Source organism: Sturnira hondurensis, unplaced genomic scaffold (assembly GCF_014824575.4).
Source record: "Sturnira hondurensis isolate 20B ecotype Veracruz unplaced genomic scaffold, ASM1482457v3 Scaffold0004711, whole genome shotgun sequence".
NCBI classification, from domain to species: Eukaryota; Metazoa; Chordata; class Mammalia; order Chiroptera; family Phyllostomidae; genus Sturnira; species Sturnira hondurensis.
Window position 1 is genome coordinate 253,327 of NW_028077342.1, and position 71,683 is coordinate 325,009.

Genomic DNA, 71,683 nt, shown 5'->3' on the forward strand with positions numbered 1-71,683 from the left:
TGGTATGCTATGGACCAGAGGCCTATGGGCAGGGAGTGCCATTGGGAAAAGGAGAGGGGCTATCCCATTACCTTTTCTCCCTGAGCCTATCATCTCTTTATTCATCTCTCACAACTCAGAGGAGACATCTCTTAACTGCATCTTCCTAAGCAAGGAAACAGAACAATACTGTGGTTAAAGGGCTTTTCCCAGATGTCCAACAGTCCAGAGCCAGGAATCAGCCTTAGTTTTGTCTCTAAATCCCATGGTCTCTCTCAACCCCCATATCACAACTGCCATAGTCAAGAAATAGCAGAGCACATCCAACAGGAGAGGCCAAGAGGGCTTCACAGAGCAGGTAGAATTCAGAGTAGGGCTTAGGGATGCACAATTTGGAAAGATGGATGGAAAGGAGTAGAATATTCCAAGGGTGTGGAGGAGTGGTATGGGGGATAGGATTGTGTACATCAAAGACAGGGGGGTTAGGGTCAAGGCATGGGAAAGGACTTTGGAAGGACAACAGGAGGTTAGTTTGGCCAAAGTGGGTGGATAGAAGAGCAAAGGACAAAGCTCAACAGATAGCTGAGCTCTAACTCTGAGGGGCCTTAAGTGTTAGGACAAAGAATTTGACTCTGAGGAGCCATGGGAGGATTTCAAGTGAGGAAGGGCCATGGGTTTCCCAGGTGGCAGCAGGGAAGATAGCTAAAAGGGGGAAAGACAAGACCAGAAGCATGAGATATAAACGACTTGAAAAGGGGAAAGAATATTGAGGGAAAAGAAAAAGAAGAGAGAGAATTGAGAAATTCAAATGGGTAGGGCTGAAGACTCTCTAGGTGTTACAGGGGTTGGAGAAGGAATGTGAGATCCCACCCAGGCAAGCAGTGGATGGTGGAGCCTCCATGGGGAATAAGGCTATCAGAAAAGTATGAGGAGGTTTGAGGTTGGGTATGGGTGCAGGGGAAATCCCAGTGCAGTCTTTTCCAATGGTTGGTTTGAGGAGTGTGGGGGACATTCCAGTAAAGGTATAGCATGAGCAGTAGAAAGACCAAAACCAGCCATAAAGAGAGTGGTTTGGGAGTCATCAGCCTGTTACTAGCTGGGCAACCTTTGGCAAGTTCCTAAACCTCCCCAGACCTCAGATTCTGGGTCTGTATATGAGATAATAGTGATGCCAACCTCACTGGGTTGCTGTGAAGATTAAATGAACTAACACATGTGCAACCCCTAGAACAGTGCCTGGCACAGAGTAAGCACTCAAGTAACCTTAGTTCTTATTATCAGCATAAATGTGATAGTTGCAATCTGAGGGGCGGGTGAGGTCATGCCAGAAGTATTTGAGGGGTAAGAAGAGTAGTGGGCCTGGCACAGGTTGAGGAGCCCCAGCCTGTCAGGAATTGGCAGAGAGACCATAAGACAACTGGCTAGAGATCCTCAGGAGAGCACCAGTGACCCAGATGGGGAGGTCTTGGTCTTCAGTTCTATTCTTGCTACATTCTATTGACAGATTCTACCTGTGTTGAGATCTGTGTTTTTAGCTGTGGACATGTGGGGCCCCAAGTATCCCTGCCTCACCTCTGCTCACTGGCGCCCCACTCCCTCATGCGGGGACCATGATCAAACATCTCCATGCATGATGGCAATGGGCAAAGGAAAGCTTCCATCCAAGGCTACCTTGGGTTGAGACTGGCCTCCTCTGATTCCCATTTGTGGGGTGATTTGGATATGCTCCACTTATGCCTCTCTCCAGGACAGAAGGGGGAGATAAGTTTGTGATTCTGAAGTCCTCTGGGTATGCTCAGGAATTTCCAAGGAAGGCCCAAGCCCTAACTGTCCCCCAGAGGCAACACACATGCAACTTCTGCCAAAGAGAGAAGGGCCCCTTCTTGCTTTCTGTGCCCCTTCTGAGAGAGCAGGGGAGGCCTACTTGCAGGTTCCAGTCCTAGGTCATGGGCAGGCCGGGGGTCCCAGGGGCAGCCTCCTGTTCCTCGGTGATCACAGCCTTGAAGCCATCCCAGTGTATAGCACTGGGTGGAGTTATATCCCAGACTTATACCCGCAGAACACAGGTGGAGCTACCTGGTCATCCCTGGGCTGGCGTGCTTGTGTCCAGTAGCTCAGCCAGTCCACCTCTGCTAAGGGTACCCACAGAAATAAACAAGCACTGAGGTAGAGTGCACAGAGGCTAGAGCTTCAGGCTCCTTGGATTCATGTCTTCATTTTGGTAGGAGGGAACATAGTGGGACAGAAGGACAAAGAAACATGTGACTAAGGGAGGCTGGGCCTCTTGCATTGGGAGCAACAGAGCATGTGGAATCAAGGCAGACTGAGCCCCCTCTGACTGGCTGGGCAGGCTGGGAGAAGTGACATTTTACTGTTGTTATTACAAACAAACTATATTTGAATCTCTTTTATGTGCCAGACACACAGAATTCCTTTTATCTTAATGATACCTCTCCAAGAGAGGCCCAGTTATACCCACTTTACAGATATGTAGAAACCAAGGCCCAGAGAGAAGCAACTTGCCCAAGCTCAGGCAAAACTAGTACTTAAATGTAGGTCTGTCTGAGTCTAGAGCCATGTGCTCTCCAATGTGCCTGGCTGCCCCTTGCCAAGAAACTAGAGGAGGAAGAGGAGGAGCACATGGCTGCTTAACTGGTGAGCTGTCCAGCCCAAGTGTCAAAGCCAGCACTTGTTCCCTGCCCAATGGTGGAGGCTGGCTGCCCTTGTCAGCCTAAACAAAGACATCTAGGCATTACCCACAACCCCTGTATGCCATGGCCCCATGGAGAGGCCAAATTTCTAAAGCCCTGGAACAGAGAAAGCCTGAAGGCCTCCTTTCTGCAGCTCAGTGACTGGAACATCCGTACTTTTCCTCAGTTTCACATGGACTTGTTCTTACTAGCAGCAGCTTACAGGGTCATCTTAGCCCCAGGGTCTCAGAGCCTCAGCTTCCCCCTGAGCAAAATGAGGCTAATGTTACCTTAGCCCCTCATGATGTTGTGCAGATGAACTGAAATAACCTGCAAAGGAGCTGAGGTTCCAGGAGAACCAAGAACAGGGAAGAAGTTGCCTGAGAATGCCTTAGCCATGGACACCAAATTAGAGTTTGCAAAAGCATAGTCTTTTTTATTTTCAGGGCCTTTCTCACTATGTTCAACAGCCAGATGCTGGTGACAGTGGTGGTGGCGGTGGTGATGGTTGGGGTGCTACATATGAAATGAAATATATATCCCCTTTCACCCAGCAACTTTGTATTAGGAATTAGACAAGTATATGAAGGGTGTTTATTGCCTTCTTGTTTGTATTAGGCCCAAATGGAAAACAACCTAAAAGTCTCACACCAGGGGATTGGATAAATCGTTTATGATTATGGTACATAGAGTACACACAATGGAAGTAGAATACACTTCCAGTGATGGTGGTCACATATCCTTTTGTACCAAACCCATTTGGAGGGGTGATCAATATACTGTAAAAACAGAAAATGCCCCAAACAATGCAGCTCAAAAACTGAGATCCTAGCCTGCACAAAGGCAACCAGTGGTGAGCATTGTTGCAGCCTGCCAGCCCCAGGTCAGAGCACAGGTGGTCAGAGGTGGTGGGGCATGGGGACTAGAAGTCGGCACATCCACCATGGGGTGGGAGGCCGCAGCCAGGCTCACGATAGAAGTCAGTGGGAGGAGGGTGAGGGCTCTCCCCATAAGAGCTGGAAACACCAGCTGCTGCTGGGAGCTCTGCCTACAAGAACAGGCCATGGGGAGCTGGGAGGGGCCAGTCCCAGCCTCATGACAAAGAAGTGAACTGAGCCACAAGGGCTGCAGGTTGGAACAGGAGACTCCTGACATCCCCTAGGGCAGAACTCTCAGCAGCCATTATAAGACCTGATTGTGGATTGGGAAGTCTAGGCTGGCCAGAGGAAGCAACCACAAAAGCACTGGACAAGAAGGGAGGGGTAGCACTGAGGGAGAAAAACAATGAAACATAAACACGCAGAAAACAACACCAACTCTCCCTCTCCAAATGAGGCTGCAACCCCAAATTCCAAAATACATAAAGAAATCTAATGCTTAGAAAGAGCCAAAAAATCTACAATCAGCAAATAAATTTACTCCAGATGAAATTTTGGAGAGCAGGCTGACAGATTTTGAAAATAAGCATGTCTAGGATGTTCACAGAGATAAATTAAGGCACGATATTCCTTAAAGGGATGAGAAATGATTCAATAAAAAAAGCAGGAAGAGATATATGAAAAGAAAATCAATTAGAAATCTTTGAAATAAAAATGATTGTTATTGAAATAAAAAAGGAAATGTCAATAAATGAGATTGCTATACCTGGACACAGTCATGGGAAGAATTAGTGAATTGGAGGCTAGGACTTAGGGAATCACACAAGCATAGAGACAAAAACTTTGAAGGAGCAGGTAATAAGCATGAAGGTGGGTATGAAGAAGCTCTAGCCTGTCTAAGAGAAGGTCCACACAGATAATTGGGAACAAAGGAGGAAAAGGAAATGCTTAAGAGACAATAGCTAAAGCCCTGGATAGTGTAGCTCAGTGGATTGAGTGCCAGCCTGTGAACCACAGGCTTGCTGATTCAATTCCCAGTCAGGACACGTGCCTGGATTGCAGGCCAGGTCTCCAGTGGGGGCCTGTGAAAGGCAACCACACATTGATGTTTCTCTCCCTCTCCTTCTCCCTCCCTTCCCCTCTCTATAAAAATAAATAAATATAATATTTAAAAATTTTAAAAGAGATTAATAGCTGAGAATTTTCCAGGACTGAGCAGAATAAGTAAAAATAAGTCTATATCTGGATACTAGAGAAAATTAACAGACCATCAAAGGTAGGCGACGATCTTACAGGCAATAGCAGTGAAGAGACTCCTCTGTCCAAAGGAACAAGCCCACCAAGAAAAAAAACAAGCCCAGCACCTACTGGGCTGCACAGCTGTGGACATGAGGCAGAGCTATGCATGGCCAGTGCCTGCTGTGTTGCTATGGTGGGGCAGGGTGTTGTTGAGGCTTCTTCAATAGCCATCTCTAGTAATGGCCAGAGATAGATAGCTATTTTTTTAATTATTTACTTTTAGAGAGAGAGAAAGGGAGGGAGAAAGAGAGGGAGAGAAACATTAATGCGTGAGAGATACATTGATTGGTTGCCTCTCACATGGCCCCAACTGGGTACCAAACTGCAACCCAGGCATGTACTCTGACCCAGAAATGAATCGGTGACCTTTGGGTTTGCAGGATGATGCCTAAGATCCACACCAGTCAGGTCCAGAGACACAGTTTTGATAGCTTTCAACTGTACCTCCTCAGCATCCTGCTAAGCTATTCCCTTTTCAGTACTTACTGTGACCATGTCCAATGGCTCCTTCTCCTTCAAGGTGGTCCAGCCATTTTCCTTTCTTCACTGCTGCCACTGAGGAGTGAGGGGACCTGGGAGGAACACACCTCATGAAGCTGTGGCCTTGAAGAGAGCCACTTAGTGCACCAAGCCTTGCTTTGGAGCAGGTAAGCTAGCCCTTTCTAAGACCACCACCATCTCCCCAAGACCTGACACATGAAGGCAAAGGAGGGCTGGCCATGTGAGATAATGAGGGCACCCCATGTACTTGAGACCCACATGCACCCAGCTTTGAGTTCCTGCCTTGTGACTTCCAGATGGCATGCCTTTGATTGGGCAAGTTATTTTCTTATTGATGACATGGGGACAATAGTTCATCTCAACAGGATGATTGTGCCAATAAAGGGGATCTTAGTCATTAATGGAAATGTATTGTGTAAGCTGTAATGTGGGAGAGTATTATGACCATCTCTCCCTGTTGCTAGCTTGCCTGGAATCCAGCATCTTGCCCCAAGTCATTTCAGTTATCCTCACTCACAACAACCTTATGGAACGGTGCTATTATCCTGTTTACAGAGGAGGAAACTGAGGCTCAGGGAGGTAGAAGGTCTACTTCCCCGATTACTACTAAGTGGAGGAATCAGGATTTATACCCAGATCTGCCTTACTCCCTGTCTGCTGTTTTATTCAGGGCCTGGCCTTGCCCAAGTTCTAGGGTAGGTGGTGAGAGCCCTTATTCCTCAGGGAGACCAGAGATACAGGGCCCATTTCCTAGGTGGGTGTTTGGGGACAGCTGCACAGCAAAGGAGCTTAGGAGTTTGGGGCAGGGCAGGGTAGGCAACAAGGGGAGGGAGCTCCTACTGAGCACCAGGCAGGGACCATACTAGGCAAGCCACCTGCTTTGTTTATCCCTGTAAGTTTCAGCCCAGCTTTCCTCCACAATGCTCATGTCATCTAGGTAAGTCATTCAGTGCTCTGTGCTTCAGTTTCCTCATCTTTCTGTTAGGGGTAGTAGCAGTCCATGCCTCCCGGAGCTGTGGGCAGGATGAAGTGAGGTCGCTGGTGTATATAATGCACTAAGCATGATGCTCAGAAGCAGTGGCCTCTGTGTACCACTTCCTATCACCTTCCCAGTCCTTAGCTTGGGGCTCTTCCCAGCCTCTGGCTCCAGTAGTGTCACCCTTGCTCCTTGTTCTTCCATGCCTTTCCTTGCTTCACAGTCTCAAGGGGCCAGTAGTGTAGATTGCCTGGCTGTTGGGAAAGAGCTGGGCTAGCCTTTGATAAATGGGAGTGGATTATTCATTCATTCATTCTTTTATCTGCTCATTTATTCCAGTATTTATCAATCACTTACTATGTGCCAGGTATTGCTGCAGGCATTGGTGATAGAGCAGTGAGCCAAACAAATAAGGGCTTTGCATTCACAGAGCTCATGTTCTAGCAGAGATGAAGTCCACCTTCACTGGAAAGGTCCCCATACAAAACCTTCCCCAAATCAGCTGCCATGTTAGACATGGATCTTCAACTCCCACTGAGCTGCCCTTCCTTGGGCTGCTGCGGAGAATCTTGCAGATCATGTAATGTGCCTTTTGTTTCCAAATGACTGACTGTTCCAGCCCTGACTGCTAAAACCTGCTGCTGTCTATCAAGCAATGGCTCTGGAGTCCAAACACTCAGGGTGTGGGCCTGATGCTGCTTCTCATTTGCTTTTTGCCCTTGGACAAGTTCTGTAATGGTTCTAAGCCTCTGTTTTCTCATATATCAAATGGGCAGAAGAGCACCTGCCTCATAGGGTCATTGTGAGGATGAAATAACACACATAGCATGCTTGAAATAGTCCCTGGCACATGGTAAGTGCTCAAGGCAGGATAATGGTACTGTTCTTATCATTACTATTGTTATTATACTAATTACCTGGCCCAGGGTGTCATAGGCCTTGGATTTTGTGCCCAGCATCAGTTTGGGAAGATATACCTATTCCTGGTCCTGTGAACAGGTACATGGCAGCCTTCTAGGAAGCCCACCAACCACAGCCTTGGGGGAATCCAGTCTGAGGTTGAGGCCCACTCTCAGATGTGCTCTCTCCACACACACTGTGGAGAGAGCACTGGCTCCGTCATTCATCTCCTGGGGGTTTGTCTCCAATGCCCCCTTCTCCAGACAGGCCTGCTCGGACCACTATAACTAAACTTGCCAACCCCCCACTGTACTCCCAATCCCCCTTTCCTGATTTCTTTTTCTCCATAACACTTATCACCATCTTTCATACTACATATTTTACTTATTTATTTTTTTTAAATTGTGGCCTGCCTCTCCCCTGTAGAATGTAAGCAGGAAGAGACTGTCAACTCTGTAAGGCCTGGTAGGCCCAAGGCCAAGAGATAAGCCAGATTCCCTGGCCTGCTAGTTAATAAGTACAGGACAGTCTCTGCCTTCATCTTGGCCTCAGTTTTTGTATTGGAACCATGAGGTGAGTGGAATGGTGGTATCCAAAAGCCTCGTTGGCCCTGACTTAGAATATTCTGTGTTTCGGTATGGTTCTCCTGGCACACAGAGCAGGGCCCTGACCTTCACTCAGACCAGCCTTCCCTAGGAGACTGGATCACAGGCCATGTTAGGGCTACAAGCAGAATTCTGCTTCCTCAAGTCGGCCTCCTTCAGCCCTGACCTTTGTCAGGAACGCCCTGGGCTTGCGAGGAGGGTGGCCTGGTTCCCACTCCAAGTGGTACCAGTAGTCTACCTGACATCCCTATCTCGGCTTGTGGGGCCTCAGCCTGTGCCCTCCTCCCCTCTGATGATTTTAGCACAGGCCATAGATGGTTGTGTGCTCCCCTAAAAGGCAACGTGTCTGGACATGATCCGAGCATGTGTGATCATGACCTGCCCTCTCTGTTCAAAGGCTGCCTTGTGGTTTACAGATGGGGTAAAACAACCCCACAGAACAGTTAGCAGGTTTGGGGACCACCAGCTCCTGGATGCAAGTCCTGCCTGGAATTCTGTCTTCCTCCTCATTCTGAGCATGAGGCGTCCGTGAGGGCCCCACATAGGAAAGGCCAGGACCTGGCACTTAGCACCCAGCCCCTCTCTCTGTGCCCCGCTGCCCTCCTAAGAAAGGGGCCCCATCTGAAGGAGGCAGCTGTCTCCATCCTAGCATAGGGCCCTTCCATTTGCACATTTGACAATATTTATTAGGTGACTACTATGTGCCAAGCACTGTTTTAGGGGCTTGGGAGACCATAGTAAGCAGACACAGATGCAGTCTCTGCTCTTTGGCTCCACTTACATTCCTGGGGCAGAAGTGGCACTAATATAGAGGCCTGATGCATCTTTCAGAAACCTTGGCAGGAAACCAATGGTTTGCACATATATGGTGGTGGAGGAGGCTGTGAGCATCAGTGAGGCAACTGAAGAGAGAGTATATAGAGTGAGAAGCAAAGAAGCTTGAAAGGGACCCTGAGAAACCCAAACATATCAGAGGTGGGCAGAAGAAGAGATGGTAGAGAGGAAGTGGTCAGGAGAAGGGGAGACTCCTGGGCATCAAGCCAACACAAGAAAGCAGATTTCAAGGAGGGAGGAATGATCAACTACCAAATGAGTCCAGTGAAGGAGAGGGAGGCTCAGGCAAGGGCAAGACTTTCATGGTCAGAGAGCAGCATTCTTGAGCACTGTGCATGGAAGGTGACCGTCTACCATGGGCTCCAGAGCAAGGAGGAGACAGTGAAAGCAAGAAGGAAGGGGGCAAGCAGTGTTTATTGAGCACCTAATCCATGTCAGATCCTCTGCTTGCTCTCCTATTTGTGTCATTCTTTCATTCATTCAGTCACCAAGCTTCCTGGATGCAGGAGCTTCATGAGAAACAAAGATAGGTAAGACCCCCTGCTCTCATTAATCTCATAGGCCCTGGGAAGGGGGGGGGGGCAGGGGCACAAGAGATAGGAGCCAGACATGAATCAAAGTATCAGACAAATAAATGTGAAATGACCACTGGGGCATGGTTAGGAAGGAGGGGCATAAGATGCTACCGCGATGCTATAATCCTGAACTGGAAGTAAGCCAGCAGAAACAGTGTGGAGAAGGGGAAGGCAGAGTGGGTCAAGATGAGGGTAGAGGCGGGCCAGGGGAGGTTGGATAAAGCTTCATGGGCCATCATGAGAGGTATTATTACAGTGGAACATTGTAACAGTGGGAAATTCTAAGCCACCCCACCATTCTTTTGAAATTGTTTCTGTAAGTGCTGACTCTGACTAATATGTACCTTGTAGATGAATGCATGTTTGTATAATGGAACTAACTTCAGACTCTGACCTTCAGACATCCCAGCTTCAGAAGATTTGCTGATCTGCAACTGTGAATCCAGGATGACATGAAGCTGGGATGACATGAAGTCAGAATGACACACATCGGACCATCACTTGCCTTATTGGAACGGACTGTGCTTGTCTGCATGTAGAGAACTTTCCAACCCTTGATCTCTTTGTTCTGTTCCCCTCCCCCTCCTTTAAAAACCTCGGCATCCAATGAAAGGGGAAGATGGGTTTTGTGACATGAGTCCCCCATCTTCCAGGTAGCCAACACTTGAAAAGAAACCACTGTCCTTTACATCAGCACTTGCGTGTTGAGTGTTGGCTTTCATAGCAGCAGGTAGCTGGATCTACATTTGGTTACAGTATTGCCTTCACCCTGAAGGCAAAGAAAAGCCATGGAAGGGGTTTTAAGCAGGGGAATGACATGCTCCAAGTTGTGTTTTGGAAATGCCACTGTTGCGTGAAGAGAGAGCAAGAGACCACTTGGACAAGCAATTGGGAAGCTATTTGCTTGAGTCCAGTAATACTTGTGGTGGGGTAGACACAAAGAGGGCTGAAACAAGTAGATGGATTAAAAATATGGTGTTATTGTGGGGGAAGTCATGGGGGAAAATGCAGATAACTGTAACTGAACAACAGTAAAATAATTTAAAAAATATGGTGTTATATACAATACCAAAAGATTACATATAGCTGGTGCTCACAACTAAGGGACTGGTACATTAAAAGATGACAGATCCCAAGATTCATGTAAACACACTGAAGAAGGTTTCTAAGATTGATGCCCCCAAGTTGACAAGATACATTATAAAAAATGCCAGGCCCAGAACAATGTGTACAGCATTGTATACTTGTAGAAGAAAGGGAGAACTAAGAATATGCACTGTATTCATTTTTCCATAAAGGTTCAGGGTAATGCTACCCCACAATAATAAAGTGCTTCATCTCTGTGTGTCTGGGATAGGGGTGTTGAGGTTGATGGAGTTGGAGTGAGACTCCTCATGCCATTTTTTCTGTGTTATTTTGAAAATTTAATGTGATCTCTATTTAGAAATAAGTAAGTTTAAAAGCCCAAGTGACTTAGGAAGTAAAATGATCAAGATTGGCTATGGGGTTGGTAATGCAGGAGATTTGAAGAATGACTCTTAGGCCGAGAATTCCCATCTGTATAACTAGATGTAAGAGGTGCCCTTTGCTATGGATGATAAGGTAGAGCAGAAAGCAGCAGGTTTAGGAAGGACAATGGTGTGATTAGTTTGGGACAGGCTGAATGGGAAGTACCTTCAAAGAGTTGAGAAAAGACAGGGCAGTAGCAGAAGGAAGTAGGGTCAAGGAAGGTAGTTTGTTTTTTCACAGGAACATACCTGAGCATCTTAAAAGCAATTGGCAAATCCCTAACCAGTATGGCTCAGTGGGTTGGGCACCATCCCATAAAGCGAAAGGTCGGTGGCTCAATTCTCAGTCAGGACACATGCCTGGGTTTCAGGTTTGGTTGTGGCACATACAAGAAACAACCGATTGATGCTTCTCTTCCTCTCTCTCTCTCTCTCTTTTTAAAATGCTTTATTTATTTACTTTTTAGAGAGAGGGGAAGGGAAGGAGAATGAGTGGGAGAGAAACATCAATGTGTGTTTGCCTCTCATGTGTCCCCTACTGGGGACCTGGCCTGCAACCCAGGCATGTGCCCTGACTGGGAATCGAACCAGCAACCCCTTTGCTTCACAGGCCCATGCTCATTTCACTGAGCAACACCAGCCAGGGCTCTCTTCCTCTCTTTCTTCCTCACTTCCCCTCTCATAAATAATTAAATAAGTAAATAACTAACTAAAATCTTTACAAAAAAAGCAATTGGAAAAATCCACTTGAAAGGGAGATCTTGGTCGTCCTTAAGAAAAAAGGGGTCACTAGTGGGGTCAGATTCTCCAAGGGAGGCAGAATGACAGAAGACCTGAAGTACAAATGGAAGTTGGGTCTTAAATTTGAAAAAAGTTCTTGTATTATAACAAGAGGTGACTGTCCCCAGAGGAAAGTCTCAGGAGCCCATCTGGTTTTGGTTTTTGCCCAATGCAGATACCTGAGGTGGAGTCTGGGGAGCCATATCATCCTGTCCCAATAAGTCATTGGGTCCTGTTATTGACTGATTGCCTGCCATACTCCAGGCCTGTGCATGCTGCTTTCCAGACATCTCGCTTTCACAGCAGTCCTGGGTGCCATGTTGTTGTTGTTGTTGTTGTTGTTGTTGTTATTATTATTATTAACTCTATTTTAGAGTTGAACAAAAGGAGGCTCAGGAAGACTCTTGGTAACATCCCCAGTAAGTGGCTAATCCAAAATCAAGCCACATCTCCTGACTCCTAGATCAATGGAACCACGATCAATGGAACCACGGAAAGGTACTGGCAGAGGATCATTTAACAGATGGGATTAATGGAGGCTCTGAAGATACTTGTGTGTTCTGAAAATCTCTCTAGTGTGATGGTTCTCAACCTGGGTGGGGATTTTGCTACCCCAGGGAACATGTGACAATGCCTGGAGGCCCATTATGGGAACCACCGTTTGGGGTGGGAGTTTGCTACTGTCACCCAGTGGGTAGAAGTCAGGGATGCCGCTACATGTCCTTCAGTGCATAAGACAGGCCTAGCAACACAGAGGTGTGGAGCCCAACACTCCCCAGTTGCTGGTGTACAGAAGGTCTGCTTTACAAGCTCTGGGACCAAGCAGTTCATCAGTGGTCCCCCACCCCCTCTCCACAAATGCAAATATCTTCATTATTCATTGTTTCTACTGACTTTACTTCTGTGATCTGCATACATTGCAAAATATTTCAACAATGCAGGAGTGTTTAAAATATTCAGTAAAAACTGCATCTGCCTCCTTCAGCCTTATTCCCTAGAGATAACCTTTATTAGCGTAACTTCTAGTTAACAGGTTGAACTCCACAAGCAGAAAATATGGAATTTTCTCCCTCAACTCTTTCTGTGACCTATTTCTCCTTGGCTTCTTGGATGAAATCTTTTGAACAGACAGAACTTTTTTCAGCCATTTTTAAACATGTAAAAAAATCCTCTTCCAATCACTCTCAAGAATGAACCCATTCAGCCTTGTCATAGACATGACCCCAAACGTCACTAAAAGTTAAAGACAGGGCTGTGCTGTCTTGTCTCTACCTGCTGGTTGCAGAGTAAGCCCCTGTCAGGCTGCACCGCCATTTAGTTAACCAGTTCCCTACTGACAGTCTTCGAGGTTGTTTCCAGTTTTTTACTCTTATAAACAATGCTGGGACATCCTTATACATATGTCTATTTCCACACACCTGTTAAGTGATGTCTTCAGGGTAAATTCCTGGAAGTCAAAATGCCCAGCCATTTTAAAAACAGTGAAACATATTTCCAGATTGTTCTTTAGAGCAATTGTATCAGTATATGCTTCCACCAGCAGAGTATGAGAGGGTTCATTAAGAATCTTGGTTTCTCTCTCTCTCTCTCTCTCTCCCCCGCCCCACACACACCCAGTGACTGCGCATGCAAACAAGGCCTAGCTGACATTAACTATTGAATGAATAGGTATTGAATGAGCTAGCTAGGCATCCTGAAGCCCATGAGGAAAGTACAAATTCTTTCTCCCAACCTTCTTCCTCCTCCTGAACTCCCCTCCCTAGTCATCTGGTACTCCTCACTCTCTCTTACCCCTCACACTTCTACAGATTCTCTGAATGTTATCTCCTCTCTGTCCATGACCAATGCTGGAATTCAGGCCTCACAATCTCTTCTCCAGAAAAGTTCCTTGCTGGTCTCCCCATCTCTAGTTTTGCCATCTCTGATCCATTCTTGATACCTCCAGAGTAAAGGTCCTGAAATACCATATGGCCAGCTTCCTTACCCCTCCTGGGGCTGACTCCCCATGACCTACTTACTCCACAGGGCATGATGTGATCCATCTTTTCCCTGCTCCTATCTCATCAAGTGAGGGGCTTCACCTGCCCCCCTCTTACACTCCAGGCACCTGATGCTGCCCCACTGCCTCAAGCACAGCAGCCTTGGCTCTTTTTCCATTTGGTTCTCTCCAGCTGGACCTTTCTCCTCCTCTTTTCTTGTCATCAGGCAGAAAGTGTATATTCATTGCTTTGTGGTTCTGCAGAATTCATTCCTCTCCCTTCCTTAGACTCCCATCTCCTTTAAGTGAATTGTCTCTGCCTCATTGTGGTTAAGGTTGGTTGAACAGTAAATCCACATGTCTACCTCCTACCATGGAAGCCAAAGGGACATAACCTTCCTCTCCCCAGCCTAGTCTAGCCGGGGGCAGGCATGGGACTAATCCTGGTCACTGGACACAGGTTTTGAACTTCAAATCTGAAGCAAGCAGTAGAAGAATAGAGGAAGCAGCCCTGACTGAGCACAGGCCTGAGAACCAAAGGGTTGATGGTTTGATTCCCAGTCAGGGCACATGCCTGGGTTGCAGGCCAGGTCCCCACACCCTTTCCCCCACCCCTGGTAGAGGGTGTGCAAGAGGCAAGCACACATTGATGTTTCTCTCCTTCTCCTTCTCTCTCCCCCCTCTCCCTTCTCTAAAAATAAATAAATCTTTAAAAAATGAGAAAAGTGTCTATACACTAAAAATTAACCCTAATTCACTCTAGATATTATTCTAAAAAGAATAGAGAAAACATGGCCTTGCAAACATGCCCTGGATGGTGTGGCTCAGTGGATTGAGTACTAGTCTGGACACCAAAGGGTCATCAGTTCAATTCCCAGTCAGGGCACATGCCTGGGTTGTGGTCCAGGTCCCCAGTAGGGGGCATGTGAGAGGCAACCACATATTGATGTTTCTCTCACTCTCTTTCTCTCTCCTTTCCTCATTCTCTAGAAATAAATAAATTAAATATATTTTTAAAAAGAATAGAGCCTTTATTCATTTTGGTGGAAACATTCTGATCAAACCATTCTGCTTCCTACATCTTCCCCACCATTTCCCCAATGCTGCCTTGGCTTACATCTATTTCCCAGTTGGGTTCTCTAGGCTTTTTCTTCATTCTGTAAGGTCCCTATAGCCTATTCCTAACCTCACAGATTTCCTTTTCTTTTCAGTTAGTCATAAATAGTTTCTGTTGCTCAAAAGCAAAAATTTCAGATAGAAATCCCAGCTCAAATGTCCCTTCCTTTGAGACAGATGAAGGTGGGGAGGGGGGCGGGAGGGAGAGAGACCCAGACCCCTGGTTCTAAATAAGCATATTTGTCTGTGCATTTCCATAGCACCCTGTGAAAAGTGCAGCTCACACCAGGGTTTTTTCTCTCCCTTCCACTAGGGTAGGGAACTCCTGTTGGTCCCATTGTCACATCCTTACGAGCTCAGAGCTAGCTCAGTACCTCATCCATAGTCAAATAATTAAGGAAACAAACATTAAGAACTAAACTAATGGACTGGTAGTTATGCTGCCCTCCCTGCCAAGTAGTGGCCTCAGTGGCTTGGACAGTCTCTCATCAGGTTACAGAAATGATGCCAGTACCTGTCTCCCTCAGGAGGTTTGTTGGGAATCACATGGGCTGACTTCTGTTTGGGACCTTCACTGTGTCCGTGCTGGGAGATGAAGAGGGAGGAGGAAGGAAATCAGACAGGAGAGGGGACGGTGGAAGAAGATGGTAAACAGGATGAAGATGATTGTAGTGGGAATGAATAGCAGAAGGGGCTGATTGACGAGATCCTGAACTGAGCACTGAAAGTGAAGGTGAAACCCAATTGTTTTCGATAATTCTCAAAGCAAAAGCTGGCCACTTCAGATGGCTTCCCTCAGAAGGAGGTAGTGAGGGAGCACATGTATGCAGGTGTGCATGGGGGGATTGTTAGAGTCAGGTGTTATACCATTTCCAGCATCTTCCTCCTGCCAATAGCCAAGACCATGCGGCTGCTTGGCCTGTTTTTTAAAGAGCTTCCCCAGGCAGCGGGAGAGAGGGGAGAAGGGGGGCTGGCCACCCACTCCACTCAGCAGAGGTGAGCTGAGGAGCATCAGTCCTCAGATCCCCTCCCCCCAAGCCACTATAGGCTGCCAGGTCCCTTGCTTGTGATGAAAGCTTTAAACAACCCATGTGCATAGGTGGGCATGCATTCGTTTTTGTTCATTTAACCAATACTCACCGAGCCAGGAGCATGCAATGGTGAGTACAGCCTGCCATGGACCCTGCTCTCAAGAAGCTCCGGAGCTGGCTGGTGGGGGAGAAGATGCGTAATCAGGCAATTAGGAACCAGTGTGAGCGGGAGGTAAGCTCTGGTTGCTATGGGAACACAAGGAGAGGCCACAGCTGCTGCTCCTCTCCTAAGAGTGGTGGCAGGCGAAAAAGGAGGCGTGAAGCAGGCTGACCTGCTTGCCAGGCGAAACTCTGCACAGCATGGCCAACCAGCTCAGGATGAAAGCTTCTGGCATGACAAAACCCGTCACCTCTCTGCCCCTCCATCGCTCCGCCTAAGAAATGAGGAGGTGTGATGTAAAGGCCACATGAGGCCATGTATGTTTGTGCTTGGCCCCCGCAGGTCTTGATTTGTGGTAGCTGCTAGGATTTTTTTTCAAGAAATATATGTTGGTTGAAAGTTTTCCTGGCAATTGGACACAAAACATAGAGTTGAGAATAAGATCAACAAGGCCCCTGTCTTCATGGAGATGACAGTAATTTGAGAGGAGAGACAGATACTGAAAAAATCATGGCACGAGTAATTACTGTTGTGATAGCTCTGGTGATGCTTTGAAGGTGGTTTGGAATAGGACCTGGCCTACCCTAGGGCACCAGGAAGGAAGACTTCCTAGAAGAAGTGACATTTCACCTAAGATCAGAAGGAAGAGTTTAGCACACAGGCAGGGAAACTGCATTCCAGTGTGATGAAGAGCAAGAGTGAAGATGCTGAAGCAACAGGGAGTTTATGATGTTCCATGCAGGAAAGGAGGTCATTGGAACCTGTGGTGGGCAGGCATAACAGAGGTGGGAAGAGGGGAGGCTAAAAAAATGGGCAAAGCACCAATGAATTCAAGCTTCTGAGCCACAGTAAGGAGTTTGTGTGGGCTCCTAAATGACCCCAAAGTCCCAAAGGTACTCTGACTCCCACAGCTGATTGACTCACCTCTTAGTACCCAGTCAGTATTCACAACTCAGTAGGCAGGGCTGATCTCAAGGGGCTTGACTCAGAGCTGACATGTAGAAGGCTCTGGAATTTGAGAACTGCCCAAGCCCTTGGACAGCATTTAGGCCTAGATTCTCATTTTGTAGATGGAAACACTGAGGCCCGGCGAAGAAGACTTGCTCAGAGCCCAACTTGAGAAGCCACCCAGTGCCAATACCTTTGCAGGAGACTGAAGATGAGCTTTGTTTGCAGGGGGAGGGGGGGAGGAGACGTTTTCTCTCCCTCTCAGGGCCACCAGCAGTGTTCACAGCTTGCTCTCTCTCTCTCTGCTTTTTAAATTTGAAGTTTATGTATTTATTTATTTATTTATTTAAAGATTTTATTTATTTATGTCTTTAGAGAGGCAAAGGGAGGGAGAAAGAGAGGAAGAGAAACATCGATGAGTGAGGGAAACATCAATCAGTTGCCTCTCACATGCCCCCAGTGGGGGACCTGGCCCACAACCCAGGCATGTGCCCTGACTTGGAATTGAAAACTCTGACCTTTTGATTTGCAGGATGACGCCCAACCCACTAAGCCACATCAGCAAGCTCTCTCTTGACTTCTTGCACTTTCCCCAGTGTTCTTTGCCTCAAAGGGCACATTTCCCATAACCTCAGCTGCCCATTTGCTCATCTTCTACCCTTTGATTATGAACACAGCAGCGGGGGCAGGGCTTAGCTTCCAGGCAGGCCTCAGACAGCTATTGCCTGGCCAACAATTCATGTCTTCCAGGCTCACCTAGCTCCTGCCCGTGCCACTCCCCCAATCATCTTCTGTGAACAAAGCCCTCCCTCTGACAAGGTCAGAGCACTTCCCTGCCAAGGAAGGCCCCAGCACACCCATGCTGGCAGAGTTGGTATGGTTTTCAGCCATCACCTAATCCAATCTCCCCATTGCCAGGATGGGAAGAGTGAGGCCCAGGCAGGGAAAGGGAGCCACACAGGCAAGGCCCAAGTTTTTGCCTATGAACTGATTGTGTTCTGGCCTTTAGACTCTGCCTGTTCCTGTTCTCCCTCCGCCTACCCACCTCACCCCAAGCTCACCATCTTTTAGCATCATCAGCTGGCTCCCTTCTCTCCCTGTTGATGGAAGTACAGAGGTACCAAGGGTTGAGGGGAAACACTGTGAACAAGGGGGGCCCAGCGCTGCCTGAGCAGAGGCTGTAAGGGTAGGGGTAAGGGTAGCCTGTTCTCTGCCTTTCTAACTTAGCCAGTGTCGCACTCCAGCTAGCCCTCACTACTCAGGGAGAGAAGCTCAGCTATGGACCTAGTAAGCTTCTCTAGGCCTACACCAGGGAACTTCCTTCCTGGTAGGCCTGTCTCTCTTTTATTAATTTATTAATTTATTAATTTATTTTTTAGAGCGAGGGGAAGGGATGGAGAAAGAGAGGGAGAGAAACATCAGTGAGAGAGAGAAACATAGATTGGTTGCCTCTCGCATGCACCCTGACTGAACCCACAACCCAGGCATGTGCCCTGACTGGGAATTGAACTGGAGACTTTTCGCTTTGCTGGATCAGGTTGCTAATATTTTGTTGAGAATTTTTGCATGTGTGTTCATCAGGGATATTGGCCTATAATGTTTTTCTTTGTAGAGTTTTTACGTAGTTTTGGAACTAGGATAATGCTAGCCTCATAAAATGAGCTTAGGAGTTTTTTCTTCTCTTGAGGTTTTTGGAATAGTTTGAGGAATATAGGTGTTCTGATTTTAGTGTTTGGTAAAATTCACCTATGAAGCTACATGGCAAGGAAAGAAAGACTGGCAGTGAGCACATGATTGAGTTTGGAAGTGGATCTCATGAGGCCTACCAACAGCCATATAAAAGAGGTTGGATGTGGAATTTCTACCCCAATCAAGCCTGCAAGTGAAACTGCAGTCCTCGATAGTGTGAGTGCAACCTCATGAGAAACTTGAGCCAGAGGCACCCAGCAAAGCTATTCATAGATTTCTGATTCATAGAAACTGTTATACAATGCCCTGGCTGGTGTGGCTCAATGGATTTAGTGCCCGCCTATGAACCAAAGGGTCACTGGTTTGATTCCCAGTCTAGGGCATATGCCTGGGTTGTGGGGCCAGTCCCCAGTTGGGGGTGTGCAAGAGGCAACCACACATTGATGTTTCTCTTCCTCCCTTCTCCTTTCTAAAAATAAATAAATAAAAATCTCTTTAAAAAGAAACTGATATAATAAATGTTTGTTTTATTTAAATTTTAAACTGCTAAGTTTTAGGGCAATTTTTTCTGCAGCAATTGATAACTACTCCACACCCTTTCATGCAGAAATTCCATTTCAATATACATACAATAGAGCAGTTTTTTCAATTCTTTTCACATCAAAGTATATGTTTAAAATGTTAATATTTATAACAGCTCACTAAGATGAAAAGACTATCCATTCTTAGCGAGAGACAACAGTCTCCAGGCTAGTAGTTGGGTGAAGCCAGATCCAAGTTCCTAGAAGGTTACTGGGAATCAATATACCAGAACACCCATTACTCTCAGTTGGGAAGCTCTGCCCCAGAGAAATTCTTATATATGGCCACAAGGAACCATGTTCATTTACTCTGCATTTATACCTATGGAAAATGGAAACAACCCAAGTCCAGCATGAGGGAAAAAAAATGAAAGAAATTGGATGATTCATGCAATAGAAGTCCATACAATAATATATTATAGCAATATGATAATGGAAAATTGAAACAATAGTAGTATTCTGCAGTTAAAATGCATGACCTAGATTTACATGTATGAAAATGCTAACTTTCTAAAAAATAAGTGACAATTTAAGCTGCAAAGGATATATTAATTATGATACCATTTATAGAGATTAAGATGCACAAAACGGTAATGTGTATTGGTTGCAGATATCTACATATGTAGAAAAGGAAAAACAAACATGGACAAGAAGGCAAATTCTAAATGGTGCTTCTTTCAGGAAAAGAAGTAAGATGAACAGGGTAAAGTGAGGGCTTCAACTGTAATGTTTTGATTCAAAATCAGAAGGATCTGAAGACCAGAAGAAAATAAAATTTGCTCAATTTGTGACATTTACATGGAAATGTGCATTTTATACTTGGTCCTTTTCTGTATGTTTGAAATATGTTAAAGTTTTTTTAACAAAAATACATCCTTTGTTGAGTATACACACACACACATACATATATACATAGATCAAGCTTATTAGTCTTAAGTGTATTGTTCAATCTCTCTATATCCTAATTTATTAGTTTATTTGATCTATCTATACCATAACAAGTGTGGTTAAGTGTCCTGCTATAATTGCAGACGTTCTGATTTCTCTTTACATTTCTAACAACATTTGCCTTGTGTATTTTGAAATTACATTTTGGGGCATATAAATTTTAGTGACTATATCTTCTCAGTTAACCCATTTTGCTCTCTTAAATGATTTTCAGTTTTAAGTTCTTGATTTTTCCTATATTAACATTTACTACATGTCTCTTCCCTTTTCTTTCTTTCTTCTTCCCTTCTCTCTTTCTTTTAAAAAAATTTCTTCTTTCTCCTCCCTCCTGCCTTCCCTCCCTTTCTACATTTCTTCCTTCCTTCCTTTCTGCCAATATTTAACTGGCATATATTTCCAATTAGTATTTTGTTTTAGGTGAAATTCATATAAACAGCATTATCAGTAGATTTTTTAAAACAAAATGCTCAAAATGAGTTTGTTTTTTATAGCTGTAACCCACAATACATACTGATATTTTGGTTTTATTCTTCTGTTTTGTGGGCTTTTTTCATCCATTTTTGTTGTCTGTCTTGTCATTTCTGAGCTTTGTTAAGACTTTTTTTTGGTACATGCTATTTCTTTAATGGTTTAAAAGTCATACATCTTTTTTTGCATTCTTTTATTACACCTAAAATTTCTTGGTCTTGCATTGCGCATTTTTTTTCTAGTCAGAACCAAACTTTGCTATTGTGAAGGTAGGAGCTCTCTATTGGTTGCAAATATTACAGATACAGCCGGGCGTGGTGGCGAGCGCCTGTAGTCCCAGCTACTCGGGAGTCTGAGGCTGGAGGATCGCTTGAGCCCAGGAGTTCTGGGCTGTAGTGCGCTATGCCAATCGGGTGTCCGCACTAAGTTCGGCATCAATATGGTGACCTCCCGGGAGCGGGGGACCACCAGGTTGCCTAAGGAGGGGTGAACCGGCCCAGGTCGGAAACAGATACATTGTGAAGTGCCATTTTAAAAAAGGAAGTGAGATTGTATCAATTCAAAAGGCATAGCTGTAATATTTCTCAACTGCATAACAATTTATCAGAATGTGAAAGTGTGTTCTTTTTCATGATCAATTATTTGTTTTGGATAGAGTAGCTTCATTTTGTGATTAACAGTAACAAACTGCACTGTAAATAGTTCAATTTGCTTCAACCAGGTTGAAAAAATTTAAGCTTATTGCAATGCTAAACATAGTTTCAGATTTTTAATACTTCCAGTACAAACCATAACATGTAACATAGGATATATATTAATATAATTACTTTCACATTGGAATTAATCAGAAATAATTTGCAGATTTCATTTTATTAAAAAAAAAGAACAGAAGGGAGTATTACTAAATGGTTAACATTTGTTATAGCTGGCTGTTGGTTACATTTCTCCCTGTCCTTTTCTGTATCCTTGACGAATTCATCATTTAAAATGAAATAAAGCTTGCAGGCCCACCACGATTTGTCTAGAACTGCTGCCTCCTCCCTCCCACCTAAAAGGGGCGGCCCCAGCTGAAGACTCGTCACTTCCGCAGCAGCAGTCACCGCCCGCTGGATGTTTATCTGGCGGGGGAGGAGCCGGACTGAGAGCAGGAGCTCCAGCGTTCGTGGAGGTCGGAGGTCCGAGAGAACTGCTCCTCCGGAGGACACGCTGCTATATCTACTGGTGAGTGAAAGGCTGTTGATGTCCTACATTCAGCTAGACAGGGCTGTGGCATGAGTGGCCAGGCACCGAAGAGATAATTTGGAGGAGTTCTAAAGAACAGATTTTTCCGGCTTGCCCCTCGGGAAGGGGTGGGGCGATGGGGAGATCCTGTGATCTGAGTGCAGAGGGAGGCCTGAGTCTTCAACGGCCTCTTTGGGAGCCCCATCTTCTATCCCCCAACCCCTTTCCTGTGGCGCGGTGCCCACCAGAATGGCTTTGATCACTGAGAAGGAGTGTTGGTCGCAGCACTCACCCTGCCTCTCTTCCCCTCTCCCCTTCCTCCCTTCTCAGTCCCTTTGCGGAGCACTCCGTGGCCATTCTGCCCTCATTTTGCAATTAGTTTGCTGAATGGTAAATTGTTAACATTGTTAGACAAATATATTGTTGTCAGAAAGACAAATTATTCCCAGGGAAAAACCATACCCACATCCATCCTCCCCCCACACTTCACCACTACATTGATTAGAATCTAGCATTTTGACCTTAAAATGTTTTCCCGTGTCTGATTTGACATTGCTGCCCCTCCCCCCTCCTTGTGTCTCCTCTCCATCCCAGTGTCTTCCTATGCCCCTCCCTATGTCTCTCGCTGAGGGGACACACACTAGTATGCACATACAGGCATGTGTACCCACAGAAAACTTCCATTGGAAGCCCCTTTTTCCTCTTCCACCCAATACTGAAGGTTCCTGCACAACCCTTCCCCCATACATGCGTAGACACACACTACACACTGTCACACCCTCATTGCCTTTCCCCAGGTACACACATACACAAACACACACACCCTCACCATCCAGGTCCACCATACCTCCTGTTAGCCACATACATACATATGGATGGTCTCACATGGCTGGCTTGTCATTCATACGTACACATGCTCCTTACCTACACATGTGCTCTTCATACACCCCTTCCAAAAGCTCCGCTCTCCTGTCTACTACAGATGTGTACAGACAGACCTCCTTTACTGGCCCCTGTGGTGCACACAAAAATCTTCCTCCAGGGATACTAACATTTCTCCAGTGTTCCCTTCCATTTTGACTAAAACACACAAACTCATGGACACCCCTGTCCAGTGCCACCATACTCTTCCTGGTCTACTACAGACACATAAACCCACGTGTCTCTCCACAAAGTTCCAGCCACTATACATATAGTCACACACACAAATTCTCTTTCTCTCGCATTTACATGCGCCCCTCTCCTCTGAAGGCATCCCACCACACCTGCCATTTTTATATGCACATCCAGAATGGGTCTCATTCTGTGTGATACTCGCACTTCTTCCCACTACCACTGTCACCTGTGTGTCCCCCAACAAACATATGAATGTCTCCATTGCATGATTGCTTCTTCCCCTTCCACCTGCCTCTCTCCTCCTGACAGACATGTAGGCACTTGGCACACACATGGTCATCTATATTTTCCACCCTACTCCAATGTTCAATTCTGTAAGTCTCCAGGGCTGAGAAAAATGCAGACACCCCATAAAATAAGCACAGCAGCCTTTCCTCTTCCTATGTTGACACAATTCCACAGTACTTCACCCACCTACCTAGTGTCCAGGCACACCCCCCCCATCTTCTGTTGTATTCTCCCTTAAGTCTGGCTTGCCTATGAACCCAGTTTTGTAATCATTTTGCCAACATTAAAAATGTGTTCCAGGTCTACATCTTACAGTCACTGGAATGGTACTCCAGGCTTTAGAAGAAAGTGAAACTAATTTTAAAGGCCCCTTATTCTTTCTGTTACCTGCCTGCTGAAGTGGAAAGAAATCTCCCTGCTTTTTTGTTGTGAACTGATTTGACCTTCCCATCTTCAAAAGGTGTGCAGGGAGCAGGAGCCTTTCCACTCGAGCCCCAGCTGTACTGGAAACCCTCCTAAATCACAGCAATGGGTCAGGAATCTAGCAAGCCTCTATGGCTCAAGCCCGCAGGAGGGTATCAGTCCCAGACAGGTAGGAGGTATGGAAGAAGGCATGCTTATGTCAGTTTCAGGCCATCCATGAGCCAGCACGAAAGGATTTCCAGCCAGAGAAAGACAACATCTGAACTTCCGATGCACAGATCAGACTCCAGTCAAACCGCCAAGAGGAGCCGATCGCCATTTTCCAGCAGTCGTCGTCGTTGGGATGACAGTGAAAACTCAGGAAGCAGCCTGAATGTTGATAATGAGGACTATTCCAGGTACCTGCCAAGAGAGTACAGGGCTCCAGGTAGCAGAAGAGGAATGGCTTATGGACATATTGACTCTTTCAGGGCAGAAGATAGTGAGGAGGAGGGGGCTGGGCCTTTGGAGCGAGTGCGAGTGAGAGAGAAAACTGGCAAGTTTAAAGATGATAAGCTGTATGACCCAGAGAAAGAGGTGAGGTCTTTGGTTGGGGTGTCCCCCCAGTTCTCTAGTTTGAATCGTGATGTGACACAGGATCTTGACAAGCTAGACCCAGCCCCTGCAGTTACATGCTGTGCTGGCAGAGCTGAGTTCCTGCAGCAAAAGGGCATGGCTCTTCAGACCTCTGCTGCTGACAGCAGGGTGGCTGCACAAGGCGACAGCCTGGAGAGGGAGAAACCAGAGCAGAATTTACCTGTGCATCCCAGCAGGGCTCCGGTGAGTATTTGTGGTGGGGGGGGAAATACCCCAAAGGGTGCAGAGGAACCGGTGGTGAGGCCCAAAATCAGAAATCTGGCCAATCCAAACTGCATGAAACCAAAAATATTTTTTGACACTGATGATGATGACGATATGCCACACAGTACTTCCAGGTGGAGGGATACTGCCAGCACTGGTGACCGCCACCTGGGCGGCCTGGCAAGAAGAGGCAGAGGTGAGAATTCCAGTGGTTACTTTGAGCTGAAGGACCCTGAAGACAAGAGGGAGTTCAGGAATAACCAAGTAAAGCCAGAAAAGATGCCGAGATGTCAACGGACTATGGCTGACCAGGACTTCTGGATGTTCAGTGATGATTACTACAAATACTATGATGAAGATTCTGACAGTGACAAAGAGTGGACTGCTGCTTTGCATCACAGGTATGGAGGTTGGGAGAAAAGTCTGTTGTCCAGTGGTGAAAGCTGGGAGACTCTGCTTGGGAAAGAAGAGCATGAACCTGAGCCAGCTGGAGTGAATGCCAGAGTGAACACCAGTACCAGCACCAACCCCATTGGTAGGGCCGCCACTGGCAGCCATGGCAGCAGGGAACTTGGAGGAGTTGGAGGACTATCTCTTCAGGAAGATGCACAGGCATCACCAGGAGAAAGACAAGTCCCTTGGCTCCAATACAATGAAAAAGAAAGCAGCAGTGAGGGGGATGATGATTCCAGTCAAGAGGTTCTACAGCCTGGGGAATTCATGCTGGACGGCAACAACAACCTTGAAGATGACTCTAGCGTAAGTGAAGACCTAGAAGTGGATTGGAGCCTCTTTGATGGCTTTGCAGATGGCTTGGGGGTGGCTGAAGCCATCTCCTATGTGGATCCTCAGTTCCTCACATACATGGCACTTGAAGAACGCCTGGCCCAGGCGATGGAAACAGCCCTTGCACACTTGGAATCTCTTGCAGTGGATGTGGAGGTGGCCAATCCGCCAGCAAGCAAGGAGAGCATTGACAGTCTTCCTGAGATCCTGGTCACTGAAGACCACAGTGCAGTGGGGCAAGAAATGTGTTGCCCTATATGTTGCAGTGAATATGTGAAGGGGGAGGTGGCGACTGAGCTGCCGTGCCACCACTATTTCCACAAGCCATGCGTGTCCATCTGGCTTCAGAAGTCGGGCACCTGCCCTGTGTGCCGCTGCATGTTCCCTCCCCCACTCTAAGACCAAGACTCTTCACCCCTGGTCTTCGCATTTTCCCCATCTGCAATCCACAATACTGCAGGGGCCATCTCAAAATTAACAATTGAAATGAAACTAATCACTCCACTCATCTACTACTTGATTGATTTCTTGTGATCATTTCCAATGTGAGACAATTGTGTATGATTGCTTTAAAAATCATACTGTCTTTTAGAGGTCAGAAAGGAAAAAAAACTAAACATTCGAAATGCTACCTGAGATGGTGGTAAGAGCCTAACATTTTCTAACCTGAACACTGAAATTGGATGCATTTGTTTCTTCAGTAGAATATGTTGCTATTAATTGTAACATCAAGTTTATCTGTTATGTATGTCCAAAAGGCTTCACTGTTTCTGTTGCATGTTATGGGTTAATGTTCCTGTGATTGCAGTGCAGTAAAAGCTTATTAAAGTTCTTCTTTTGGTTTTATATGGTACAGTGGAATTGTTTGGTTTTGTCAAAAACAATGGTACTAAGTGACTTTTTAATGGATCCTTTGTATTTGCATCAAAATAGGGTTTTGGGTGTTCCCAAATAAATAGAAAAACTTTAATTCCACTGGAAATGCTGACTCTGACAACAGCAAAAAATTAAAGGTAATTATTTCTAAAAGTAGAAATAAAGTGCATGATTATCAAACTACTGTGGAGCAAAGACTGCATACAGAATACTCTGTCTGTCTATGGGAAGGAGAGAAATGAGAAAGCATGGTGAAATGAAAGAACAAGGGTAGGAGTAAATCCAAACTGTGTGTAGGAGTGAAGGAGTTAAAATCCCCTTTGAGAGAACAGACACTTGCAGAGGAAATAGTTAAAAAAAAATAAAGCTCTATGCAGGTTATACACCTTAACACAGTAATACAAAAGGATTAGAAAAATATATACCAGACAAGTGCTGAGGAAAATATTTAGGCACCCACTTACACAGAGTGAACAGGCTGAAACATTTGGCCATGTTGGCTTCAGATATCTCTCTCTGTCTCTGCCTCTGTCTCTTTCTTTCTATCTCCAATAAAGAGAATATTTTAGGTACAAATGAAGTTCCTCACCTGTCATATTTACCTTCTCCAAGAGGTAAGAACTACCCAGGAAATGGTGTGTTTACTTGTCTGTTTTTAGACATATATGTGTATATGTATATGTACATATGTATGTATATTTGTGTATATAGGTATATATGTATGTGTGTGTATAGATATATAACCAATATAGAGTGTTTCTGTTTTTTAAATAGACATAATTGATAGAATGTGTGCATTATTTTGCAACTTGATTTTTTCACTCAACATGGTTTTTGAGATTTAGCCATTTTCATACATGTTGATCTAGTTCATGCATTTCTAACTGCTGTGTACTAAATATTCAGTTGTATGAATTACCACAATTTATTTATGCGTTCCCTGTTGGTAGACACTTAGGCTCTTCCCAGTATTTTGTGGCAATGAATGTATTTAAGAACTGTCTCCATGTGCATGTGTGAGTTTTTCTATATACAGAGATGAAATTTCTGGGTCTTACTTAGGGTTGGAGGTAAAATTTTGGGGTCTTAGGGTCTGAGCATATTCATCCAAACTAGATATTGCCAAACTGCTTTCCAAAGTGTCCACATTTATGTCCCTCCCAACAGTTTCTGAGAGCTGTTTTCAGCTCCAGCAGCCTGGATATCGTTAGTGTTTCATGTTCAACCTCACTGGCAATTGGTGACATGGAAATTAAAACAACAATGAAACATTTTCTGATTGTGTCCATCAGAAAGCAATAGTTTTGCTTTGTGATAATATCTAGTTTGGGCTATGAACAGAAGAAATGGGAGCACTCCTGCTGTTGGTGTGAATGTAAACCGTAGCCGTCGTTTTGGAGAGCAGTTTGGGGAATAGCTATCTTTCAAAATCTAAAGTAGGGCCCGTCCTTCAGCCTGCCTTAAAATACTTTGGTAATGCGGCTTAATACTTTGCAGCAGTTAAAACTGTATATAACGGTATGGGGAGATCTCCAGGATATAAGTTTAAAAAGTGTATGCAATGTTTACAGTCTTTATGGAAAATAAAATCTTATAAAACCAAACTATATGTGAAAATTCATAAAAGTGTCTGGAAGGCCACATAGCTAACTGGTGGCAGTGGCCACCTCTGGGGAGGAACAGGGGCTTGGGGGAAAGGAGTGAGGAAGGGGGCTTTTGTTTTTTTTCACCTGAAATATTAATTAATTTGCTTGACTTTTTTTACAGTGTCTCTTTTCATGATTATTAGCAAAAAATAAAAAAATCAAAAACTTCCCAATGATTGAATAAAAAAGCAAGATGGTTATTCTCTCACTGCAAGTATGCAAACATGGGTAGAAGCCATGATGCTTTTTTTCTGCACCTGGTCCCCCACAGACATTGCATGTTACCCCTTGGCCTTCTGCCAGCACCTCAGCTGTCTCGCAGACTCCGAAGTCCATGTGGGTGACCTCAGAGGGTCCTTGTTGGGTGGGAGTGTGGTGGTTTGCCTAATAGTAACCTTTGCTGTGCCCTGGCTGGTACCACACAAGGAGGTAGGTTAGGAGCACCCATGGATCCCAGTCATCTTCCTGCTCTTTGAGTCAGAATTAGTAAATCTGGGGATGGGGACCCCTCCCCAGTGCCTGCAACCCTTGCTGGTGTTAGAGAAGCCTGTCACTTCAGAGGGTCCTTCTGGAGGTGAGGCTCTCTAGACCAGGGACACCCACAAGGAAAGGGACTTGGACTCCAGGCCCCCAACAGCCTAGACTTTGGACCTCAGCTAAGAGCATCAAACCCTTGTGTTCAGTGCCTTAAGACTGTAGGGAGGAAGTGAGAGGTGCTGAGGTCACCAAGTGTTTTCCCCTGTGCTGCTGTGGTGATGACAGTGTGGTCTGAGCTGACGGTGCTGGTGGCCAGAAGCTCCTGTGTAGGATGTGGACGTGTCCTTGGCCTCCCAGTTTCCTTGTTACTGCCAGGTTGTGATTCTTTGGCCTCCCAGAAAATTCCCCAATCTCCCCTCCATAACTTTCCAATAAAACCAGCTTAAATGAACCCAAGTTGCTTTCTGTTGTTTACAAGAACTCCAAATGGCATGCTTGCCAACACCATAGGCCATTTTTGTGCCTGTTTTCCTAGTCACATGAAATATCCCAAATGGCCAGGGGTCAGTCAGGCAATTTCTATTTACAATGCAGTGGACCCAGTATTGGCACCTGGAGCTATGGTTCTAGAACAGGAGGTCACAGGTGCCGCTCCACACGAAGCAGTCTTTTTTGAGAGTAGGTCATTTGGCAGGTTCATCAAAGGTGCCATGCCACCCACCACACTACGCTTCTTGGTTTATGGGCTTATTTCCTGGCTGTGGTCTAACTAGCCTCACATCTTGATCGCTGGTTTGTAGCATAAAGCACTATGTACTGCAAAAGAGCTCCCCAGTTTCCTAAGGTGGTCCCCACAACTAGCCCTACAGCTAAACTCATAAAGCCCTACCTTCTTTTAGCTACCCATTCCAACTAGATCCTATGTTTGTGCCTGGACCTCTGATCTGAAATGTCCTTCCCAACCCTGCCAATTCCACTCATCCTTTGAAGTCCTGTTCACATTAAGTTCCTGAAAACAATACTTCCTGATAGCCCTAGCTCCTTTTCTGTCTGTATCCCATCTCTGTGGTCCTTGAGGTCAGGGTCTATCTATGTCTAAGGCATTTCCACAGTCCTTGCACCCAGAGCTTGGCTCAAGTGTTCAGCAACACTTGCTGACAAGGTGAAGAGGTCCTCTGCTAGGGAAGGCTCAGGGCACAGTTTGTGTTCGGAGAGCCCAGGAGGAGTCAGGGAGGCTTGGCCCGACCAGGTTCATCAGACCAAGCCTTAACCCCACCCCAACCCCATCATCTGCAGGCCGAGACAGCCCTCCTCCTACCCTTCTATCAACTCCTGCTCCCCTTTTTCTGTTTGTCCTGCCGAATCTACAGTGGTTCAGAGGCTGTTTTCAGGCACAGGGTCTGTGGCTAGGAAATGGTGTTCACCTTGAGGATAAAGCAATATATGGCAACCAGCCTCAGCACACCTCTCTTTGGCCTGAATTGAACGTCTGACAAACATGGAGCTGATGGGGTGCTTGCCCATCTGCCAGCTGACTCCAGCCTTTAATGAGGCCTGGTGTGGAGCAAGATGGGTTCTGGAACCTTTCAGCAACATTTTCACCCTGCTTTGACATTTGCTTCTGCAGAATGGGCCTTTGTAGCAGGGCACACCACTGCAGGTTTCTGCAGCCCCATGCATGCCTCCTCTCCTGTTTCCTCCCTCCAGAATTTATTGTACTATCTCAAAGAGGGTGATCAAATGTTAGTAAGGCCTCATCACCCCTTACATTGTGATAAGACCTCCCCAGACCCCCTCACATTCAGTGATATCACAGGATCCAGCCTTAAGCCATAGAAGGTGAAGGGTAAGGAAGTTCAGAAATACAGCAGCACTTCTGAACAGAGAGCAAGACTATGTCTGCTTGGTGGGGGAGGGCAGCAGAAGTGTCTTCTGCACACCCATCCCAGGCCCCAGGAGGTGAGGATTGGCTAGGGGTCTGATCTTCAGCATAAGAGCCGGGACTGCCTGCACCTAGACTCTCCCCCTCCCCCTTCAGGTGCTGCAGTCATCAGTGGTACAGGCTGCCAGCCTCCCAGCAGCATACTGAAACATCAGGCAGGAGCAGCCTTAGGGCACCAAGATAGCAGGGCACCAGGCCCATGCCTGGGAGGAAGGGGAGAAACAAGACATAGGATTGGGGGTGGGGTTAAGGGGTGGGTTCTTCCACAGGACCTGGGGAGTAACAGACAGTAACTGCTTATAGTAACAGACAGTAACTGCTTATAGTCAGAAGAATTCGGCTGAAGCAGGGCCTAGGAGCCAGCCTGAGGGGAGGTAGGGACAGGGCACCAAATGCCTGAAGGCAAATCTCCGGGCAGGGCCCCAGGGGAACCAAATCCAAGGCACTGCTCAGCCCAGATCAGGCTGGATTCAGTAAATGCGTTCCTGCCCACACTGTACTTGGGGCTGGGAATCCTGAGCTGACTAGTTCAAAAAATACAGGGGTTGGCAAAAGTAGGTTTACAGCAGTCCTATAAATAAGTAATACAATAATTAATAATAATACAAGCATAAACTCTGTGTTTCAAGTACTCACAACTATAAACCTATGTTTGCCCTACTTTTGTATTTGTTGACCTGCCTGTGGTGTGTTGGATGGGGGGCCTGTGAGAGGTGAATAAGGCTTAGTGCTTCTCTCAAAGACCTCACAGTCTAGTGTGTGACACAGACTTGTAAAGAGAGCATTACACCCTTCTGTGGATAGCACTACATGGAGGCAAACACACAAGGACCTGGGAGCAAATATTGTGACTGGCTGTGCTGGGTAAGGGGGCTGGTTCTTGGAGGCATCCTGGGTGAGGCCACTTGGAAAGCACTGAATAGGGATAGGTGAGTAAGCTTTAGCCAGATAAAGGAAGGGAAAGAAGAAGGGTGGGCTCTGCCTTTTGAAATGGTGTCTATCAATGGGAGTGGGTTTGTCGGAAGGGCGCCCCTTAGTGAAATGCATTAGCATTTTAAAATTCAAACTGTCTGACCCAGCAGTTCCACTAGAAATTCTACTTGAGCAGAAATACAAGGTTGTTTGTGCAAAGATATTGACTGTTGCAGTTTTTAGTAGCAAGAGACTGGAAAGCATTTCAATATCCATCACTGGGGCCCGATTACAGAAATCATGGCACAACCATCAGACACTTCATTAGGCAGTCCTTGGCCAGCATGCTGCAGACCTGCACTGTTGCAGTGCAAGAGTATCCAGAAACCAAGAAGACCCACAAGGGCAGCACAGAACAGTAGGCACAGTTACCAAGTACATTCACAAGAGGTACATGCATGTCAATATGGCCTGGGTACTGAGGATGTCTCTGGAAAGATACACAACAAACAGGAGCTGAGGTCAGGGGCAAGAAGGAGCCTCACGTGCCCTTTGTCCCTTTAGAGTTTTTGTTAACTTGATTTTGAAAAGAGATTTTATTTTTAGAGGGAGTGGAAGGGAGGAGGAAAGAGAGGGAGAGAAACACTAATGTGAGAGAGAAACTCCAATCGGCTGCCTTTCATGCCTGCTGAGCACGCAACCCAGGTGTGTGTCCTAACCAGGAATCAAATCAGCCAACTTTCACTTTCTGGGATGATGCCCGAGCAACCTATCCACACCAGTCAGGACGTTAATTTGATTTTTTAAAACTATGTGTACACATAGCAGAGGGCAGAGGGAGAGAGAGAGAAGTGAGGGAGGCAGGAGGGCAGAGACTTTAGGCAAAGAGAACTGGATGAACAAAGGTGGGGTGGGGATATATGGAATAGTTTGATAGTATGGCATGTGTGTATGATTCTCTGGGAACTGGAAACCTCCCAGGCCAGCCTGATAGGGAGAAGAGGAAGCACAGTCCAGCTGGCCTCAGGAGGACATGGTATGGGGACCAGAGGGTGGCCCAGTCTCCAGAGCAGTTTCACTATGTAAAAGAGATCTCCAGATTGGAAATGGGCAAAACAGAGAGATTATTAGGAAATCCACCATCATGTTGGGTAACAGGTGCTTCTCTCTCAGTGGCGGATTATAGGTCATTTTAATTTTGTTTCCATTTTGAGGGCATTTCTCAAATTCTCTTCAACAAGCAGGTGACCAGGAAGAAAAAGTACAAAAAAATTGGACTGTTAGTGAAACACTGACTCAAGCCTCTGAAGGGGAACTATTCCCCAGGGAAGCTAGGTAGGGCCTGCCAGCCACCCTAGTGCAGAAAGACCTGCCTCTGAAACAGTTTTCATGATAATTAACTGTGAATGGTGAGCAGGGCACATACCCTCTCTTCCCAGTCTTGCTTAACTTATTTATAAAGTAGGACAAAAGAACCCCTACGTTATCAGGTGGTTGGAATGAGCAAATTAAATAACAGGTAGACAGAATCTGCTATATAAGCATCAATGAATGGTGGTTGTTGGTCGTCCCCACTTTTCTGGCTCTTTTTTTCCACCTGAGCTGAAGCAGTAAGAGTGAAGGGTGCAGAGAAAACCCCCTAGTCCATGGTGGAAAGACCCCCTCCATACACACACATTGTTCTCTCTTCAGCAACCTAGGAAGGCTGGATGCCTGGCCTGGTCTGGAGAAAAATACTTAGCAGGGAGTCCAACATTCCCTTTGGAAACAGAGTGCAGCAAGAGGGGGAGGAGGAGGAGGAAGTAAAATGTTTGCTATTTTTTTTCTGTGCAATTGACTCTGTTGGCTGAGGTTCTTTGCTCACCGCTGTCTGTGTGCACAGATGGTGGCTGAGCCTGTCTTGGTAAAGGGCTCAGCTTCCTGTAGAGAATTCCCACCCCTCCAGGCCCGCTGAGGAATGTGGGCTGTCCCGGGTGGATAGGCTCTGTGTCTGCCTCCCCTCCACTCCACCCTGTCCCTCCCTGAGCCCCAGCATGATCATTCCTCAGGCCTAGATGGAGGAGCTTCTGTGTCATGGGGCCCCCGCCTGATTAGATGTGGCTGCCAAACTGACTCCTCCCTCACAGACTGGGCACTGGGGAAAGATAAAGCCAAGGGCTTGCCCAGAGTCTTCTCAGATAGAAGAGTGGCTGTCCTGGAGCTCAGCTGAATCTGTGGGGGTTGGAAGATCCTGCTGGTCTCTTTGTTCCTAAGCAGATAAGTCCTAGAGTGCCAGGGTCAGGCCAGTGCTGGGTGGGGGGTGTCTATGACTCTAGTGCCCGGGGGGTTGTCAGCCAAAGCCCAGAACATATACATGCAGATCTGATGGACCCCAAATCCTGAGCTGGTGTGGGCACTACAGAGGTGGAACTTCCCAGTGAGCTGTAGGTGGGAGGCCTGAGTTAGAAGTGATGAGGTCCGCTGTCACTAGAGGAGCGCTAAAATGTCCCTTCCCCCTCTGCTGTAGATGTGAGAGGGGTTTTATAGGTTTGTTTTGTCTTATCTGTGTTCAAAGAGCCACTTCACTACTTATTAGCTCTGGGCCTTAGTTTCCTCCTCAGTCAAATGCGGATGGTAACCTGGTGGGACTGCTGTGAAAAGGACATGGGAGACTAGTACAGTGGCAGTATATAGGGGACACTCTAGAAATGGCATTTCCTTCCCATATTTATTAATGGCTTCCTTTTGTGGAGCACTGGGCAATCCAGAAGTGACCAAAATGGTCTCTGATCTCATGTAGTCTCAAGAGGTTTGAGTCCCTGGGGCCTCTAGTTAGGCTTAACCTTGAGCTCTGTTTCTGACCTGGGGTTCTGACCTGTCCCTAAGACTCTGTCACTGCTTAGGTCCTGTGACATGCCCAAGGCCCAGTCTTTCTCTTGTTGGCCCAGCCTCTGTGGCCTCAGCCTGTGCTACAGCCCACAGCCTGGAGACAGTTCTCCCTGGGAAGCTGGCCAGTCCGCTACCAAACATGTCTAGAAATGTATTGTGCAATCTTCACAAGAGCTCTACAAGGAAGGCGCTTTGATCACTAATCTCAAAGGTATTTGCTTTCAGGTCTCAGCACCGCATTTCACTTGCTCCATGATCTTGGACAAGTGCCTTAATGTCTCCTTGCCTCAGTTTTCTCATCTGTAAAATGGGAGTTAAATAATAGTAACCCCCTTTGAGGGGAGCAGTTAAAATGCTGATGCCTATTAAGCTTTCAACACTTGTTAATTGCTATCCTTAACAAACCTAGGTTCAGAAGGAGAAATGTCCTGCCCAAGCTAATCAGGACTCTGTTGGATTTCCCATACTGACTTATTGATGGGGCCATTACAGGCACCTTCTAGCAGATTCTTGTGATACAACCCATTGCCTACCAGGCAGACCTCCCTCTGGGCTCCTATAACTTGGTCTCTCATCAGGCTTTGCTTTGCTTCATATTAAAATAATAAAATTAATGATGCTAATAGAACACTGTGCTTGCACTTTAAAATACCGGACATATTCAATCCTTTGAGTAGCTCTATGAGGTAGGTGCTATAATCACCCCTATTTTCCCTGTAAGGAAACCCAAGCACAGAAAGATTAAGTGATTTGCCAAGGCCACACAGCTATAAGTGGTAGAACCAGAATCCAAACCCAGAATCACTGCTCTTATCCATTATGCTCTGGAAGGAAGAGTTTAAGTTTGCCCCACCCCACTGTGGTGAGCTTGGCCATATCTGACAAAAACTCCATGGGAGTATAAGCCAGATCTGATTTGTTCACAGATCAGTGGCTAGCACAGTGCCTGGCACATGGTAGGTGCTTAATAAATTGTTAAAGGAGTGAATAGATGAAACTAAAATAGGGTGTTGGCCACAGGAAGGGAGAGAAAAGACAGATTAGATAAGAAAAAGAACCCACCAGATTAGAGACTGATCTGATTGGTTATATGAGGAAGTCTTGGATGACTCCCAAGATTTTGGCTTTTGGGTGACTGGATGATGAGGTCATTTACTGAGATAGGACCCCTATAGGAGGGATGGAATGCAGGGGTGGGAGAGAAGCATTGATGAATTCAGTTTAGGATTTCGAGTTTGAGGTGCTTTTGAGACATGCAGGGGGATGTCCAGGAGGCTATAGGATATAGGAGCTGAAAAGAGAGGTTTGGGCCTCCTGCCCACCCCCTTCAATCATACTCTATATGGCTGGCCTAGCCGGCCTTTACTCTTCCTACTGGGAAGGAAAGGAAGGGATCTTTGATGGTGGGAATGGGGGGGGGGTCTTTTCTAAACCAAACAAACGCACACACAGTGCCTGCTTGTTGAGGATCAGCTTGCCTGGCTCAGGGCACATGTAGGCTGGCTTCCAGGGCAGACCCCCTCCCACCACCCGCCGGCCCCTGCCGCCTGCTCCCTGCCAAGGTGAGCTCTGACAGGGCGACTTGTCATCTTTTCAACACCTCATTTTTCCCTCCTTACTCACTGCCCAGGGAGAGGTCCTTCCTGTTTGCACACCTCGGGGGCTAGGCCAGGAGGAGGAACAAAAACAGCCTTCATGGGGCAGGGGGATGGGAGGGCAAAGGGAGAGGGCTGAGGGGATAGAAAGAGGGGGAAGGCATGGAGAGGAGGAGGAGGGGGACAGCAAGAAGGTTAAGGACCCAGCTCCTGCCTCCCCTCTGCCAGCCTATCCCTCTCTTTGTCTTTCTCACAGGCATCTGGGTCAACCCAAGGAGGTTGGGATTCCGGCTGGGTTTAGAAACTAGTTACCACATCTTCCTTACCTAGAATTGCCCAACTCAGAACACCCTGCTCCGTCCCCAGATCCAGGGCCTTTGTCCTCAGCTCCCCCACTCTTTATCTCTGCGTGTCTCGCTCAGTGGGTCTTCGACCTCTGGCCCCAAGCCCAAGACTCCCGTCGTCCTTGGTCCTCGCTCCTCGAAGGTCTCCTCCTAAGAGCCCCGCCCCTGGCAGCAGGACCGCAGGTAATCCCCTCCCCCTTCCTGCTCCCGCTGCTCCAGCCCCTTCCAATTAGCGGAGTCTCGGATCCCCTCTGCTGGGAATGGCCTCCACTGTGGCGCCCTCTCCCCCATTCGGCTCCCACGTGGGGAGCCCCGCTCCCAGGCCTGGCTGCCCCATTCACAGAGCCCTCCTCCATTGTCCTCGGCCGTCACTCACACAGGGCATTAGCATTTCTAAAGCCCACTTCTGCAGGTCGCTGCTTTGGCACAGCCTGGGCAGAGAAACTGAGCCCCATAGAACAACAATTACAACCAACCTTCAAGAGCACTTTAGAGTATATAATTCACATTTCTACATAGCCATTTCATTTACTTCTCACAACAGCCCTTCGCTGTAGGACACTGACATCCGGAGAAGTTTGGTGAGTTGCTCAAGGTCACAAAGTAATTTCGAAAGCCAAGATTTCAACTCAGGTTTATCTGATGCCAGAGGCCACATTCTTTCCACTGCCCTACCTTGCCTGTAAAGCTGAGCTAGCTTCTGCTTGGCTTGGCTTAACGCTTTGGGGGAAGGAGTGCTGGATTCAGCCTAGAGAGGGGGTCCTGGGTGGTACCCTATATAGACTTTGACTCCTTCAGGCCATCACCTGGGGGAACACAGACTGGCCTAAAATGCATCATGGAGAGGAGGTGACAGGTTCATGTTCCAGTTCTGCCACTTAGCAGCAGGGTGGTCTTAGATAAGTGACTTAACTTTCTTTGTGCCTCGGTGTCCTCTCCTATTCTCTCAGTGTACTCTCCTAACAGGTTGGACTGAGTATTAAGTGAGTGAATATGCATAAAGGACATAGACTGTTAACATTATTATGTGTTCTGCCAGCAGTCCTGGGGCCAGGAGCAGCATGGTGTTAGCAGAGAATAGCTTTCTTATCAGACAGCCTGGGATTCAAATCGTAGCTCTGTGACTTTGGATCAATGACTTACCCTCTCTGAGCCTCAGCTTCCTTAGCAGTAAAATGAAGATAATAATAGTTCTTACTTTCCAGAGCTGTGATGAAGATAAATATTTACCTGTGTCAACTATACACCAACAAATCAGACAATCTGGATGAAATGCATAAATTCCTAGAAATATACAATCTTTCTAAACTGAATCAGGAAGAATCAAAGAATCTGAATAGACAAATTACACCTAGTGAAGTTGAAGCAGTAATAAAAAAAAAAAACTCCCAACAAACCAAACTCATGGACTGGATGGCTTCACAGGAGAATTTTACCAAAACATTCCAAGAACTAATACCCATCCTTCTCAAACTATTCCAAAAATTTCAAGAGGAGGAAAGACTCCCAAGCTAATTGTACAACGCGAGCATTATCCTAATTCCAAAACCAGACAAAAGCACTACAAATAATTGAATCTATAGGCCACAATCCCTGAAGTACATAAATGCTAAAATCTTCAACAAAATATTAGCAAACTGGATCCAGCAATACACTGAGAAGATCATACACCATGATCAAGTGGGATTTATTCCTGGGATGCAAGGATAATACAATATTTGCAAATCAATAAATGTAATATTTCACATAAACAAAACAAAGGATAAAATTATATGATCATACCAATAAGTGCAGAAAAAGCATTTGATAAAATCCAGCACTCATTTATCATAAAAAACTCTCGACAAAGTGCAAATGGAAGGATCATGCCTCAATGTAATAAAGGTCATATATGACAAACCCACAACTAACATCATAAACTAAAAGCATTTCCCTTAGTATTGGGAACAAGAGACAGGGATGTCTACTTTCACCTCTCTTATTGAACATAGTACTGGAAGTCCTAGTCACAGCAATCAGACAAGAAGAAGAAATAACAGGCATCTATATTAGAAATGAAGAAATAAAACTGTCATTGTTTGCAAATGGCATGATACAGTATATAGACAACCCTAAAGATCCCACCAAAAGTAACTACTAGAATGGATAAATGAATTAAGTAAAGTGGCAAAACAGAAAATAAATATCCAGAAATCAGGTGCATTTCTATACACCAATAATGAACTATAAGAAAACAATTCCATTTACAACCACATAAAAATATCTAGGAATAAATTTACCAAGAATGTAAAAGATCTATACTCAGAAAATCATAAGAGACTAAAGGAATTGAAAAAGATACAAATAAGTGGAAGCATATACTGTGTTCATGGATAGGAAGAATTAACATCATTGAAATGCCCATACTACCCAAAGCAATCTATAGATGCATTGCAATTCCTGTCAAGATACCAATCGTATATTTCACAGACCTAGAACAAATATTTCAAAAATTTATATGGAACCACAAATGACCCTGACTAGCCACAGTAATCTTGAGAAAGGAAAACAAATTTGGAATAATCACACTACCTGATATCAAATTATACTACAAGACCATAGTAATTAAAACAGCATGGTACTGGCATAAAAACAGACAATAGATTAATGGAACAGAATAGAGAGCCTAGAAATAAACCCAAGTGTCTGTGATCAATTAATATTTCACAAAGGAGGCAAGAACACACAATAGAGTAAAGATAGTCTACTCAACAAATGGTGTTGGGAAAATTGGACAGACAGATACAAAAAAATAAAACTGGACCACCCTCTTACATCATACATGAAAATAAACTCAAAATGGATTAAAGAGTTAAATGTTAGACCCAAAACCATAAAACTCCTACATTGGCAGCAAAATCTCAGACATCTATTTCTCATAGGAATATTTTTTCTGATATATCTCCTTGGGCAAGGAAAACAAAAGAAAAAATGAACAAATGGTACTACATCAAACTTAAAAGTTTTTGCATAGCAAAAGAAACCATCAACAAAATGAAAAGACAACCCATTGAATGGGAGTGCCTATTAGTCAATGATACCTCTGATAAGGGGTTAATATCCAAAATTTATAAAGAACTTTTAAAACTCAACACACAAAAAAAACTCAATTTAAAAATGGGAAAAGACCTGAATAGACATTTTTTTCAAAAAACATACAGATCGCCAATAAACATATGAAAAATGCTTGACATCACTAATCATCAGAGAAATGCAAATTAAAACCACAATGAGATATCAGTTCACACTTGTCAGAATAGGTATCATTAATAAATCAACAAACAACAAGTGCTGGTGAGGATGTGGAGAAAAGGGAACCCTAGTGCACGGTTGGTAGGAATACAGACTGGTGCAGCCACTATGGAAAACAGTATGAAGTCACCTTAAAAAATTAAAAATGGAACTGCCTTATGACCCAATAATTCCAACTCTGCAAATATATCCAAAGAATCCTAAAACACTAATTAGAAAGAGTATTTGCACCCCTATGTTCATTGCAGCATTACTTACAATACCCAAGATTCAGAAGCAGCCCAAGTGTCCATAAGTGGACGAATGAATAAAACAACTACGGGATATTTGCACAATGGAATACTATTTGGTCATAAAAAGAAGAAACTCTTACCTTTTGTGTCAGCATGGATAGACCTGGAGAACATTATGTTAAATGAAATAAGCCAGTCAGAGAAAGACAAATACCATGTGATTTCACTTATATGTGGAATCATATGAACAAAATAAACTAACAAATAGAATAGAAACAGAGTCATAGATGCACAAGACAGACTGACAGCTATCAGAGGGAATGGGGGTTGCAGGGCTGGGTGAAAACGGTGAAGGGATTAAGCGAAAAAAAAAAAAAAACTCATAGGCAGACAACAGTATGGTGATGACCAGAGGGAAAAGGGGTGGGGGAGGTAGAAGAGGGTAAAGGAGGGATAAGTGGTGACAGAAGGAGACTTTACTTTGGGTGGTAAATACAAATATACAAATGATGTATTATAGAATTGTGCATCTGAAACCTATATAATTTTATTAACCAATGTCACCCCAATAAATTTAATTAAAAACATTTACACAATCATTTTCTGAAAAGATAGACTGACATAGACACTATATGCTTTAAAATTATTATTAATAATTCTGTTCAAGATCCTATTCAAGATTTTTACCTCCTTTGCCTCTTCCTACCCCACTTCTGACTCAGGGATGCTTCCTACCTCTCTCGGGCTCCAGTTGCTTCCCAGTGTCTGAGCAACCTCTTGACTGTAGTAGTAAAACATTTCCTGAGCCTCCCCATTGAGACTGAATGTGCAGGAGATAGCCAGAGGACACAAGAATTCTAACATTCACACCCCAGTTATCCTCTGAGTGGGGAAACAAGCCTTCACATGTGCTCAACAATTGGAAATCTACAAAGTCCATTCCCACCTGTTGGTTATAGCATCAAGCCCTCCCTCACAACGGCTCTGGGGCACAGTAGGGCAGGAAGGGCATGCTCTGCTTAGTCCCAACTTATACGTGGAGGTACAGAGGCTCAGAGAAAGGAAGAAACTTGCCTACAGCTCCTAGAGCCAGGAGCTGAGACCAAGTCTAAAACAATGCTGTCAGGGGTAATGTCCCAGCAAAATGTCCATTTCTCTGTTTTCTGGTATCCATATATAAGGTTTTGTTCTATAGACACATATGTTGACCCAATGCACCCTCATAAAATCTTGAATCACCAATGAAAAATCATTTTATATGAAGTGGAAGTAGAATACTTATTTTGATTCAATACATGTGAGCTTGGTGATAAGAAGGTCAGAAGGTCATTTGACTCCAATGATGACTATAAACAGGCTATATTTTCATTTTTGAAAAATCTTCACACAAGAATATGCTTATTGATTTTAGAGTGACAGAAAAGGGGGTGAGGGAGGGAGAGAGCCAGAGCTAGATAGAGAGATAGCGCACGCCAGAGAGACGGATGTGTGAAAGAGAAACATCCATCGGTTGGCTCCCACATGTACTGTGACTGGGGATCAAACCCACAACCTTTTCGTGTATAGGATGATGCATCAACCAATTGAGTCACCCTGCCAGGGTGTAAACATATAGAAGAATTATTTTAATAGACCAAGCAAGTTCCAGTTGTATTATAACTAATTCAAATCACTTGGAAACTCCTTTGTCTCTTCAAGTCTCAGGTGCAGAGCTCTAGTAAAAACCCTCCTCTAAAGGCTGCAGGGTTTTGGTTTAGGCCAGTGACTCTGAGCTGGGGCAGAAGGTAGGGGTGTGGGGGTGGTAGATTGCAGAATTCCCAAGGGCGAGTGTAGTTGGTAAAAGTATATTCAATGTACATATTCCTATCCACCCCATGGTCTAGCATCCAGAAAATCAAGCTTGTATCTAAACGTTTTTGGTTGTTGGGGTGGGGGTGTTGCAGGAATGAAGATTGAGATATACTGAGTCAGCCAGTTTCTCTAAAAAGGTGAGAACTGATGGCTTGGGACACCACTGGGCTTGCTTCTGCTCAAACTTGTTATTAGGAAGATGGCCTGACTCAATTTGCACAGATTTAGGAGTCTGTTTGTGATAGTCCAAGGCCAAGTTCCAGCATCCCCTGGTCATGAGGAATGAAGTACCCAGTTCCACTTAATGAGGCATATTTCCTGAAGAGGCAGTGGGAGGCCACAGTTTCAGGTTCTGGAGAAAGGGTGTTCATCACTTTCTGGACTGAGTTTCCATTACTAAATACTATGGGAAGAGATAGGAGGGGTGTGGGTCTAAGATGTTCAAGCCAGAAGAGCCTTTAAGCCAAGGCTCTCATTGTAACACCAGAGAAAGTGAGGGATTTATGCAAAGTTGCCTGTGACTAAGGATCAGCACCAAGAGTAGACCAGATTACTGAAGCCCCGGGTCAGTATCCTAATGTTGACCCCCAAGTTAATCTTAGTTATTGTTTGTTTCTGGGTTTGCTCCAGGCTCATGCTCACCCCTGGATCTGTGCTCTTTAGTATGGCATTGCCTGTGTTGGGACTAAGATGTGCTGGAAGTGTAAAATATACACTAGTCTTGGAAGACTGTGTGAAAGAAGGAAAGTAAAAGATCTCATTAATAATTTTGATATTGATTATATGTGGAAACAATACTATGTGAGTGGAATAAAATATGTTTTTAAAATTAACTTCACCCTTGCTTTTAGTTTTTGAACTTATCTACTAGGAAATGCTTTGTGTGGTTTGCATTATATTCCTGTTGGTCAGCACTGTGCAAAATCTCCAGCAGCACTTGCCATGTTGTCAGTTCCAAAGAGAAGCCTGGACAGGGCAGGGCAAGTAATGGAGGAGAGTTCCAGAAGATGGTAAGAAGCTGAGGTCCAGAATGGCAGTCAGGGAGGCTACAGATCCGAGTTGGAGGTTGAGCAGGAGCCAGGCAGGTGGATGATATCTGGTATGGAGATTCTGATAGGCAGGTCGTGGATGTAGAGCCACAGGGTGTGGGATAGGGAGGCCTGACTACAATCCCGGCAAGACTGGGAGGACTGGGAGGGAGAGGGTAGCACTCATGGAAGGCAGTGATTATATACTTGGGGGCCCGATGTCTACAGTGGGCTGAATCCAAGTTCTGCCACTTGGTGTGCGACCTTGGAGAAGTTATTTAACCTCTCTATGCCTTGGGTTCCTAGTCTGTAAAGTGTTAGTAATACTAGAGATTCTAGGTCTTAGAATATCTGTAAAGCTCTTGAAACACTGTCCAGCACATACTAACTACTCAAAAGGTGCTAGTATCATTATTATCATCACTTGTGAGGGAAGCGAGCTGGGACTGTGTTCCTCTTGTGGCATCCTTCTGCAGTCCTACAGTGGACCCAGGCTGATGGGCTAGGGGTTAGCTATTGGATCTGGGGTACAAGACACAGGCAGAAGGTGGTTAGAGACTAGTGGCAGATGATGTTGATCCCCAGCCAGGATCCTTTAGCTGAGGTTGATAGTCAACCCTAGGGCCCAGGGTGGTGGCTCTGTGACTAGAGCTGAGGGCCTAAGAGGTTTCAGGCCCAGGAAACCAGGCAGCTTGGTCCAATTCAGTGCCCACTGATCTTTCTGGGACCATCCCTAGATGTAAGAGGCTTTGTGCCAGCCCTGCCATGCACAGGGATATTGGGCCTCAGCTCTGCAAGGGGAAATCACATGGAGACATATAAATCCCTCTGTCTCTAGCTCAAATAACAAGGCCTAGCTCTTGCTGCAAAGCAAGAAGCAGCACTTGACTGCTCCAAATGCTGCCGTTTCTGTCTGTGCTTGTCTCTAGGCTTAGAGAGCTTGTGTAGGCAAACACAGCACTCCATTGATATTCTCAGTCATGTGCACAAATGGAGCTCTTCTTCCCCTTGATAATGGGGCTGCAGCCTGGGTCTGGCTCTGCAGATTGCTGAATCCTACAAAGTGTGTCCTGCTCCCCTCCCTCCTCCTCCATCCCACTGTGTCTGAGGCCCTGCAGAGAGGAAAGCACAAGTGTCAATAGTAGAGTCGGAACAAAACAAGGATGGAGGAAATACTTTTTAATGTCTGGCCTAATCCGGCGAGGAGTGAGACACTGGAACAGGAGACCCAATGAGGCTGAGATGATCCAGTCTGAGGAAGGGAGTGATTTCTGGTCCCCCCATGGCTGACATTCCCCCTCAACTTCAGAAGTGGGAGAAGAGACTTGCCCATCTGTTTGGAATTTACTGTAAGGGAAAAAAGAGATGGGGGGGGGGAGGGAAGGACAGACAGAAAGAGAGAAAGAGAGAGAGAGAGAGAACCACTGCTGAAAGAGATCTCATCTCCTTGGCCACTACCTCCCCAAACCTGTTCTTTAGCATTGATCCTTGGCAGCATTGGCATGGACACCAACACAGTCAGAAGTTTCCAAGCCCCCTAGGGCAAGGCTTTGAATGGACAATGTGCCATCGCTTCCTGCCAGGCTGGGATTCTTAATGGTAGAGTGGGGCTTTGCCAGCTCCCTAGGCCCAAATAGCAGAGCAACCATCACCAGATGCTTCTGGAAATGGGATGTGAGTGTACACACAAAGTGTCTGTGCGTGTGTACGCATGTATGTGTTCTGGGAGACCCTGCCAGCCAAGCTCTGCCAGGAGCCCAGAGGGCATTCAGAGACAGCCTTAGCCTGGCCTCTGGTGGGCATGGATGGAGATGAGAGCCAGAGAAGACTTGGCAAGGAGGCAAGCAGATCTGAGAGGAGGGAGAAGCTGGGCAGAGGCTGTAACAGGACTGAGCTTGAGACTCTTGGTGCCCTGGGGAAAGGCCTAGTTAGGGGCAAGCCAGAAGCTGTGTTGCCAGACACAAGGCCACTGGCCAGGTCACCTAAGCTCAGCTGCTCACCTTTTGATCACACTGCCCACAACCAGTTTCGGGTGTTTCAGGATGGTCTGGGCGGGTTTGGGGGGCACTAGTAGAAACCTCCTCATAGGGAGCCGAGACTTCCCAGCAAATCTGGAGAGACCCTTTACACCTCATGGAGATCCCAGGAAAGACTATGCCCAAACACTAGCTTTGAGCCTGGGAAAAACAGACTGAGAAGGATAGGGAATCTGCTTGTCTGTGCAATCAGAACACCAAGAAAGGGGAGCAGTGTGAAATGAAAGAAGCACTGCATAGGGTGGGTGGGAGGCCTCCTGTTTCCCATTTAGTCCAGAGTCTGATCTGCTGTGCTGCCCTGAGTGATGCCTTCCCCTCTCTGGGCCTTGGAGTCTCTGTATCTGAGTGAGGGGTGGGCTCCAGGATCTCTAATGCCAGCCCTGATTAAGTCAGGACTCACTGAATCAAGATACATAGATTCTCTTCATGTCTGCAGACATCTTTGAATCCTTTATATCTGAGACTCAGTGGGACCTCCCAGAGCAATCATCCTCCCAGGCACACCCCCTCCCCCTAACAACTGCCCAGCCTAAGATAGGAATCTTTGTGAACTTGTCTTTAGGGGAAGGGGCGATTTGTTGGCCCCCACCTCTCCCACCTCACCTGCGCCTCCGGAAGTTCCTCCTGTGTCTCCCTTTCATCTCTTCTTTATATTAGGGTTCTCTTGAAAGTTGTGTCTCTAGGGTCCTATTTTTAATTTCTTTTGTTTCCCCCAACCAAGGAGAGGAAGAATCTGACTGCACATCTGTTTGGAATTTGGGGGTGGGGGTAGGGAAACAAGGCAGCTTGCTTCTCCTGCACTCCATGAGTTCCAGGGTGGGGAGAACCGGTGAGAGCCAGGGCCTCCCTGAACCCCTCCCCACCCCCCATGGTCCTTGTCAGCTGCCTTCCCGGCCTTTCTCATCTCCGAGACAAACAATCAAGAGGCAGACCTGAAACCTTGTGCTCAGACAGCGAACAGTGCGGCCGGGCTCCGGCCTTAATGGGCCCCAGCCCCGGCCTGTCTGCTCCTGCCTGCCTGCCTGCCTCCAATGTGTTTCTGATTTGTACTGAGCTAGGGGCTCTGCCACGCTGAATGTGGCAGCTGCCTCAGCCCCGCCTCTTGGGGATCCAGGGGTGGGAAGGTTGGGAGAAGCCAGCTTGGTGCAGAGGCCATGGCAGGAACTTCTGAGACGTATACACAGACGTGGCCGGGGGAAGGGGGTGGCAGTAGGGATGGATTTCATCTGGCTATAAACAAACATGCTTCTCATTTAGGGATCCAGGGGTGCCAGTCACCAGATCCCCCTTACCCATTTTGCAGGCGGCAGGCAGAGCGAGAATTGGAGTGGGGATGCTTGGGGACCAGAATGAGCTCTTTTCAAGAAGTCTCACTCCCAAAAGGTGGCGGGGAGTTTCTGAGGATGGGAAGGGCAGAGGTGAACAGGAAGAAAATGAAGTTCCAGGAAATCTTGCCTCCAGAAAAGGCATAGTAACTGAGTGGCAGGGGTCCAGGGAATGCAATGTGCCCGACCATTCCCTCCATCCTTGTCTCAAATCCCATTCCCCCTGTCTCAAATCCTAGAATGGGAGAATCTCAGAGGTCATTGGGCCTCACTATACAGTCTGTTTGCTCCAGGGAGTGAGTGTCCATCTGAAAGGTGGGCTCTGGGTCTGAGTGACTTGGCCCCAGGCCGCTAAGGGGGAGCATCATGTCAGTTTTGCTCATTTGCCTCACATACCTATCCTTATGGTGAGGTGGACATTTCTTGTGCACTTGGGTTGAGCACCCTGGCGCATTTTCCTTTGTCTTTTTTCTTTTGGTCCTCTGTTTAAAATAATAACTATTCATTCTATAATGCATAGGAGCCAGCTACGGAGATAAAGAAGTCGGCCACTTTTTGGCCAAAGTAGTTCTCCCAAATCATCTGTTAAAATTGGTTTTCTTTTATTGTTTGCCCCACATTTGCCCCAGGCCCTTAAGCCACTGCTTCCCACCTCGGGTATCACTTCATAAATGAAATTAGGGCTAAAACTACAGTCAGGGTTGAATTGAAACAACTGGCTTCACCATGAAACCAGGGAGTGTGAAAACATCCCTTAGTCCCTGGCCCAATGATCATCTACCCAATGCCCTCCCAGCCTGGACCCTGCCCAAAGATTAGACCTGATGGGAAGCTAGGCCTAGAGGGCAATGTGGTGCTGGGCCAGCTGGGCAAACAGATGAAGTGCCATGGAGACCCTGAGGTTCTGTCCACAGAGAAAAGTCCTGTGAGTCATTGGGCCCAGTGCGGGAGGCTGACATGAGAGCGTGTTCTACCCTTGTGGCCTCCTTTCCAGACCCCCATTCATGTGAGTATGGGAGGGTGGAGGAGCAGAATGTCCTCAGGAGAGTAGCTCCTGGGACCCTGTGGCTTTGTGGCTATTTATTCCTCCTCCTGTTTTTTTTTAAGCCCTCAAAATTTCTCACAATGTCTAGCCAGTTCCAGTTATGCAAGCAGCATTGTGTGTTAACAAGAAAAATATCCATCAGTGGTGCATGGAATCCAAGGGCCTTTGTCCCCCAAGCCACCCAGTACTTCCCTTCTAGTTTCAATGCCAGGCCCTGCTGTGTGGTGGCAGGGGATGAAGACTGTCTTCATAATTATCGCCTCTGCCACACAATGTGATATATATGCTGGTCCTGTGCTTGTGTGTAAAGTGTGCTGTGTGGGGAAGACACACTTTGCCCTGTGGACCTTCAGCAGGGAGGGGAACCTGGCTTGACCTCAGCAGTGTTGGGGTGGGGGTGGTGCAGAGGGGCCATGGCAGACATCTCCCTCCTCTATGCACTATCCGCATTCACAGCCAGGCATTTCCTGCTCTGCTTCCCCACAGAACATCATCTCTGCTCTTGATTGTCTCTCCACACTTCCAGGTTTCTTCATGGCTCTCCCATGCCCAGAAGCCATTGCATGTGGGGATGAAAGTGTTGCTGCAGAGACAACAGAGACAGGTGGTAGTGGGTGGGTGGGGTTGGGCAGACAGCAGATTGCACAAACCAGGTGAGAAAAGCAAGCTCCCAGCTGAGCTCTGGCTACTGATGGTCTGCAGGATCTTGGAAAATTCATCCCTCAATCTCAGTCTCAGTTTCCCTATCTAAAACATGGAGGGAGGGGGGAGGTTAGAGTAAATGGCCATGAGGGGCGCTGTAGTCCAGGCAAATGAAAAGCCAGGGCCTCACCTGCTGTGAGCCACTCTGCCAGGCCGCCTGGTACTGCTAGCAGTGCCCAGGGGCTCAGGTTCTTTTTTCCAGGCAGCAGTCCTGTTAACCCTCTCTCACACAGCCAGCAGCATCAAACCAGCCCTGGCTGTGAGGTGGGTGGGCTCAGGCCCAGGCTCTTTCATGATGATAAAGGGAGACAGAGCTCATTCATTCATTAACTCATTCATTCGTCTAGCAATCATGTGTTGGCACCCACAGTGTGTCAGGCAGTGCCCAACCACATCCAGCCCAAGAGACTTACCACCCTCAGACCTATGTGGCCAGAGGCCATGCCTGGCCTCTCATCAGCTCAGCTCAGCAACTTCTTCCCCTGGATCTAGAGAGCCTACCCCCCACTTACACTCTTCCTCACCCCAGCACAGGCTAATGTCCAGTGACCCCTGAGCTCACACTTTCTGGATGGCTGCCTGGCTACTTTTCCAGGATAGGTCCCACCTCTGCCAGAATAGGCCTCCAGGCCTCTATTCCTTGGTTTGTCTTTCACAGGCTCTTTAGCCCTGTCTCCTTTTGTCTCCTCTTCTCTCAAAACATTCCTCCCTTTGCTGTGCTTTAACTAAGCAGGGGTATCCAAACTTTTGGCATCTCTGGGCCACACTGGAAGAAGAAGAGTTGTCTTGGGCCACGCATTAAATATACAAACACTAGCAAAAACTGATGAGGGAAAAAAAAGATTTTAAGTAAATTTATGATTTTGTATTGGGCTGCATGCACAGCCATCCTGAGCCACATGTGGCCTGAGGCCTGTGGGTTGGACATCTCTGAAGGGTGTGGCTGGGCCCCAGGCCTCCCTCCAGTGGAGCCTTCTGGATCCAGCCTACAGTTGAAGGAACACTGCACACACATACAGCTCTGTGGCACTGAGCCTCCCATCCCTCCTTGAACACCTCCCAGAGCACTCTTTCAGCAGCAGTGGGCAGTCACATCCACAGAGAGACCCAGGGGCAGCCAGCGGAGTGGGAGGTACACGATTTGCTGTGGGACTGGCTGTGCACTTGGCCAAGAATGGTGGAGGGGCTGCAGGGTGGAGGGGATGGGGGGATGGGTAGGTGCTGGTGAGTGGCGATGGAGGAGTGTGTGTCAGGGGACAGCCAGCTGGGGTATGTGTCAGAGTGAATGGGCCGGTGTGTGGCTCCATGTGTGACCCTCCCAGCAGCCGTCAGCCTGCATTAGCACACACATGGGTGAGTCTGCACGTGGATACAAGAGGCAGCAGGGTACAGGGGAGTATGGAAAAAATTGGCTGAAGGGGCAAACTAAAAGATTTCTGGTCATGGCTCTGCTGTCAGGCTTCTAAGGCCCACTCCCCTCTCTGAGCCTTAGTTTCTCCATCTGGAACCTGAGGGAGTTGAATTGGAGGTCTCTAAGGGTGATTGCATTTCTAACATGCTCTGGTTCATTCTGGTAATAGGGCAGGCTCAGAAACTCTTCCTTTATGCAGATGGAGGACAGCAGAGAAAGACACACAGAGTTCCCTCTGAAATTGCCATGAAACTTCCATTACTCTTTTGTAAATCACAGACATGTTCTTGTATTGTACTTTGTTTACCTAGAACCAATGGAAGGGCAGTGATGGAGGAGATTGGGGCTGCATCTGAGAACCTTCCTCACAGCAAGGAGGGCTGGGCACTGAGATGAGGTATCCAGGGATGCCTTGTATTCATGAATACAGACTTCTGGGAAGAGTGCAAGGAGCCCACGCCTGCTTGGGACACCGAGGTTTCCCCAGGAGAGCCTTATGGGCCTTCTAATAGAAGTTTGGACATCTCTGGAGGCCAGCAAACACTGCTTGCTAAGAGTATAGGTGTTATGGGTAAATGGAGAAAAGTTTTCTGAAGATGCTTTTATTCACACTCTACATAGGATTTAAAATGTACATTTATTATTATTACCATTTCATTGGGAATGGCTTAGGGGCTGGTAGGAACTTACAGGAGGTTAAAATCTCCCATACCACCCTTGGTACCATCACTACTAAACTGGATTTGAATCCTGACCTTACCAATAGCTTCCATGGATAATCTTGTGCAAGTCACTCTCTTTTTCTGCACCTTAGTTTACCTATCTGTACAGTGATGAAGGGTCAAGGGATACTTTCCATTGTCCCCCAAGGGCCTTCTCAGGGAGCTCTCACAGGCTACTCCATGGTTATTTCAAGACTTTGAACTGTGGAGGAGCTGCAGGAGGAGAGGTCAGTTCCACTCATATTCCTATGAAAACAAGATGCCAGGCAGGGAAGTACACTTTCTAAGTCTTGATTTGAGGTCAGAGAGGTGAAGGGACTTACCCAAGGTCACAGAGCCAGTGGGTGGCAGAGCCAGCCCCAAACCAGGTCTTTTGGGTCACAATCCAGTGTTCCTCAATCATCCCCCACCCATACACAACTGATTTATTTCCCACAGGGGTTTTAGGAAAATGGGTGGGAACCAAGAGAGCTCTTGATCCACAGCTGGGTCTGAGAAGGTTAAATTCCCAGCTGGAAGCATTCATCGAGGCCTCCAAAAACCGGGCAGTCCTTACAACTTGCAAATAAGTACTTTGGGCCACAGGAAATGATCCCAGACCACAAGGCCCAGGATTGCACCAGAACAGTCCTGCCTGCGTGTCAGCCAGTGTGTGGGAGAGGCAGCCTGGGTTTGGGAGGGGAAGAGGGCAGGCAAACCTCAGCTTTAGGCCTAACCCTGTTATTTTGCTAGCTGAGGAACCTTGGGCAAGTTATCCCCCACCCCCACTTGTGAAATGCTAACAATGGACAGTACCTCCTCATGGGGCTGCTGGAGGAATGACTGGACTCACAGATGTGCAAAGACAGAGCAAACTGTAAAATGCTGCTCAGGTGGGAGGGACTGTTCTGTTCTTAGAATTGCTGCTTGTACTGTGACCTCTGGGTAACTTTGGAGGAGGTCACTTTGGAAGGACTTTGTTTTAAGGTCAGTGCCTGTAGTGTTGGGAGAGGGAGGAAAGCCCTCCACGATCTATTCTGGGGTGTGTATGTGTGTGAAGGGATGTGCCCTTGTGGAGGCAGGGGAAGAGTGGGAGCTGGGGGTCTGTAGAGCAGCCTTTCACGTACAGGCTGCACCGAGGGATCCTGAGGCAGAGCTGGGGCCCTCAGGCAGGAATGCAATTCCACAAAGCAGCCCCAGGTCGCTGAGTCCCCTCATGACCACTGTAGTGCCTGGGGGACCTGGGGAGGGGGCGGAGCTTCTGGCCTTTTCTCTGGGAAGAATTGCTTTGCAAGAGGGTCCCGCTAGAACACAGGATTTCCATTTCAATGCTCCCTGGCAAGCTGCCCTCCCCGCGAAATCTGCTAAAGGCTCACGGAAAAGCCTTTAAAAACACACTAATTACAAACAATTCCTCCACTTCTCCTGATTTCCCTCCACGAGGCAGTGGGGGCGGGGCGGGGCTAGAATAGGGAGGGGATAAAGAAGGGGAGGGCTCACCTACTTGTGACTACAGCTTTGTGTGTGAAAGCCCCATCCAAGCCCAGCTGGAGCAGTGGCCCAAGGAGGCCAAGACTTGGTCTCCTGCTTCCTTCTGGATGTCCCAAAGGTCTAGCTGGGGCTGGGTGGCTGGGAGAAGCTATAAAAGCCTGCAGCAGGTGCCTGAGAAGAAGCAGTGGGTCTCCAGGAAGCCTGTTGCAGTTGGGACCAGAACAGGAGCTTCAGGGAGGACTGCCTGCCCTCAGTGGCTAGTGTCTGCCTTCAACCGTGCCCAGCCCCCTTGCTGCCACTGGGCCCAGTGAGCTAAGTCCCTATAGCTTGTATAAACATAAGAGTCCGAGATAGGTGCCTGAAAGATAGATTCATTCCCTAATTCCTACCTCTAGTCCCTCAGGGAGGGAGTAGGATGGCAGGTCATGGTTCTGAGCTAAGTCCAACAAAGCTGTTTGCAATGGCTCTCAAGAGTTCTGGCCTAATCCCAGAGAGAGCCCAGAGCATATTGGCTAAAGTTCGGCCTGTTCACAGCAATCCCTACAAGCAGGGTCCCAGCCCTGGGAGGGGTCATTCTGTGCCTTTAGGAAGCTGGATGAAAGGAACCCCATTAATCTGTTCTGACTGGCCTCCACTAATATCTTTGTTCATGGAGGGGATGTGGTGCCTCTGGAGCGGGGGAGGGGCACTATTTCATGCCTCTTGGTCCTTTGTCTGAAGATAACAATAATCACCCAGACTCTTAGAGCATGTCCTTTGTGCCAGAAGCAGTTCTAAGCATTTGACAGCACTCCCTCATCCAATCTTTGCGAGGGAGAAACCCAAGCACAGAGAAGTGAAATGACTTGTTGAGTGTCACACAGCTTGACAAGTAAAGGTAAAGACACTGGGCTTGGAACCCAGGTGGTATGGCTCCAGGGTTTTACTGATTGTGTCTCCCACGATTAGTGCACGGTCACATACAACAACTCCGTAAGGCAGACATGATGGTTTCCATCATGCAAATGAGATGGGAAAGATGGAACAGGGATTACCTGTTTTTCTCAAGGCCCAACAATTGGTCAAGGGCAGAGGTCATATTTCAAAACCCAGCTCTGCCTGCATCTTAACATGCTGACTTCCGTGGAACACCTTTGTCCCTGTTCCAAACATTCTGCAAATTCAGATGCAATCTTGTATCTGTTGGGTGCTTACCATATTCCAGGCATTTCTTTATCTGATTGTTTTGCCTGTATCATCCCATTTGAGGCTACACCGGCCATGGGAGGTTGAAGGTGTCATTCCCATTTGCAGACGACAGCTCTGAGTCTTAGAGACCTTCTATTTAGTGTCTCCTCCTTCTAGGTGAGTTGCCCCCAAACCACTGCAGCATTCATATACCCATTTCATTGGTTAGAATCTTTTACAGTCACAGTCCCATTGTCACTGGCCTCCACCTGGAAGGAGATGGGGCTTGTTGAAGATTTTATGTTGATGAAATTTTGGAGTCCCAGCTCTGTCACTCCAGAGCTGGGCAACTTGGGGTCAGTCACTTCCTTGTCTGAGCCATGACTACCTCTTCCCAGGTGCATGAGGCTGGCCAAATTGACCACATGGGATGGGAAAGCATTCTGTAAAGTCAGGAGGACTGTAAACAGGTAAGTGAGGGTTCTGAAACCAAGGGACTCATCTCTGGGTTTCCATCCCAAGCATTCTGGCATGACCTCATTGCACACATGTCCAACACATGCGCTGGCACCACTATTGAAACACACATACCAGCACCGGTAAGCTTCAAACAGATGGGTGGGAGGGGATTGTCCTCGCCCCTGAGTTGTTGCTCCTCCAGGCAGAACAACCACTCATTCCATTAATCTTTCCTTGTAGGACAAGGTTTTGAAACTCCCTCCCCTAAGGCTATGAGGTCAACTAGAAAAAATCATAGGGTTTGGAATCATGCAGAACTGGGTTTACATCCATGCTCTGCCCATTTCTAGCTATGTGATCCTGGGAAGTTTCTTTATATCTCTGAGCCTTCGTTTCTTCATTTGCAAAATGGAGATGATATTAGTGTTATCAGGCTGGTCAGAGGCTGAGGTGAAAAGTCCTGAGTTAGGGGATATAAATGCAAAAACAAATAGACCTCAGTGCTTGACAGCAAGTAGCAGGGAAGGAAGGTCAAGCAGTTAGGCAGATGGTCTCAAGTGCCACAGTGGAATTCAGCCAGGGCTCTAGGAGCCCAGAAGAGGGCCACTTATCTTAGTCTCAGAGGAGGAACTGACTTCACAAGGATGGTAATGTCTGAGCTGGTCCTTGAAGGGGGAATAATAGCTAATAACAGCCTAACACTTTATATGTGTCAGGGCCAGTTCTAAGTGCTTTAGAAGCATGATCTAATTTATTCCCTTATGCAATGAATACAACCTTCTGAGATAAAAGCTGTTGCAATCCCCATTTTACAGGTAGGAAAAGCAAGACACAGAGAAGGCCAGTAATTTGTGTATCTAGGCAGCCAGGCTCCTGAGCCCACCCTCCTAACCATTCTACCAGGCTGCCTATATGAACAGGAGTTTGCCGACTGAACAGAGTCTGAGAGCATTGAGTGTGACATAAAGAGCACTGTAGCCCTGGTAAGTATGATTCAGTGGGTTGGGATGTTGTCGTGCAAACCCAAAGGTCACTGGTTCTATTCCTAGTCAGGGCACATGCCTGGGTTGGGAGCCAGGTCCATGGTTGGAGGGGCATGTGAGAGGCAATTGATGTTGTTGTTGTTGTTACACATTGGTGTTTTTCTCCCTCTCTTTCTCCCTCTCTTCCCCTTTCTTTAAAAGTAAATAAATAAAATCTTTTTTAAAAAGAGCACTGTACAAGCCAAGGCTAGGAGATGAAGTAGGTGAGCAGGGCTATACCCTACAGGGTCTTATGTGCCAAGCTGGAGAATTTTGACTCTACTCTGGAGACAATGAGGAGGATTTTAATTGGTGAATTGCATGCTCAGATCTGTCTGCAGAAAAGGTCTCACTGGCTGTGGTATGGAGGCTGGTCAGAGGAAGATGCACTCTGGCGGCAGAGAGATGATAAAAGCCTAAATTAGGATAGTGTTTGTAAGGATGGAATGCTTGGGATGGATTCCAGAGCTATTAAGGAGGTAAAATTGGCAGGTCATGGTAATTAATTAGATGCGAATACTGAGGGAGAGGGAGGAGCGAAGGTCTAGCTTGAGAGGCTGGGTGGGTCTGCCCCTTGATAAATGAAACTAGTGGAAGTGTGGCCCTGGAGGAAGATAAGTCTTGTTTGGGGTAAGGGGGGGGGCTTTGGACATGACCAAGGGGTAAATGTCTATACTGGCTGTAGCACAGGGGAGTAGTCCAGGCAGAGGAGATATCTAGGATTCGCTTGTAAGAGGGGGCAGTGGAAGCCACAGGAGTGGTTGAGCATGTCCACAGAGCACCTGTGGGGAGGAGAGGCTCGTGAGCAGCACTTTGGGGAATATAGCATTTAATGGACATGGTGAAGAAGAGGGGCCTAGGAAAGGGACAGAGAAAAACTGGTCAAAGAATTAGGCAGAGAATCAAGAAAGTCACTTTCAAGTAGAAAGTATAGAATTAGGGAGTAGAGATTTCCCTGAAGCAGAAGGTGGTCAAAATATTAAATGTGGCTGAAAGGTGCACTGAGTTAAGGCTAGAAAAGCATTCAGTGACTTTGGTAATTAGATCCCTGAGGTCCAGGTGAGAACTGAGGTAGGAATGGGAGCCTGAGAGGAGGGATTCAATTTGGCAAGGGCAGGGGAAGTGGGGACAAACCAGTGAGGACCTTGGGAAAAGGAGGAGATACAAAGCACTAGCTAGAAGACACAGGGTCAACAGGCAGCTGAGAGCATGTGATGGGAATGTTAGGCCCTTCCCTCTGGGCTCCTTTGCACTCTGTTCCCCATCCCCCACTTGGGTTTCTGCCCTGGGCAGGCTGGGGTTTGTCAGTGCCTTTCAAAGTGCTGGGCCCTCCACTGTTCCTTGGGCTCCCTCAAGTCTCGCAGCAGAAACCTCCTTTTGCTTGGCTCTGGAATAAGTGAGCCCCTGGGAGGGTGGATGAGACAGCAATTAGACCAGTTGCAACGGCCATCCGCTTACATCTTTGTGCCAGGGCAGGCCTGCTGGCACCCTGCCACACTCTTTCTGGGCCAACCCCATTGCCTTCTCTGCCTCCCATATGGCCCCCATTGCCACCATCTACAGAGGAGCCTCTGAGGGGCTGGAGGCTGGGAGATGGCCTTGCTAACCTCTCTGGCCTCTGCTTGAGCTGGACATCAGAGCTTTAAGAAGCCAGAGACAACACTCAGAACACCAGGACCAGGCCAGTGGCTGCCAGTTTAAGGGCAAGGGAGGTGGAGAGAAAGGAAAAGGGCAGTAGCAGGGCTTCCATCCATACTCTTGCCCTTCACTTCTATATGACTTCAGAAGTCACCCATTACCAGGCACTTGTATTTCCCCCTCCACTAATCTTCAGGGGTTTCTAGCTCCTAGAAAGAAATGTCCCTTTGTCAGTGGGGTTGGTCTTTTGAGTCCTGTAACATCTTCATGCGGTGCTCTATTGCTGTGGGGACCTGATTTTCCCAGAGGTTTTCAGCCATGGCAGGAAGTCTTCATTGCCCCGAGAGCCATCCATTTTCCATCACTGGTCCCAGCCACAGCCCAGTCTTTTCTCCTGTTTCAAGCTTGTACTCAATGGCAGACCCCTGCCCTTGACTTCACCCTTGTAATAGTGATATATTCTATAACTATCATAAAATGTCCATCTTTCTCAACAGTTTTTGGTAGAATGAACGCTATGAGAATCTCAGTGTATATTGCGTGGAAAGGACCCTCCCTCCCTCCCTCCCTGCCTCCCTTCCTTCCTTCCACAAGTATCACAGTCTCTGGTTCTGTGTTCCTGGGAAACAGAAACGCATCAGAGATCACTCCTGCCCTTACAGAGCTCACCATCTGCTGGCTCACCGATAATTCGAATGTCTTATTTAGGTGTCATACTGGGAGACTGTTCAGAGTACATGGAGGGAGTGATGGGATTCTCACTAGGCACCTGGGATACCTGCAAGGTCAGTAGGTGCATGGTAGGCAGAAGAAGTGCTGTGAGAACAAACCTGGAGGCTCACAATGGCCTGGTGTTTTTGAAAGATGTGGCCTGGGTTCTGAGCATCTCTCGTGATACCAATGGGGACACAGAGCTATGGAAAGAATGTCCCCCCACCAAGGTTTTACCCTTATGAGATAGGGGTGAAGAAGTGGGGGACAGCTACATGAGCTACCACTTGAAGACTGGGGTCACCAAGTTGGCTGTGGGTGCTGGGGACAGGTGGGCCTCTCAGGGGTGGAATGTATGGTGGGCTGGGGCCAGGTGGTGGGCGTAAAACAAACTGGTACCGGCGACTTAAAACCCTCATTGTCTCATCTCTAAAATAGGGATAATAATACATAGTTTATAGGCTCAATGTATGAGAGAAATGACAGACTCCCTAGAAAGTGCTGAATGTGAACGTGAAGCTCTGCTCATGGGAAAGATTGTTGTTATCAGGACCCTTCTTTCTAGCCCTCGGGTTAAAAGCTACCACCCTCAGGAAGCCTTCCTTGGTTCTTGCTGCCTGGCATTCATCATCCCTCTTCTGATTGTTCCTCACACAGCATCCATGAGTGCCTCAAAGGGAGAGCTAGTGTTTGACTTCTCTCTGCATGTACAGGGCCTAGCCCTGGATAGGTTCCTGCAGATTAAGATTCAGGTGCAGTTGTGATCTGCTGTGTATGCACATGGCTCAACATACCAGCATTGGCAGGAGTCCAGGTACCCACACTTGGAGATGCCCCTGTGGGCACAGGTGTTGTTGGGCATGCCCCACTCCTGGGCACAGCCCCCCACCACGTGTGTGCCCCCTTCCAGTTTCCCCTCAGTAGTCTATTGGACTCAATATCACACACTCCAGTTTGCAGACAAGAAAGTGAGGCTCCCAGAGCTGTTCTGCTGGCAGAAAAGCCTCATGTGGAAACCCTGGTGGGCACATACTTTCCCAGGGTATGCTCTCAGCCACGTTTGTGCACATGAGCCCCTGCCCCCCTCTCTGAGGCTGACTGATTTCTGCTCCACATTGGATACCAGAGGCATCAGTTTAACCTTGGGAAGTACTCACAGAACTGGTCACTTGCTGGGAGGGCAGTACCGCTAGTAGGAGTGGGGGTGGAAAAGGTGGGGGCAGGGGCATTAGAGTCGAGGAGGGAGGGGAAAACCTGATCAAAACCATGTCACAAAGGAGGAGGGAAGGAGAGAGAGAGAGAGAGAGAGAGAGAGAGAGGTTTCCATTCACAAAGAAATCATTATGGTTAATTTAATTCATTGTAGCGTTTAATACAGAAAAGCTTTTCTACAGAGACTGGGCATCAGGCCAACATTTATATATAAATGGGTTTTATTTTAAAAGCAAATGTAGTGAGGGGGATAGACTGGGGCTAGCCCTCTCACTCCCTCTCTCCTTCCCTCCCGTTTTTCTTCAGCTACCTTTCTAAGCCTGTGTAGATGAGGAATTGGGTCTCCCACAAAGCAGGAACCCCCTACTCACCACTCCTGTGGCTCAGAATTTCTCTTATTCCTTTTCCCAAGCCTTGGTTCCTCCACTTTTTCAGGACCATAGGGAGACCCTAGCATGGGCCTAACTCAGAGGTGCATTTAGAAATTAAAATCCTTGAATGCTACCCTTCAGATAGCACTTAGAGATAACTTCACCTGCTTTGTCCCCACCCAGGGCAGCCTCTAACTAACACACATACAAGGACACTGAAGCTCAGAAAAGAAGCGTGACCTGCCTGTGGTCACATACCTGGGTCAATGGCAATGGCAGAACTCAAACCTGGATCTCTCGTTTCTCAGTCCAGCGTCCTGGGAGGTATAGTCCTCTACCCTGTCAGCTCTTCAGTTCATGCCCAGCATCTTGGGTACCTAGCACTGCTTCCTTCTACACCCAAGTCAGCCCAGATCTTTCCTTCCAGGAGGTTCCATATGCTTCTGAAATGAAGCACTCCCCTACCTTCAACCCCCTTCAACCCCCATCACTCCTAGTCCTCCAGCCAGCTAATCAACTAATTCACTCTGTGGTGTCAGTGGCAAATAATCACTTACTGTAAAGTGCTCATGATACAATTTCAGACTCTTTGGGCTTGTTGGAGGCTAGAAAAGGTCTGTGGGGATAACAAGACCTTTGAGAGGCTATAGCATTATATTACAACCTGTTTCTCCAGCACTCAGTATTGCCATATATCCATGAGGTGCCATTGGTCTGGAATCACAGCATTCTGATAGAGTTGCTGTGATGCTTTTAAAGGAACATGTCCAAGGAGGGCTCCAGACTTGCTCACCCTCATTTTCTTCCCAGCTCTCCAGCTCCAGCAGCAGGGACTGAAACATAACACCTGGCTAGTCACTTTCCTCCTGCTTAATGTGGCCTGGTCCTGGGGGTGAAGAAAGCATATAAAAATGAGGGACCGGGACACCAACTCGACCTCTCCAGAGAGTGGGCCTTTTTTCCCTCTGCCCCAGCAGATGCCAAGTTCATCTTTCAGGGCTGGGGTCTATGCTTTCTCACATGGCAGAACTGCCTCCACATGCTCCCATGTTAATGATAAGGTAACTGAGACTTAGAAAGCTGATGTGGCATGCCCAAGGCCACAACACTAGGGCATAGTGCAGCTGGACCTGGCATTCAAGTCCTGTGACCCCTTAAGTGGCCCCCATCCTATTCTCACACAAAGAGGACCAGCTCAGTCTGGATATTCAGCACACCAGTGTCACAGGATGGAGCCTCTGATTTGAACAGGAGCACATAACCTCTCAGGTGGCCTTCCTTAAGCTACCCACCAGGCTCTCCAGCTCCCATGGGGGAGGGAGCTGGTTTACCCAACAGGCTCAGCATCAGGAATAAGTACACCATCGAAAGAGGGAGCAGAAGCTTGGGCCCAGGCCCCCAGAGCACGACTAGCAGGGCTTGAGGCTGGGTTCTAGGCTTCAAGAACACTAGAAATCCCCCCACCCCAGCAGCCCTCCTGTGTGTCCCCAGATCTCCCAGTGGCCTGGCTGGTATTTGGGGTATTTGGGGTTCAAGCCCAGCGCTGTCCCACATCTGGATTGCGTTAGCTGGCCGCGTTCCTTCTTGGCCAAGAAGAATGTGTGCAACACTGGAGGAGTTGCTGGACTGCAGACTTGCCTCTCGGACAGGCGATCGAAGCAGAGCGGCGGGCAGCGGGCCCCTGGGGAGGGGCTTCCCGGGTTCTCCATCATCACACCACTGCCAGTAGCTCGGGGTGGAGCAGGGCCCTTTCAGCAGGCTCAGGCTGCTGCGTAGGAGCTAGCCAAGCAGTGGGGCTGCGCCCTGGCAGGCCCGCTGCTTCTGATTAGCGGCTCACCCGCTTCTCCTGCCCCCCTTCCCCTGCAGCCAGAGTAGACAGGAGCCGCCCAGATGCTCCCCCAAATCCAAGGCTGAGGGTGGGGAAAGGGCCCTCTGCCCCTACTTGGGGCAGGCGGCAGCTGACCTCTGCAGACCTCTACCAGCTTCAGAAAGCAGCCACTTGGGTTTTCCATGCCAAATCTTTGTTAGAGTCCCCTCTCTGAAGAGCTCCAGTCACAGGCAGCCTTAGTGAGAGGCAGGTATTAAAAAATAATACTCAGGCCTCTGCAGACTCTTATAGTACAGCCCAGTGGTTAATACTGGAGGTTCTAGAGCCCGGACCCCTGGGTTTAAATCTGGTCTCTGCTACTTCTTTGCTCTGTGAGTTGGGGCAAGTTAGTGTCTCCATGCCTTAGATCTTCCTCAGACCCTCTGTAAAATCACAAGAACAATAGATCCTTAGGTCATAGTGCTGCTGTAAGCCTTAAATGCTTCGATACTTGTAAAGTGCTTAGAATAATGTCTGGCACATAGTGAGCCTGCAGTAAATTCTTTTTTTTTAATTTTTTGTTTTTATTCATTTATTTTCTTAAATATTTATTTATTTATTTATTTATTTATTTATCTTTAGAGGGAAGGAGAGAAGGAGAGAAATATCAATGTATGGTTGCCTCTTGTGTGTCCCCCGCTGGGAACTGGCCTGCAACCCAGGCATGTGCTCTGACTGGGAATCGAACCGCAATCGTGTGGGCCTGCGAACCCACACGAATCGTGTGGTTTGCAGGCCCACACTAAATCCACTGAGCTACACCAGCCAGAGCTAGTAAATTCTTATTGTTACAAAGTGAATGGTCATCATTGACTCATTGGAGTCTATAGCAACCCTGTGATGTAGGGGTTGCAATGAGAAACTAGAGAGAGATGGTCTTACCCCAATTCACTCAGCCCATAGGGGCAGTGTTGGGAAGCAACAGGTCTTTTTGTCCTACTCCCACCACCCATGTATCTGCTTGCATTGTCCATGCAGCACTGTGAAGCAACAGTGGGAAGGAACTTAAACCCAGGCAGAAAGTCTTACTTTTGCTACATGGCTGATGGGCCAAGAGGAATAGGTCAAGAATTTCTAAGGGTTGAGTACAGAGAACTGCTAAATTTCTTAGAGCGAAGGTTTCAAAGTCTGGGGCCCTGAAAAGACCAATCTGGGGTCCCTAAAAGGGACTCACTTCCCTAAGAAGGCAACTCACCTACTGTGAGTGACAAGCAAGGAGTCCATGATAAAGCCAAGTGTCTGGGGTTGGGGGAGGTAGGAGTGCCACCAAAGTGGCTGATGGAGCATTGGATCATCAGCTCAGGGGGAGTAAGGTAATAAGAGAACCCAGGAGTCCACCATCTAGCCCAGAAGATACCCTGTTATTCCTTGGGTAGCCTGGGGTAACTTTTGTATTCATCTTCCACTCCCCTACCTTCTAGACAGCCCCTGGCTTGCCTTGCTTGCCTTGTCTCTACATGGTGGGGTACGAGGTAGGTGAGAAATGGGAATTAAAGTTCCTGCCCTTCTCCCTCCCAGGCTCTGCTCATGGCCAAGGGATCCCAGTCAGCCCTGCAGGGAGCTGGCAGGAGAGCCTCCAGGGAATATGACTATAGCTCACCTGTCCTCCGTCCACAAAGCCACATGGCACCAAAAGCCTCAAATCCCCATTCTAAATTGAGTTCAGAGATTTGCTGAAGATTGAGTTCTGGAGGTAGGAGAATGAAAGGAAGGAGAAGAGAGAGCTGGAGAGGGTACTGCTAATACAGAGCTCTCAACACAGACCCCACGGGCTGCTCAGACAGTGGCTATGGCTCCTGCCTAACCATAGGGTGGTGGGGCAGAGAAGAGAGCAGAGCCTGCATCTCAAGTTCAAGTCCAGATTCAACCACTTGGGATATAGGTGATGATACTGGAGAAGTCACTCCCTGCCTATGAGCCTCCAGGTCTTCATCTGTATATGGAAGTAATTATGCCTGTGTCTTGGGGCTGAGGTGAGTCATCAGCAGGGAGGATATGTGGGAAGAGCCCAATACAGGGCCAGCACCAAGGGGGTGCCCAACAGCCACTCCCTCAGACCCCATGTAGTCATTACTCATGCCCTCAGCACAGACCAGCTTTGTGGTGCTGGGTCCCAGCTTGCCCCATCAGGGTCATTTTTCATTTGGGGGCTGCCCATCCCCCCATGGCATCTTGATTTCTTTTTGAGAAATTATCTGTTTTCTTTTTATGTGGTCTTAATAGGGGGTAATCTAAGGCAACTGCTTCAAAGGAGGTCAAGGGGGCTGGCTTATGACTGGAGCTCAGCTGAAAGGATGCTCCCTTTTTGAGCAAGTGCCACAGTGGAGGGGTGGGTGTTGTCCATGCTGACTGTATGGCAGTGAAGACATCCTGGCCAGGCCGTGCTGCTGCTTCTTGGCTGCTCAGAGCTTCCCCAGCTCTCATGCATTCTCCAGTCTGCTTCTGCAGCTCCCATGACTTCTGACAGCACCCCTTTCTGGAGTCTCAGTATGGATTATCTTTCTGCTCAATGGGATCCAGTTTGATTCCTGTGTTTACACCCCAAACCCTCCCTACTTCACTGTCCACCAGACCTTGGGGGCTGATACTGTGTCCTCTGATTCCCACTGGTCCCCTCTCAGAGCCTACCACGGCAAATGAAGGACTCACTCACTTGTGCACTTTCGGCCCTGACTGGGTAACGGAGCTATGCTTTCTCAGATGCCAGGCAGAGCACTTCAGCTTTGGGGAGACCCTGCTTGACCAAAGGTGTGGGAGGAAGCCATCTGCCATGGAGGCAGGAGTCAGGATGGACGAGTGCCAAAGGTGTTGCCCCTCCTTGCTGGGGAGACCCTTAGCCACCCTTGGGAAACACATGTTTAGTCCTTGCACAGGCTTGGCCCTCGGCACTCACCAGCAAGCTTACTTTTTGTTTGCCCTGTGATTCTGCTACTGTGGACTAAAAAGACAAATGTCAGGCCCCTACCTGCAGGGCAGGCCTAGTAGAGCAGTGCAGGGTCCCAGGTAAACTCTGAACTGTGTTTTATGCATCCACATTCATACATAAAGATGTATGGAGATATAGAAGTGGTTTCATATTTCTTTTTTAAAAAATTCTCACCCAAGGATATATTTATTGATGAGAGAGAAAGAAACAGTAATCAGTTGCCTTCTGTATACTCCCCAAAACCAGGGATCAAGCCTAAAATCTAGGTATGTGCCCTGACTAGGATTTTAACCCACAACTTTTTGATGTATGGGATGGCACTCCAACTAACTGAGCCACCCAGCCAGGGCGAAGTGGTTTCATTTTTCAAATTGGACTCTATTCTATATGCACATGTGTTTTATAACTTACTTTTAACCTTAACAGGAAGAGTAGGGCATCTCTCCCCAGTACATATATTGATCTATCTTATTCTTTTGAGCATCCACATTGGATCTCATAATAAAGAATAGTCTGTCAAACCAGTCCTCTAATGATGGCCATTTAGGTTGGGTACAATGTGCCCCTGTGATATGCACTACCATTTTCCATATTATCACTGTGCATGTGTGAGTTCTTCTGTAGGATTATTCCCCAGAAAGGAATGCTGGTTAAATAGCTACAACTTCTCTTACAATTCTGGACCCTCCAATTAGACTGTAAGCTCTAGGTCAGGGTCAGGGTCCAGCAGCACTAGGAGAGAGGGAGGGAGATAAGAGCTCAAGGAGATGACTATGGAAAACTTCTGACTTGCAGGTAGAAGAATGTGATTTTTCCACCTGGTGCTGCTGGGAATATATTTCCAACACCATTTCTGGTGTTCTGAGGATGAAGGGCATTGAATCAAGAGCCATCTTCCTGGGCATCTGGATCAGAAACACCTACAGGCACACTGCTGAGGAGTCCTGGCCTGGTTGAGCCAAGGCAGGAGCAGGCAGCCTCTCTCTGTGCACTGCCCCTCCCCCCACTGCTCATAGAGCTGGGAGGGGCTCACAGGCAGGATAGCACCTCCAGCCTCTCCTGTGTGTGGCCCCTGGGACCTGCATTGCCTCCAGCCCTGGGGGTCCCTCCTCTCCCTCCCTTATTTGCCTGCCAGAGACCTGGGACTCAACCCCGCTCCACCAGGGCTGCACACCTCTGAAAGGCACGCCTGGGCATGGTAGGGCAGGGAGTGCAGAGAGCTTGCAAAGTATAGAGCCCACTGGCAGAACCTGGAAGAGGGTGGGCGGAATGGAGGCAAGAAGCTGGGGATTTTTTCTTAATAACAACCTGGTGTCCCAATTCATTGGCGGCTCTGCCTGCCTGCCTGCAAGCTGGCTTGCACTCCCTCCCTCCTGGAGGAGCCTTCATCTTCAAAGCTTTTTGGGAAACAGTTAATTAACCCTCACAGCCCTACCACCTGACCAGAAGGCGGCCGATTCCCTCATTTCCGTGGGGTGGGGGAAAGGGGCGGGCTAGTGAGATTGAAGCCTAGAGAAAGGGGGTGGAGCTGTGACCCAAGTGATTTCTGGATCTCAGACAAAGATGTTGTCTTCCCTTCAATCCTCCCAGGCCCCAGCCCCACCTCTCAAATGGTTGGTGGGACCCCCATACCATACAGCCAAAGGGCTAGGAGTTGAAGAGCTTCTCTTGCAACACAGTTTATTTTGGATAAGTCGTATTCTCTTTGTACCTGTTTCCTCATCTTTAAAAGAGACATTACCAGCATCTACTTGTCAGGACTAATGAGACTTGGGAAGAGCAAACACTCTGGGAACTGTATGCCCAAATAGCGATTGGATTGGAAGGAATCAGGAGTATCTGAGAGCTTCTCATTGGTGGATAGGGCAGGCTGAGTGGAAGAGGGGGGCCTTAGGGTATAGTGAGGTGGGCCCCTTGCACTCTGTGAACAGGGGCTGCTTCTCAGAGCTGAGAAGAAAGAGTTGCTGGCACAAAGGAGGATGGGAGACTTGCTCCCTGGCATCTTCCTCTCTTTCCTTGTCTTCACCCACTCTTCTCCTCCTCCAAGTTTTACATGTGAACACACACATACATTTGTCTCTATCTTTGTGTGCATATGTGTACACAGACATACACATGTGTGCACAGACACAAAGGTGCCCAAGTAAGCAGGGGTAGCCCTGGGGGATGTCTTTTCACCTCCTATGTGGCTATGCACATAGGGTCCAGACATGAAAGATACCTCTGCCTATGTGTCTAGAGTCTAAATAAATAAAGTCAGGGAGGGAGAAACAGGAATTTGGTGGTGAGGTGAGTGCCACATGAAGCAGCCTCCTAAGTAAGCCTATCTTTCTTGCACTTGCTTTCCTGACCACTCTCAATACTTTCTGTATCCTCCTTTATCAGGACAAGTACCTCCATTCTCCCTCTGTTCTGGTTATTTCTCCACACATCCTATCTCCACTATGTGACTAGAAGCTTCCCAAAGGCAGTCACAGGGTCATGATTCTCCATGTCTCCTGCCCCTAGCACACTGGGAATTAGCATGTAGGGTGTAGTGTGTATCCCTCCCGCCGGGTGCAATGCAGGGAGGGGTTTAATCTTCACATTCAAGTGTGAAGTCAGCCTCATCTCTCATATTTTACACACAAGGGGATGGAGGCTTAGCATGGGGAAGTGACTTGCCCAAGCTCTTGCAGCTGAGGTGAAGGAAGTAGGCACTCCAACCAAAGTCAGTATTCCCTCGCCTCCTCTTACACCATGCTGCTTTTTCTCTGGGAGTTTCCAGGGCTTCCCTGGGCTGGGTGGGGAAACTGTGTAGGTCCTCTTCTGGAAATTCAATAGAAGCTGACTGAGAATATCGCTTGGCCCTCAGGTACCTGTACCCACTATGCCCCTTTTGTGCAAGGAGCTCAAAGACAACAGCAATTTATCCTGCCGGGGGCAGGGGAAGGGTAGGAAGGAGGGAGGTCCAGATAGGAATAGTCCTGGCCTTTGGCAGCCAAGCCTGGGAGCCTGGAGCCAGACCCCATGGGAGTGGACTGGGAGATGCTGTGCCAGGGCCAGTTGGTGATCTAGCCTCCTCCTCCTTGTGAGCCAGTGAGAAACTGAGCCCCGCTGAAGCCAAGCCAGAGGCTGGGCCACAGTGGCCAGGCCCTGTGGGTGGAGGAGGAGGCAGTCTGGCGCCTGGTAGAAGGGGCAGCCAGGTGAGCAGTCCTCACTCCAGAAAAGGAGGGGACTGGAAGTCCAGAGCAGGAGTCTTGTTTCTCTGGAAGGGAAACCTTCAAACACTAATTGGTAGTTGCAAGTAATTAAAGTAATTTACTCAGATTATAAAGAAATTTCTTAAGAGTGATTAAGCAACTCTGGCTGTGTATGGTTGTTGGTAATGACTTCCCCAGGGGAATTAGTGCACTTGGCAGGGTGTAACAGGGATGCTCACACCCAATGGGTTCTGATTCCTCAGGGTGGAGGATGGTTCTTGGAAGCTGGGGGGTTCTAGGGACTGCTGAGACTCACTGGTGGGGATTGACATCAGCCCTGACTTTGCGTGGTGCTCTATGTGTACTGGGAGCCCTCAGCCACAGATGCATGTGCAGACATACTCATTCATGTGCACAATACACACATGCTGTCACAGAGCCCCAGACCTGAACACGTGTGTGTAGACTTTCCTACAGCTGCACAAAGAGGTCCTGGCAGTCATGCCCCTGTAGACATGGCAACTTGTCTAAATCACACATACAGTTTTCTGCACACCTGGGCACCCACACAAATCATAGTGTCAACAGGCATGGATATTGGCATCAGCGCCACTCCTGGACCTAGACACCACAGAGATTGCCAGATCTGTTTAGAATCAGGCACACACATGTTGTAGGTGTACCCGGGACAGATTATATACAGAAAGAAATACACACCCATAACACAGTGACACATGTGGACAGACACATGCATACAATCATACGCAGTTCCAGACGTCTGTGTTGACCCAGACAAATGGAACCCCAACTTTGTAGACTCACACATGTACAGAGCCTCATGCACAACTGCAAATTGACCTAGACATTACCCGGCTATTAAACACACACACACACAGTCATACAGAGATGACACTTGCACACACTGTCACACACATGCTGTCTGTTCAGCAGTGTGCTGAGAGCTGCTGCCCAACTTCCCAGGGTACTTAGAGGAGATTGAGTCAGGACTTAGTTGTTCTCAGGAGCACTGCTCTGTGGCTCCCTCACCCAGCCATCCCTGCCCAGGTCACACCAGGTGAATTGAAGGTGAGTTGGAAGTAAAGGGGGAAAGAGCATGGGCTGGAGCTGGGATATGGCTGAGATGAGCTCTGAGGAGCCCTCCAGGGCAGCAAGATGTAGGTACTAGGGCACAGACTCTGAGTCCAGAGCATTACTTCCTAGCCTCGTGACCTATTCATACATGTATCCTTTTAGATTTCTGGCACTTACTTAGCTTATCTGCAAAATGAAGACAATAATGCTGCTTTCCTCTTGGATAGAGTGATCATGAGGATGAAATAAGCCCACGGGGGAGCCTTTTGCACACATTAGGCTAGCAAGAGATGGGATTTCCTTCCCCTCAAGAGACTGCCTAACATGGCTCTGAGCTAGGGGAAAACCTCCTCTGAAACCCCCTTCATACATTTGGCAGGAGCTGGCTCTGCTTTACCCTCTGAGGCTCTCAGGGGCTGAAACGTCAGCCCTCAGAGTTGAACAGTCTGATTGAAAGCAGTGAGTGTGAGGGCCCTTTGAGTCCTGGCCTCTGGTCATGGCATAGCCTCTTGCTCATTGTATAACAGTAGGGAGCTCCTTTCCCTTCTCTGGGCTCAGTTTTCTTCTCTATTTCCCAAGAGGGTCAGGACAGAGGGAAGAGATGACCTAGTTGGTCCCTAAATTCCCTCCTAGCCCTTCCATTCCAGGTTTCATGTAAATGACCCACCTAAGTCTGGGTGAACATGAATGATAGAATTCGGATGCCTATTATTTTGCACTAAGAGGGTTTCTGCTATCTCTGGGGCCCATTGATGATGAGGAGGGATGGCAGTGGGAGCTGAGTGTGAGGGCACTTTGCTGGGGAATACAGGAGCCCCAAACTCAAGCATAAAAGGAGAGAATGAAGTTACAAGCAATGTCCAGGGGACCATGGAAGAAAAGAAGTCTGGAAAAGGCCTCTGAGAATGGTTACACTGGCTCTATTTCCATTTCAATGAGTGCCAAGGACAACTGGAACTCTGCTCTTTTGACCCTTTGAGGCTTCCCCACAGTTGTTATTATGGTGACCATCCCTCCCCCCACCAACTTGCTCCTCTGTCCAGAGTGGCCATAAAGTCCTTAACACACAAAAGAGCCTGCTGATGTGTTGCAGAGGTAGAAGGAAGGAGACACATTCTTCCCTAGTGGGCAGAGACAAAGCAGGTGAAGTGCCTGATGCATAGATAGAGAGCTGAGCCCACTGGGGCAGCTTGTGGAAGGAAAGGAGGCCCTCTTCAGAAAGAAGTGGGCTCTGGAGTGGCCAGGACCCAGGCCTTGTGAATTTCCAGCTCCTTCCTTTATTCTGCTACCCCCAAAAGAGCCTAGACCTCCTCACTACATTGTCCTTCATTTGGCCAAGTAGACTCTAACAAATACTGGGTTTCCAGGTGCATAGTATCATCCTTGGCATTCATATACACATTTTCTGGTTTCAACTTCTCAATAGCTCTGTGAGGGTGGGGACTAGCCTCCTTGCATCTCAGAAGGCACTATTCTGCACTGGCAGAGAGTCCCAGATGCCCTGGGGGAGCTACATCTTCAATGAATCCAGACCCATTTTCAGTGATTCCTGAGCTTGGGAGGCTGACATCTGCTTTTTTTAGAGCCAGAAAGGGCTCCAGTGTGTACACTACCCCCTGCCAGCCCTGGTACTCAGACTGGGACATCAAAGGCTAAGGATGCTTGGGTCCTGGGGAGCTTCACCTGTGGAGGCCTGGCCTGATGCACAGACTTGCTCCTCACCAGTGGATCAGTGTCATGCTCTTCTCCTCTTCCAACTCCACCAGCAGCAGTGGCCCAGCTTGTCACTGTTGTCCTTGGACACTGAGGCCTATGGGACAGTGGATAGGGCACTGACTTTGGAGCCAGACCAAGGCTCAAATCCTGATGATGCCATTTGCTGTTCTGTGTGGGACTTTGAACAAATTGCTTCACTATTCTGAATAAGTCTCAGGTTCCTCGTTGGGAAAATGGTCACAATAACCACTTTGCCTCAAAGTCTTACCTTAAGGGATGGAGGAGATTAATAGATAGAAAAGCATATGACCCAGCTGGTCCTCAATGAGGACTCGTCCTCTTGTGGCCACGCAGTCTCTCAAGGGAGCTCTTTGCCCAAGGAGGCCCAGATGTCTATCCCAGGACTTCATACAACCGCTTCCTTCTAGCTTCCTATCTGTGTCTTACCTACCAGTGCTTATCCTCTGCCTCCTTGCTTCCTGACCCTCTCAGGGTCATAGTATCCACTCTGGATCCCAAAGAGAAGAATTCTTCATCCAGGTGGAGCTGAAGTAAAAGATGATCTGCTCTTAGAACTTTCTAGAGAGGATGCTGCCCCCTAAGTCTAGGGCCTCAGATTTCTGTATCACTTGGCCCTCTAGGTCAGAAAGCACAGTCCCTGCAAACTGTACTTCTTGTCCGCTCCTTCTTATCCTGCTGTCAGGGAGAGGAGAACAGCTGGTTCCCATCCTCTGAATAATAAGCCTGCCGTGCAAATCGGTTTCCAAAATCATTAGGCCACAAAGATTCTATTCAGCTGTGATGTTTGCATTGGCCCCGCCCTCATTTCCCAGAGGCTGGAAGACATTCACTCCCAGAGACACTGGCACAGAGACTAACCAGAGGGACCGAGAGCTTGCAGGTCAGAGGCCTGTACAAATTTTCCCAGCGAGAGAAAGAAGCAGGACAACAGTCTCAGAAGAGTCACAAAGGCCCTTCACCCCAGAGCGTAGAAGGGGTTTGCAATCTTCACACTTTTTGGAAGGACACTCGGCAGCTGCCCAACCACAGAAGCAAGAACCTGGCAGGACTGAAGCATTCCAGATGCCCAGCCCTGTGCTAAAAGGGAATAGAAGAGATGAGGGATGTCCCCTGCTCTTGGGAGTCTTGTAGTCTAGTTGAAAGGACAGCACACACCCACACACATGCACAGAGATATGCACACTGAGTTAAATAATACAGTGTTTCCTAACAACAACGCAAGAGACGTCACCAGATAACATATGCTCTGCACCAGATGGAGGGGTTTGGGGAATAAGTACCAGAGGATCACAGAGTAGGAAGAAAGCACACAGTGTCCTTTCCTTGGCCAGCTCTGCCACATTTGCCCAAGGCATTGGGGAAGAGCCACTTTCCTTTCTGCCAGGCACAAAGAAAGCATTACCCTTTGGCATTCTAGGAGAACTACCTACTGACCAATGCCCAACCTGGAGTTTTCCCAGTGAAGTGGATCAAGTTGTGGCAACTCAAGGCTCTTGGCCACCCAGTCTACTATTCAGGGGTGTTTGGGTGCACAGAATGGGTAAGGTATTGGGAAAGGCTATAGTCTAAATGAGGTTCAAGGAGGTAAGGGAGCTACTACTAGTCATAAAACGTCCACTGTGGACTGAAAGTGATGACAAGTACAGTGTAGAAATGTCATAGAATTCTCTGTAAACTCTGGATTACTAGCCCATTTTCCAGATGAGGAAACTAAGGTGCAGCAAAGTGAAGGGACTTGAACAAGGGTCCAATGTAGGGAGTGGTTGAGCTTGGACTCCAACCTAGATCTGTCTGACTTCAAAAACCCTACTTTTCTCACTGCACCACAGAAGGAGTGGGGCTGACCCTCCCCATGAAGACCAGGTTGCTATTACTGACTGACTGATGCTGGGGTAGCCAAAGCAGGGGTGAATCTCTCCTCATGGGCTCCTGGGCCACTTTCTTTCCCCCAGGGGCCTCAGGCTACCAGATCAAAAAGCCTCAGCCTAGCCCTGGCTGGTGTAGCTCAGTGGATTGAGTGCGGGCCTGCAAACCACACAATCACAGTTCGATTCCAAGTCAGGGCATATGCCAGGGTTGCAGGCCAGTTCCCAGCAGGGAACTCACAAGAGGCAACCATACATTGATATTTCACTCCTTCCTCCCCCTCTAAAGATAAATAAATAAAATATTTTTTTAAAAAAGAAAAAAAGGCCTCAGCCTCCTGGGGATTCAGAGGCCAAACTCTCTTGCTTGCAGCTAGGCTTCTAGCCCAGGAAGATGGGGTCTCTCTTCCTGGGGACAGAAAAGAGCTTTGTGGCCTCCAGTGGTGATCCAGCTGCTTGTCCCCCAATCACTTTACAGGGCTTTCAGATGCAAGACAAATCTAGAGTCTGGTGCAGTGTTCTGCCTGACTGGGTCTCTGCGAGGTCACACCTGGTGGCATACAAGATTGGAAAAAAGGGGCTGGAGAGCATCTGTTTTCCCTGAAACCAGTCTGTGTCTGAACCCACTCTCTGGCCTGGCCTAGAATCCTGTGCCAAGAGGCCCCCAGAGAAGTCACATTCATGGTCACACTCTTGTCTCCAGTGAGACCTAACTCAACAGATATCACCATGACAAACCTTCAGAACCTGAATGTTCAGGTTGACTCCTGGCCACGAAGCTGCTCTCAGGATGGGCTGTGAGCCCACAGAAAGGGCCTTGGTTATGTGAGTTGCTGTGGGGAACATTTTCCATATCACCAAAGACAGCTTCCTGGACCCCAAATCTTCAGCCATTGCCACCACTATGACCTCCACCAACATGATTTTTTTTTTACCTTCACTGTCACCATTGCCACTTCCATCACCATTATTACCAATTTAATACAATCCGACATCACTGTCCTTACCTGTCTCAACATTAACATTTATAGCACCACTGTTATCACCAACAGCCACCAATATTGCCAATCATATAATTTCTATTCACTGTTTCTACCTCATCCACCTTCTCTGGAAATACATTTACTTATTCAAAAGGCTAATTGCCATTGCTCTCCATTCAGAGAGAATACCAGGAGCCAAGCCCTGGCCTCTAGTCAAAGACTGACTAACATAGACACCCTGAGTGCATGTAAGATCCATCAAAACAAACATGTATACCTGCCACACTATTGACATGTTTGGGGGGGCGTATTCAGGTCAAGGGTCATAGGCCTGCCACAGTTGAGGGACTTATTGGCCTTGACTGGGTCAAGTGCTGTTCTCCTGGTTGATCTGAGCCTGGTATAGCTGGAGGCTCTGCTGAAGGTGGAGGAAGGGGCTGGTAAAGAAGGGCCTTGGGAGGGGGTGGGTAGGGCCCAGAGTAACCACCTGCTGGAAGTGTAGGCTGGGCTTGGGGGTTGGCGGCCCCTGAAGCCTTGAAGTTTCTTGCTCCCATGACTG

At 47.5% G+C, this 71,683-nt stretch overlaps 1 protein-coding gene across 2 annotated transcripts; it reads left to right on the plus strand.

The window, feature by feature from the left end:
* The first annotated feature begins 21,549 nt into the window (after nucleotides 1–21,549).
* On the plus strand, nucleotides 21,550–25,971 carry PJA1 (praja ring finger ubiquitin ligase 1). Of its 2 annotated transcripts, none has more exons than XM_037045963.1 (2): nucleotides 21,550–21,665; nucleotides 23,370–25,971. In XM_037045963.1, the coding sequence occupies exon 2, from the start codon at nucleotides 23,598–23,600 to the stop codon at nucleotides 25,515–25,517; it is 1,920 nt and encodes a 639-aa protein (XP_036901858.1). In that variant the 5' UTR covers nucleotides 21,550–21,665; nucleotides 23,370–23,597; the 3' UTR covers nucleotides 25,518–25,971. The 2 variants fall into 2 exon arrangements, with proteins under 2 accessions (XP_036901858.1, XP_036901859.1); XM_037045964.1 differs by having other exon boundaries at nucleotides 23,696–25,971.
* The last annotated feature ends 45,712 nt before the right edge of the window (nucleotides 25,972–71,683 follow it).

Excerpts from the sequence above, each read along its gene's own strand:
- PJA1 (XM_037045963.1), top strand. The coding sequence starts at position 23,598 with ATGGGTCAGGAATCTAGCAAGCCTCTATGGCTCAAGCCCGCAGGAGGG.